The 72,089-nt window shown below is 45.6% G+C and overlaps 1 protein-coding gene across 2 annotated transcripts; it reads left to right on the top strand.

The window, feature by feature from the left end:
- The first annotated feature begins 11,750 nt into the window (after window positions 1–11,750).
- On the top strand, window positions 11,751–70,596 carry pxdc1b (PX domain containing 1b). Of its 2 annotated transcripts, none has more exons than XM_078539548.1 (5): window positions 11,751–12,563; window positions 38,090–38,181; window positions 40,501–40,618; window positions 51,146–51,257; window positions 69,483–70,596. In XM_078539548.1, the coding sequence occupies exons 1-5, from the start codon at window positions 12,314–12,316 to the stop codon at window positions 69,595–69,597; spliced, it is 687 nt and encodes a 228-aa protein (XP_078395674.1). In that variant the 5' UTR covers window positions 11,751–12,313; the 3' UTR covers window positions 69,598–70,596. The 2 variants fall into 2 exon arrangements, with proteins under 2 accessions (XP_078395674.1, XP_078395675.1); XM_078539549.1 differs by lacking the exon at window positions 69,483–70,596 and adding an exon at window positions 67,156–69,426 and having other exon boundaries at window positions 12,209–12,563.
- Window positions 70,597–72,089: the final 1,493 nt, after the last annotated feature.

Below are 72,089 nucleotides of genomic sequence, written 5' to 3'. Positions count from 1 at the left end.
GTATTAATAAATGTTCAATTTAGTTCTATAAAAAACCCCTTAAGACTCAGTGGTCTTATTACTACTGAATTTAAAGACTGCATCTTGAAACATACAAATTTCAAAAATGGGTTATGACAGTTGTTTCAAGTTTCCCTCTGGGATTTGAACAACTCAGCCTTTGCCATCGGTTGTGTCATAATAGCAGCCCACTTGATTGGCACCACATCCACAAACATTCACTCCCTCCACCACCGACACAGAGTAGCAGCAGTGTGTATCATCTACAAGGTGTACTGCAGAAATTCACCAAGGCTCCTTAGACAGCACCTTCCAAACCACGACAACTACCATCTAGAAGGACAAGGGCAGCAGATAGATGGGAACACCACCACCTGGAAGTTCCCCTCCAAGTCCCTCACCATCCTGACTTGGAAATATATCGTCGTTCCTTCACTGTCGCTGGGTCAAAGTCCTGGAACTTCCTTCCTAACAACTCTATGGGTGTACCTACACCACATGGACTGCAGTGGTTCAAGAAGGCAGCTCACCACCACCTTCTCAAGGGTAACTTGGGATGGGCAATAAATGCTGGCCCAACCAACGAAGCCCACATCCCCTGCATGAATAAAAACAAATTCTAAGTAATGGGAGTTAGGCCAGCTGACTTCAACAATGGTAGGGGAAATAGTAGAATCCCTGAAAGCACACTTCAGTCATTACAGCATTCCTGGCATTGTGATGAGTGACAATGGCCCTCAGTTCACGAGTGAATAATTCAGCCGTTTCACAAAGAATTTGGAAATTCAACACCACACATCATCTCCGCACTATCCCCAGTCGAATGGAAAGGCTGAAGCAGCAGTGAAAATTACCAAAGGTATCATCAAGGAATCAAGCAAATCCAGCATGGAAGTATACAAGGCAATCCTTGAGTGAAGAAACACCCCGACTGAAGACATACAAAGTAGTCCAGCCCAAAGACTAATATCACGCCGCACGTAAACTACTTTTCCAATAGCAAAAAAGCTACCGAAACCAGAAGTAGTAACAGGTATGGGTGAAAAAAATCAAGATGGAATGGCAGAAAGCCAAATTTCAGTTTGACAAGGCTGCCAAACTATTACCAGAGCTGAGCATTGAAGAGCCAGTCAGGGTACAAGCCTTCAACGCCCTCAACAGGAGTCAGCCCACATGGAAACTTGGGACATGCATAGAGAAGTCGTCACCTCGATTGTACACGGTGGAAGTGAATGACCAAATATATCAGCGCAACCACAAGTACCTATGCACAACTAGTGAAACTGTTCCTTCACAGCAATTGGCTGGTTGGGAAGAAGGGATCTCACAAGTACTACCATCAATCCCAGAGATCCACATGTCCCCAACAACTGCAATGGAACCACAGCAGGTAGCACGGCAACAAGTGCCACAGGAATAACACTCTCTGGACAAGGAAAATCACCCAGACGATCAGCCAATGTCAACGTGTACCATTAGGAAACCTGCACAATTTAAAGACTTTATGCAATGCAGATGCAAAGGCTGACTAATAGAACAAACAGTTGTTAATGCATAAGAACAGTGGGTATATGGTGGGTAACTTGGGTAACTCAGAGTTACACATGATTATGCATACAAATGTGTTTTCTGTTTGTTAGGGGAAAGGGGATGTTTGGATCTTTTGTTCGTTATGAAAAGGGGGATGTTTGGGTTTTGAAATGTAACAGTACTACATGGTTTTCTGTAGTCAGGTGACCTCTGCCATGAGGCAGTCTCTGTCAGCACACACCTTGAAATAAGTTCACTTAAGACCTACAATGAGAAAGCACTGAGAAGCTCTGCAGTCCTTAAACTTGAAACAAAGGTGGTCCAACAGCAGTGGGACAGCATGGCGCTGACAGATAGGACTGTGGCAGATGACAGGCTTCACTGTGCAGAGTGAGATTGGCAAGCTTGTTGAGTATGTGATTGCTTTTGGCTAAATAAAAGGCTACAAGTAATAGGCTGCTCACTCTACCCCTAGCCCCAACATCTCCAATTCTGATAGGACAATGATGCTCAGGACTGCCTGCTGCATCTCACTAAGGGCCTGGAGCTGAGCCTTTCATGGTCTTGTTTTCCTGCAGGAATGTCTAGCAAGGCGTTATTGAGAAAGGAATGTGTCCTTACTTCTCCCCCACCCCACTGCTCTCACTCCCTTTATCTCCATATTTACTCAATTGGAGCAAAGCAAATCAATCCATTCTTTGAAAGGAAATCTCTTATTTTTCACCCGTCAACTTTCCACCTTCCCTTTGTTGGGACATTTGACTGTTTACTGAAAACTGCTAAGAAGGGTTAAGACAAGGACAGCCTGACAATCTTTCTGCCACCTGCAACATTGGAAAAGTTACTTTACATCCTTTGAAATGCTGTAGCCCTTAGATGGAGAGTTGGTACCTCAGATTGGTTGAAATTTAATTTTAATCTTAGCACATAAAAATAAAATATTCCTTCCTTAATACCCTTCAGATATTTTTAAGCACAAGCAAAAGTTGCCATTCCTCATAAATTCTGTTGGCAGTAACGCGTGATAAATGATTTTTATTACACTGGCCTGTTAAATTGGAAAGTACATTTTCTATTCTGTTTGGCTGAATGCCAATTCTACAGTAAATCAGAAGCTATATTACTCTAGCAAGGTAGAGGAACCCACACATGAAATCTTGGCCTTTGTAGATTTTAAAAGCAGAGTAAAGTCCAAATGTGAAGTACCAAGAGCTGTGGAACTGTAACTAACTTCAATGATTACACCTACAGCCCCATCCTCTGGAGACCACCCCTGCACTTTAAATGGAGCAACTCAGGACTGCAAATGGAAAGGACCCAATCCTTTCCTCGGGGCTTTTTGTTGCTGTTGGGTGTTGGTGGTACCCCTCCTTTCCCATTGAGAAAATCCTGGGAATTTTCCCTTGGGATGATTCATTTATATTTTTATGGGTGTGGATTGCCCACATAATCCACTAATGAAGGAATCACAGCATCTTCACCTCTGAAAATATCAATCATATAGGTCTCTATTCTCTGATAACGTCACCTCTTTTGCCGTTAGTTGCTGTCATGTGGTAGCATCAATTATTTTATTAATTCACGAAAGAGTGAATATTCTATCACTTCTGGTGAAAATACCAGAAAACTTACGCAACTTCTTAAAATGCAAATGATATTTATTGATAGACCAGCGTTGGTATCTTAAAAGATGCACTGGGCATCCTTTATGGCAAGTTTACTTCCTTCCTATCTTTAGAAGGATTTGGTTGCTTAGCAATGGCTTTGAATAGGTCTTCCTATCTGTAGTTTAAAATCAGGAAATAGAAAGAGATCATTATCCCTCAGGCTAAGGAATATAAGAGTTCTCACGAAGTAGCTAGTGTTCAACTCCTACTAGACCACCAAGCCTTCAAATCTCTTTGTGAAAACTTTACTTTTGTATACTTAAAAACTACCATGGATATTGTCAATTAAATAAATAGATTCTGAGCTTTGAAAGCTTGATGTCTAGGCCTGCCCCTTGGAGATTGGAGACCATCCTTGTTTTATTGGAGGACATCAAGACTTTATGAATATCATGGTTTCCAGGGCTCTCACAGGCATTCACTGACATCACATTCACAGTCGTCAATATTACACACTTTCCACTTAGTGCGATTTCAATTTATTTTAAATAACAATGAACAAAGATTACCCTTGAAATCAGGTGCTTCTTCAGTGAAGGGCAATTTTAACTGAACATCTGTTGATGTTTTTTTGCACCGGGAATATAGAACTGGTCTAGTGATTCAGTTTAACCAATTTTATGCAATGTGTTGAAAATATAGTACTTGCTACAAATTATTGAAATCTGCAGCCTATTCAAACCTATTTTTTTCCTGGTTTCAATGTGGTGAAGTAACCACAAGCTACTCTGTATGGTTCTGTAATCAGCACATAATCCCACAGAACTCACTTTGCATAAGGAATATTAAAACAAAATTCCGATGGACTGACATTTCAAGTGTCATTTCTGAATCAGCATGCTCCCTGTTTACTGGGTTTCTTTATTGTACCCATCAAAATTTCTGAGCAGGTGGAATTTTGAGGTATCCAACCCAGCCACTGAAACCAATAAAACAGGGTTACTGAGACTGAATGTTCACTTTGACAAGGTTAATCCACTTCACTCAGATTTTCACACACACACCACACACACGGGCACACACATATACATATATACAGACGCACACACACATATACATATATACAGACGCACACACACAGACACACACATACACACACACAGACACACACACACACATACAGACACACATATACATATATACAGACACACACACACACACAGACACACACACACATATACATATATACAGACACACAAACACACACACATACACAAATATACACAGACACACACATACACACAAACATACACAGACACAGACACACACACACATATGCAGGCACACACATACGCAGACATACACACACACACATACGCACAAACATATACAGACACACACACACACAAACACATATGCAGACACGCATATGCAGACATATACACATACACACATACATACACAGGCACACACACACTCAGGCACACACACAGACACATACACACACAAACATGCACACATATGTAAACACACACATATACACAGACACACACGCACATATAGACACACACAGACACACACCCATCCACACAAACACAAACATTATCAATGAAATTGATCCTAGCTGATTTCTCTCTCTCCATGGTTCTGAGGTCAATTATAATGGCCTATACTGGGTTTGTATAAGATTAGGTAACTCAATACAGGCCTGGGATTAAACAACAATTTACAGTATATTTATATCCCACCTTTAACCTAGGAAAACATCCCAAGGCTCTTCACACAAAATGTAATTGGACAAAAATTGACTCTCGACCAATAAGTTGGGTGGCTTAAATAGAGAGATTTGAATTTGAGGATGAAAATCAAGGCATTAGTGGATCGTGAGCCAGGTCTTACTGTTAGGAGGTCAGGGAGCAATGAGTGTGATGAATGATTGGATCAGTGTGGGTTAGGGTATGGGCAGCAGAGGTTTGGACGAGCAGAAGTTTATGGAAGGTAGAAGCTGGGTTGAGAGAAAACGTGGATGAAGGATTCAGCAGCTGCTAAGCTGTAGTGGTGATGGATGTAGGCAGTCTTTATGATGAGTAGGATATAGGGTCGAAACTGCAATTCAGATTCAAATAGGGTACCAAAGTTTCAAAAATACCTGGTTCAGCCTGGGACAGCGGCCAGGTACAGGGTTTGTGGCTGGGGCTGGAGTCAATGGCTTTTGTCTTCTCACACCTCGTGCCTTACCAACTCACTCCCATGTTGGAGTACATTACCAACGAAGCTATTTGGAAGGAAGGTCAACATTGGCTATTTCTATTTTTTCTCAATTAAGTAATCATAGAATTAAAATATAACTTCCTAGTGTAATGTGGTCTTTGGGGATATGCTCCTAATTGCCACAGTGAGAGGGGGAGCACTTCAACGATAGGATTTTGTTCATTGTAAGAAATAACAGGCAAATGTAACTAATACTGGATGAATTAAACAGGTGTTTTGCTTCAGTCTTCACTATAAAGACACAAATAACATCCTGGAAATTGCTGTAAATCAGGAAATGGCAGGGAGGGAGGAACTAGGGAAAATTACAATTACAACCACAGGGAAGTGGTATTAAACAAATTGTTGGGACTGCGGACTGACAAGTCCCCAGGTCTGGATGGACTTCATCCTAAGGTATTGAAAGAAGAGGCTAGTGAGAATGTTGATGCATTGGTTTTAATTTTCCAAAGCTCCCCTAGATTTGTGGGAAGGCCCCATTGGATTGGATAATGGCAAATATAGCTCCTTTATTCAAAAAGGGAGGGAAACAGAAAGCAGGAAATTATAGGCCAGTTAGCCTAACATCTGTCACAGGGAAAATGTTAGAAGCTATTATTAAAGATATTATAGCAGCGCACTTAGAAAAATTCAAGGCAATCAGGCAGAGCCAACATGGTTTTGTAAAAGGGAAATCATGTTTAACCAACTTATTGGAGTTCTTTGAAGGAGACACAGTTCCAAGTGAGGATGGTGTGTGGCTTTGAGGGGAACAGGTGTCTCCATGCCTCTGCTGCCCTCACCAATCAAGATGGTAAAGGTCTTGAGCTTGGAAGGAGCTGTCAAAGAGGGAGCGAGATTTAAAATGCAGGTAACTGCATGACAAAGAGGAAAACAAAGAATTATTTCCATATATCTAAGAACAATAGGGAAGCAAACCAACTTAAAGATTGTCTGGCTGTTAATGGTATGTTAATTGTATTGTTAAAGTTAAGGATATATACAGATAGAGGGTGTTGATTGATTAAGTATCTTTTGAGCACCTATAAAGAGAGACTTCTGGGACACTGAGTTGGTTAGGGAGGAGGTAGACATATGTAATGTTGCATTCTGTAAATAAGTCTAGTATTAAGTACGAAGATTGGTGTCTGGTTTCCTGATTCACCATCTGGCTTGTGAATGAGTTAACACTAGTAGCAATTTAAATGTCAACTTACTGCATTGCATGATGACACAGATCCAGTCAGAAATGGAGCCTGACATATGTTTTGTACACAAACTGCATGACCCGGTAATGTCAGGATGCGACAGCAGGAAATCACCCGTCCCTTCATTCCTTAATGATCATCTCACTGCTGATTTCAGCTTCAGTGCATACCTATGTCCTGTGGCTGCAAGATGGAATTTCTGGTCTTGTATTAGTTTGGAAATTTCCACCCACACCACAGAATCTTCTCCCAGAGTGAAGCAAGATCACCAGGGTAGGAGGTGGGTCTGGCAGAGAGGCCAGGGAGGAAGTGTGCACAGATCTAGGGGCAAGGAGAGGGGGAAAGGTGCCTGTGTAATCTGGGCATGCGGGAGAGAGTAAAGTTTCTCTGCGAATTGGTGGGTCGGGAGTGGGGAGAGCAGGAAGTGTAAACCAGGGGCTTAGACGGGGATGTGCTTTTGTGAAGGTGGAATGGTGGGGAACAGGTTAGCCTCTGTAAACAGGGGAGTGGCTGTTCATGTAATTATTAGGGAAGCCAGTGGTCTTGCTTGTCTATTGGATAAGAATAAACCCAAATGTCATTTCCTCGTCCTATCATTTTAATTTTAAAGTCTATCAATTGTGAAGTTATAAAGTATTAAAATTAATGAGAATGCACCATTTTTCAAGTAAAGAAACTCACTTTTCTGGAGTTCGTGCCCCACTCCATCCCAGAAATGCATGTATCAGTGGGCCTGGAGGAAGGGCTTAGAAGGAAGGTGCTCGTTATGAATCTGAATCCAGCTACATTGTGAGTGCAATTTCAAGCTAATTTCTTTGACCCCAGTGGATACTGCAAAAGCAATCATAAGAAGTATAATTGGTGGGATAAGTACTCCACTGGAATGACTAGGAAGCTAGGTTGAAATTGGAAGCAGCTCAATAGTGAGGACTTCTTCCACAATATTGCAGCCCCTGCTGTCATTACTTGCAAATAGGATTTGCAGGCTCTGGCTCACACTGCAAGTTGTTATCTGGGCTGTTATGGTCATTTAGTGTTTAGATTTAGCTTGCATTATAAAGATAATTACCTTGTTTACAATGTTTTAGGTACTAATATTTTTAATTATTAGACACTGTGGTATTTACATCTAACTATGCTCGCTCTGTGGTCTGTTTCATCCATTTAAAACTGTGGTTACAATGTCCTTACTGGTAACTACAACCTGCACTTCATAGCCAGCAGCAACTGATTTATATTGGCCAATTGGAATTACACTCAGGCAGGTAGGCCAGAGTTCTATACCCACATACAAACACACAGGCTAGTGTTCCGTGCTCATGTACAAACACACGTGCATAGAGTTCTGCATTCATGTAAAAACACACCCAGTTAGCATTCTGTACTTGTATACAAACACACCTGGTTAGAGCTCTGTACATGCAAACACACCCAGTTAGTGTTCTGTAACCACATACAAACACACCCAGTTAGTGTTCTGTAACCACGTACAAACATACCCAGATAGAGTTCTCTACTCATGTGCAAACATACCCGGTTAGAGTTCTGTACTCACATACAAATACAGACAGTTTGTGTTCTGTACTCGTTTGCAAACACAGATGGTTAGTGTTCTGCGCTTGTGCACAAACGCACGTGGTTAGTGTTCTGTGCTCATCTACAAACACGCCCGGTTAGTATTCTGTACTCGTGTGCAAACACACCCAGTTAGAGTTCTGTACTCATGTGCAAATACAGATAGTTAGTGTTCTGTACTTGTGCACAAACACACACGGTTAGAGTTCTGTACATGTGTGCAAACACACCCGGTTAGAGTTTTGTACTCATGTGCAAATACAGATAGTTAGTGTTCTGTACTTGTGCACAAACACACGCGGTTAGTGTTCTGTCCTTGTGCACAAACACACCCGGTTAGAGTTCTGTACATGTGTGCAAACACACCCGGTTAGAGTTTTGTACTCATGTGCAAATACAGATAGTTAGTGTTCTGTATTTGTGTGCAAACACACCCGGTTAGTGTTCTGTATTCGTGTGCAAACACAGTTGGTTAGTGCTCTGTATTCGTGTGCAAACACACGTGGTTAGAGTTCTGTACTTGTGTACAAACACAGGTGACTACTGTTCTGTACTTGTGTACAAACACACCTGGTTAGAGTTCCGTACTCGTCTACAAACACACCCGGTTAGAGTTCTGTACTCGTCTACAAACACACCCGGTTAGAGTTCTGTACTCGTCTACAAACACACCCGGTTAGAGTTCTGTACTTGTCTACAAACACACCCGGTTAGAGTTCTGTACTCGTGTGCAAACACAGATGGTTAGAGTTCTGTACTCGTGTGCAAACACACGTGGTTAGTGTTCTGTGCTCGTGTACAAACACACGTGGTTAGTGTTCTGTACTCGTGTACAAACACACGTGGTTAGTGTTCTGTGCTCGTGTACAAACACACCTGGTTAGTGTTCTGTGCTCGTGTACAAACACACCCGGTTAGTGTTCTGTACTCGTGTGCAAACAAACCCGGTTAGAGTTCTGTACTCATGTGCAAATACAGATAGTTAGTGTTCTGTACTTGTGCACAAACACACCCGGTTAGAGTTCTGTACATGTGTGCAAACACACCCCGTTAGTTCTGTACTCATGTGCAAACACAGATTGTTTCGTGTTCTGTATTCATGTACAAACACACCCGGTTAGTGTTCTGTACTCATGTGCAAACACAGATAGTTAGTGTTCTGTACTTGTGCACAAACACACCCTGTTAGTGTTCTGTACATGTGTGCAAACACACCCGGTTAGTGTTCTGTACTCATGTGCAAACACAGATGGTTAGTGTTCTGCACTCATGTACAAACACACCTGGTTAGTGTTTTGTACTCATGTATAAACACACCCAGTTAGTGTCCTGTATTCATGTATAAACACACCCAGTTAGTGTCCTGTATTCATGTATAAACACACCCGGTTAGTATTCTGTGTTTGTGTACAAACACACGTGGTTAGTGTTCTGTATTCATGTGCAAACACAGATGGTTAGTGTTCTGCACTCATGTACAAACACACCTGGTTAGTGTTTTGTACTCATGTATAAACACACCCAGTTAGTGTCCTGTATTCATGTATAAACACACCCAGTTAGTGTCCTGTATTCATGTACAAACACACTCGGTTAGTGTTTTGTACTCATGTATAAACACACCCAGTTAGTGTCCTGTATTCATGTATAAACACACCCGGTTAGTGTTTTGTACTCATGTATAAACACACCCGGTTAGTGTTCTGTATTCGTGTACAAACACACTCGGTTAGTGTTCTGTATTCGTGTACAAACACACCCGATTAGTGTCCTGTATTCATGTGCAAACACACTCGGTTAGTGTTCTGTATACGTGTATAAACGCACGAGGTTAGTGTTCTGTACTCGTGTGCGAACACACCCAGTTAGCATTCTCTTGAACAAATGCACAAGTTAGTGTTCTGTGCTTGTGAACAAACAGACCCAGCCAGATCCCCCAACTTCACCAGTCATTTTTTCAATGTTTTTAGATTATGGGTAATGCTCCAGTTTGTAAAATAACTAAAAGATCCAATGAACCCACAGAGCATTAAAAAAAATCTTTTATCACTCAAATTCCACTCAGTCACTCCAACTAGAGTCAGACCTGCTCCAGAGCTGTTTACACTGATGTGCTCTGAGATCAGATGAAGGCCAATTTCTGAGTTATGCTGCTGTGTTGCTTTTGTGACTCTGTGAAGTGTTGGAGAAGGTTCAGTTGCATTGGGAAATTCGAAATGAAGTATTGGCTGTACAGTCACTGTTGGTTTAACCTGAAGTCACTTGCTGTTTGACCGCCCAATGAGGAACGAGGAGGGGAGTGGGACTGCCAATCGAAGTTTAACACAGACATCTCTTATCCATTCAAATTGGGAACATTTTAAAATGTAACTCTTCTTCCCACCTGGAATACCGCTGTAACCTGGGTTGGTTTCCCTTCACTGGACCATCATGGGCACCCCCACGGTTGGGTTTACTTACAGAAATCTCCCCTCCCAACCTCTGCCTTTTCCAATTCACTCCGAATTGCAGATTTCACATGTTAACGTTACCCAAAATCAACTTCTCTCTCCGTGTCACGGCTGAAGATGACCCCATAACTCGCCCGAGCCGCTAACCTTGCCCATCGTGGCCCAGAATTGGACAAAATCCAACAGTCGTGACAACACACGAAACGGAAGCGAAAAGTGCTGGAAAAACTCAGCAGGTCTGACAGCATCTGTGGAGGGAGAAGCAGAGTTGACCTTTCCAGTCCTTATGGCCCTTCTTCAGAGTGAGAGGGGTCATATGGACTGGAAACCTTAACTCTGTTTCTCTCTCTCCACAGGTCTGCTGCCAGACCCGCTGCGATTTTCCAGCATTTTCTGTTTTCATTTCAGATTTCCAGCATCTGCAGTATTTTGCTTTCAATCACAGCTGTGCCAATACATCCTGTTGGTGTGGAGCATCATTGGGTTCCAGTGTCACCGCCCATTCCTCCTAAATGTTCCAGGATTCCAAACTCTTTAACTCTGTCCGTTTGATTCCCATGATTTCCAGTGTGAAATGTGAATTCCGCTAAACTGGAGTTCTGTAACTTATACCAATCCCCATGGAACGAAACATCTGCTTTCCTGATTCTTTTTTTCATGGGTTCGTTGCAAGGTTGTGTGTTGGTTGATGCAAAGATCTTATATTTAGGAGGAAACAGAGCTTTTCAAAACGGGACGAGGGGTGGTGGAGGGTGGGGAGGGGGGTGGAATATAATTCGCTTTTGGATTTCAGTTTGTTTACATTCGTCCACATGCACATTTCGCACTTTCTAGAAATATGGGGCAGGTTTTTTTATATACAACATCATTCTCTCGGGACTTATTACGTAGGATTAAAGAATGTGTGTTACTCGGGTAACCTGTTATAAACAACTGACAATTCAGTTCCAAATCTAAATTCTGCCCCCGCCCCCAACCCCAGTTGAAATGAATTAAGAGAGGTTGGGACAATTCAGCAGATTGTAACATTTGGGCGTGGTTTTCTATTGGCTCCACCCTTTAACCTTTAGGAGAAAACATCAGCCTGGATGAATTTGTAGGGATATTCTGTGAGGACTGTTACTGTGTGTTCTGTGCCATTGGTCCTTATTCAGCAGCTGAACAGGAGCAGCATTCATAGAGAGAGAGAGAGAGAGAGCGAGAGTTCTGGGTGGGTGGGGGAGAGAGAGACATTCCTGGGAATGATGTCAAGGATCCTGCGGAAGGGAATTCACTTCCCTGGAAGTACGTGCCTGAGGAAAAGTTGAGCACTTTGGGACAGGGCCGGGAGTGAGGTCAGAGAGAGAGAGAGGAGGGGGGGCCGGACATGATTTCCAAGTGACAGGAGGGAGCACCTTGTGACAGGGCAGTGGTGACAGCTGAGTTTAAGGTGCAAGACTTAATCCCCCAGATTCACACTCCACACAACTGGAGGAGAGGAGTGTGAGACACAGAGAAAAGGCAGGAGCGGCCTGAAAGCAGGAGATTTGGAGATCACAGGACTACTGGGGAAGGGCAAGTCGGTGTAAGGCTCTGCTCCCCACTCCTCCTCGAACAGCCTTGGATCTCTGCTAGGGAGCAGGAGCTGTACCCACCCACCCACTCCCTGTTTGGAGTTGTCCCTGTTTCTCCAAACATGCTGGGCTGATATAGGATGGCATCGGCTGTGTTTGAGGGGACCTCCCTGGTCAACATGTTCGTGAAGGATTGCTGGGTGAACGGGGTGAGGAAACTCATCGTCAACCGGAGGGAAGAGGACTTCTTCGAGATCAGGACGGAGTGGTCAGACCGGAACGTCCTGTACTTGCACAGGAGCTACAGCGACTTGGCCAAGGTCTTTAAGAGGTTAATCGATGCTTTCCCCGAAGATAAGGCGGAACTCTCCCGGTCCCCTCTCGTCGAAGGTTTGATAACTTCACCCACCTCATATTCCCAAAGAGCCTCCTACTCCTCTCTTTAATAACAACCAAAAGCGCTGGGCGGGGTGCATCAACTCGGTACAAAAGTTTTGAAATGATAATAAACGATTCCTTGCCGATGACGAGCAATTTGATATTAATCCACTGACGAGTTGAATTTTATGCAAGTTAAGTTTGAAAATCCTTTCCTCTGTGAGAAACCTATTTCTGGGTGAAAAAAGATTATTTTTTTAAAAAAAGGCAATAAGTAACTTATTTCGATTTAAAGAGGGATGGTGAGTGGGTCAGTATATATAGATTGAGACAGTTGTCACTGTGTGGGTAGAAGCTCTGATTATCTTTCATGGTTTTCTCTCTAAACAACCCGCAGTCTTTGTGTAAGATCAAGGGGCAGCTGATTTTCCTGTTAAAGGTTAAACAATTCGCGCATAAACTTTTCCAAGCGTAATTTAATTAAACATTTCTCATTCACCAAGCAAGGGGATGCTTGCGGTAGAAATGCAAAGCAATCCTGATTCGGCTTGACTTTTATTTTTTTTTAAAATAAATAAATAACATTTAGAAAAATGCGAATTGGTTTTGAAGCGGTTTTCCTATTATTGTGGAAAGGAGGGCAGATGCAAAGCCAGGGACACTGCTGCACAGCAACTACTCCTGAGAGGGTTTGGTTTGGTTTGGAGTCACTGGTTATTTAGAACCGGGATGGTGAAGAATAATTATTTTCTAAGTAGCGGGGATTTCTTTTCTCTCTCTCTCTCTTTCTTTCTTCCTTTCCCCCTGCATAGGAAATACGAAATCCTTTACGCATGTGTGAGCTGCGTGGCAGAATAGCGTTTTCCGGTATAAAGTTACCAGTTAAGCCAGTTTTCTATTATTGATAGGCGCACACGCTAATCTGGGAGGAAGGTGATCTCAAACCCTTCGTTTTCTGGTTCCCCTACCTTCCCCCTTTCCCCACCCACCTCCCCCCTTTTCCCCCCCTCTCTCTCTCTCTATTTGCTCACTCTGCACTTTAATCGATGCCTGTCAGTGTTGAGCCATTTCGAGGTTAACTTCAATCACTTTTTTTTTTGTCACGGCTGCTACCGTTCTCTGCAGAAGTTGCTTCAGCTGATCCACGTCTTTTTTCCCCTCCCCTCCTGTTTTGGAAGTTAAAAGTTGCCAATGGGTCTGATTTTACCCCCCCCCCCTTTCCCTCTCTTGTCTATATATTGTCTGAGGCTTGCCGCCCCTCCCAGGCTGCTGCGGGTATTACATGTTTTCTTTTCATAAAAGAACCCTTTAAATGTTCTCAAACGTCACCCTGCACTGTGCAGCAGTGCTTTTCTAACCTCTTTCCACCGCCGCCCATCGCTTTCCATCAAATCAGTGCCTGTGTGTGTTGTGTGTGTGTGAGAGAGAGATTGTTGGGAGGGGGCTGGACTGGAGTGGGCTATTCCTTGTTAGTTTACAGGTATGAAAAGAGCACTGTCTTGATGGAAAAGTAATTAGCAAACTTTTTATAGTTCGGAGAGAGAGAGAGTGCCACGAGTCATTTTTGTCATGACACAGATTTGAAACGTATAAGATTCTGAGGGGGGCAGGGGTGCCTGACTGGGTAGATTCTAGGAGGCTGTTTCCTCTCCTCTGGGAGTCTAAAGTTTAAAGATAAGGGGCCTCCCATTTAAGGTGGAGATGAGGATTTTTTTTTCTCTCATAAGGTCATTAGTCTCCGGTATTCTCTCCCCCCACCCCCTCCACCCAGCGAGCAGTGGAGGCTGGGTCATTGAATATATTCAAGGCTGAGTTGAAAATTTTTGATTGACAAGAGAGTTCAGGGTTATGGGGGTCGGCAGGAAATTGGCGATAAGACCATAATCAGATCAGCCATGATCTTATCGAATGGCAGAGAAGTCTCGATGGGCTGAATGGCCCACCCCTGCTGCTATTTCTTATGATCTTATGACCCCATGATATATGACAGTCTATTGAGGGTTTGAAGAAAGTGTCAGGGAAATGCTTCTTCTCAAAGGAGATTGCCTCTTCAATGGAATTTAGGATAGCATGTGAACAGCAATACTGCTCCCCCACACCTTGCCCTTCATCAGGTGTTCACAGGTATCTTTGTACCTTGGCTCCTACAGTGCTATTGCTCAATCTGGGGAGGACCAAGTTGATGGGGGTGTCACCATCCAGCACATATGCATTCATTCTTGCCATGGCTCTATTTTTGTCCCTGGCTCACAAGGTTTGGGGTACAAGTCTCACTCCAGGGCCTAAGCACAAAACAAAATCAAGACTGACACTCCAGCGCAGTACTGCAGGAGTGCTGCACTGTTGGAAGTGCTGTCTTTTGGATAAAATGTTGAACTGAGGCCTTGTCTGCCTACTCGGGTGGATGTAAAAGATCTCATGGCTGTTTTGAAGAAGAGTAGGAAAGATATCCCTAGTGTCCTGACCAATGTTTATCTCTCAATCAACATCGCTAAAAACAGGTTGTCTGGTCATTATCACATTGCTGTCTGAGGGAGTTTGCTGTGTGCAAATTGGCTGCTGCATATCTGACGGGACAATCATGATTACAAAAGTACTTCATTGACTGTAAAGCACTTTGAGGTATCTGGTGGCCATGACCGGTGCAAGATAAATGCAAGTCTTCAGCAGTTTCTCATGTGGCAATTAGCACCCCAACACCTTAACCTTATCCATCGCACTCTCCAAGCCCTTCCTCACCCATGTAGAGTTTTATTTCTTTTAGCCCCAAGCCTTTGACAAGAGAAGTCTTGCTAATGATTTCCACTGTTGAAATAGATCATCCAAGAATAAATCTGTTGCCTCATATTCATTTCACCCAAGGGTTTTGGCTAATATTAATTTAGCAATGATCCTGAAATTTGTAAGTCAGGATATTGAGAGATTCTGGGGGCTTTTCCAGGCAGCACACATGAAGTGAGAACGCACGAGGTTCCAGAAATGACAATTGATCTAAATAATTGGTGCAAGGTTCAGTGTCCTTCAGTCAGAGGTTTTTAATTTGAGTTCTAACTCACAAGACAAGGCAAATTAATAAAATGCTGATGTAAATGAATAGGTAGCTGACAACGACACAAAAATCATGGCCCTACATTTCCCCTTGACAGTCAATGGCATTACCATCGCTGAATCCCACACTATCAACATCCTGCGGGTTACCATTGACCAGAAACTGAACTGGACTAGCTGTTTAAATGCTGTGGCTACAAGAGCAGGTCAGAGGCTGGGAATCCTGTGGCGAGTAACTCACCTCCTGACTCCTCAAAGCCTGTCCACTATCCACAAGGCACAAATCAGGAGTGTGATGGAATACTCTCCGCTTGCCTGGATGAGTGCAGCTCCAACAACACCAAAGAAGCTTGACATCATCCAAGACAAAGCAGCCCTCTTGATTGGCACCCCGTCCATAAACATTTACTCCCTCCACCATCAACACACAGTGGCAGCAGTGTGGACCATCTACAAGATGCACTGTAGAATCTCACCAAGGCTTCTTAGACAGCACCTTCCAAACCCTCAACTACTGCCATCTAGAAGGGAAAGGGTAGCAGATACATGGGAACACCACCACCTGGAAGTTCCTCTCCAAACCACTCGCTATCCTGACTTGGAAATATACCGCTGTTCCTTCATTGTCGCTGGGTCAAAATCCTGGAACTCCTCCCTAACAGCTCTGTGGGTGTACCTACACCACATGGACTGCAGCAGTTCAAGAAGGCAGCTCACCAACACCTTCTCAAGGGCAATTAGGACAGGAAAATAATGCTGGCCTAACCAGCGATGTCCACATCCCATGAGTAAATAAAAATAAACTACATTTCCTCTAATGTAATAAGACAGATCAATATATTGTATATCTATTGTCTGTTCCCCTCCTTCCCTCCTGAAGATGCTGACTGCTTATTAGGGTGTGCTTTCACAGGCACTAAGTGTCCTCTGGCCACTTATCCAAATGACTAGTTTTCAAGTTGGAACCTTGTCAGTGAATGCTGGTAGGCAGACTGTTGGAATAAATCTGATTTTATCCTCTCCTCGGTGCCTCTAAGCTTTTCACACACTTGGTGGCATGGTCATCAGCTGCTTTGGAGCCATTCTCTGGAACTCTACCCTCTTGCCCCTCCATCACTCTCTTTCTCTCACTCCTCCTTTAAAAGCCTCTCAAAACTGTCTTTTCAGCCAGTCACCCCTCATTATCTCTTTTTGCACAGCTTACCTGCCTAGTTCCATTTGTGAAGTTCCTTGACATTTTTCTTTGTTATGTTGTGTTATCAGTGAATATTGTTGCTATTGTTGATGTCCACACATTTCCCTGATAGCAATGAAGAATGGCATATTGACAGATTTTCTCATTAGTTTAGGGGCCACCCAGACCAACAGTAGCACCTTTATCATCACCCTAGCTGATATAGATCAATTAAAGACACTCTGGGGATTAAACCTGGGAGTATCTTCGCATGAATGGCTTCATGACTCGCTGAATAAATTCAGTAAACCAGCAGGGGAGCAGCTCAAGCCTTTTTATAAATCTCCTTACCTACAGCCTCATAATTCCTCAACATTCCAGGATAGAAATTCTAATCTCTGAAAATAATGTGCAAAAGGTTTAATGCACTTGTACTACATTCCTGTATGTTGCAGTTACACTAACCCATTTAAAGAAATGAGCTAACAGCTGGGGACCAATAGCATAGATTGCAATGTAGCAGGAGCACTCTAACCCTGTTATTGCGCTTCATCAATTGGAACTTCTATCCTTCCAGCCCTGCCCTGTGATATTCACACTCTGACCTTACACCCCTGCATTTGGCCCCGACTCTGCATGGTCCATCTTGCTCTGACTAGAGTTTCATATATGCCCTCAAACCTGTGCCAATTATCTGAACTGGTAGGTCTGTTGCCAACTAACATCCTTTTAAGATAACTAATAATCCACCTTCCCCCTCTGCTTCTGCTCACCCTCTGTTACAATGCCAATGACCCCCTGCTGCAATACCACAATACCCGGAATGCAACAATGAAGGGTGTTAATGTAAAGTAAAGCAGAAAAGTAGAGTATGAGATAAAATAAATCACCAGGTTTCATTCCCCTGGACAAGGGGCAGCATTTTGAAACTAAGGCAAGAGTTGGGCAGAGGTTAAAGCATATTATTGATGGTAAAGACTCAGTGTCGAGATTTGTGAATAGTTTCTTTGTGTTGTAAAGATGAAGCTAATAGAGCACTCAGTAGTTTACTTGGCCTAAAGTAGTAAATGTAGAGAGGAGATCGAGATGCACTAATGCAGGCAGCATGAGAGGTGCTGGTGCCAGTCGCCCACATGGGAATAAGTGGAACAGTGAGGGAGGAGTCAGAGATGTTCAAACATGGGTGCAGGTGTATTGCCTGGGAAGTTAAAGATAAGGGCTAGAGAGTTGTTCTTTCAGGGTTAATGCTGACCTTTTATAGCACAAATACTTGAAGGAGAAATTATTGCAGCGGTGTGGAAAAAGAGCAGGAGAGGGGAACCAATTGGATTGTTCTTCTAAAGAGAAAGTGCAGATTCAAATGTCTGAATGGTCTTTCAGTGCTTACTATTCTATGATTCTATGCATCACGTTGGGTAAATAGCATCCTGGCTCACTTGGTAGATTAAGTCTGTTCATCTCAGTTACTTCTTAGACTGTTTTGAAGAAATTTTAGTTGGTATATGTAGTATAAGGGTCTGGCACATATAGGGTTAATGTAAGGCTGAGTACAGTAGTGCCAACACAGTGATGTAAGAAGGCAGATGACCCAGAGGTCAGTGTCATATTGTATACAGACGTGTGTAGACCTAAGTGTGGAGACAGCTCCTAACTTGTACCCTTTACTGTGCATGTGTAAATAGTTCTAGTAGTCGATAAAGACTTGCAGTTAACCTACGAAGACCACAAAGACTTCTTGAAGACATATTGATCTGTAACCAACACCCCACAACAGTACAGAAGTGACAGTTTGCATCTAAATAGATTATTCACTAAGAATCAGAAATAGGAACATACAAACTAGGAGTGGGAGTAGACCACAGGGCCCTTTGAACCTGCCCTGCCTGTCAATAAGGTCATGGCTGATCTGATTTTAACCTTAACTCCACACTCCTGCCTACCCCCAATAACCTTTCACCCCCTTGCTTATCAAGAATCTATCTACCTCTGCCTTAAAAATATTCAAAGACTCTTCATCCACCACCTTTTGAGGAAACGAGTTCCAAAGATTCATGACCTTTTGAGAGAAAAAAAGTCTCCTGATCTCTGTCTTAAATGGGTCACCCTTTATTTTTAAACAGTGACCCCTAGTTCTAGATTCTCCCACAAGAGGAAATATCCTTTCCACATCCACCCTGTCAAGTCCCCTCAGGATCTTATAGGTTTCAATCAAGTCACCTTTTACTCTTCTAAACTCCAGCGGATATAAGCCTAGCCTGTCCAGCCTTTCCTCATCCAGGACTCACTTCTTGGCAATGTGCTATGAGCTTCCCTAGGTGTAACTCACATTTTGATTTGGATCTTACATGTAAACAAGACACTGTCAAATTGTAGAATTAGTAAGTGGAGGTGGCGAGGGGAGGCGAGCAATGAACCAAATGATATGTTTTGAATTGGGACCATCTGTCAATCAATGGCACTGAGGACCAGGGCAGAAATATACAGCTTCAGAATGGGAAACGTCAAAAGAACAAATGAAAAGAAATTGAGTGAAGCATATTTCTGAGGGATGGTTAGGCTGAGGGAAAACGGGTGACTTTTAGAACTATATGGAGGATATGCAATATTGTGCACATTAAATTGTATACTTTTGTACACAAGAAAAATAAATGTGAATTAAACAGGCAATTTCCAACGTAGATGAATATGAACGGAATATGATTAGCAATTAAAATGAAATAATGGAAGGAAGAAAACTATCTAGGTAAAGCATAAAGAGGAAAGAAGGGGGACATTTTGGGAGGAATATAGGAAAATGTTGAGACAGGTTAAAGAGATTTTAGGATTATGAAGAGGAGCCTTGGGATGAACATAGCAAAGTAGGTTACCATAAAAATAGATAATTTACCCGTTCCAAAAAGTTAAAAGGCAAAGTTAGAACCTGAATGAATTAAGTCTGCCGGGCCAAATGGCTTAACCCTAGGAGGATATGCCCATGGAGGCAATTGTGGACGTTGGCTACAATCCTTAAAGGTTCATTTTGTACTGATGGGTTCCAAAATATTGGGAGCGTATTTATAAAGAGGGATAGATCTGGCCCAACAAACTTCTAGAGTCTAATATCAACAGTTGGTGAAATAATTGAAACTATTCTGAGGAAAAGATTGGAGGTGTATCTATGTAACAATGGGTTAGCAAGAAGCCAGCATGCATTTGGAAAAACCTTGACATCTTTGAAAATATTACAAACAAAATAATGAGTGCAGCTCCCTGTGATATAGCTTGTTTAATGCTTTGAAAGCCTTTGACAAAGTCCCAGTTCAAAAAGCTCCAAAAGGGCATGGGGACATGGGACTGAAGTTCCATTTTAAGGTATACAAGTCCAGTTTGGACCAGCCCTGAAGAAGAGTCATGTGGACTCGAAACGTCAACTCTATTTCTCTCTACACAGATACTGCCAGCCTTGCTGAGTTTTTCCAGCATTTTCTGTTTTTATTTCAGTTTGGACCAGTACCAGTCATTTCCCAAGTTTTACTGTTTTATCCTCTGGGATGTCATTGAAGTATGCATGCCTGACTATACTCCAATTCTCCTGTGTAGGAGAGAGATCAGTGTATGTTTAATTACACGCTCTCATAGCTCTCCATTTCCAGTAATTATAATTTAAATGTTTAGCAAATACAGGCAGCAGCAATGCCTGAACATTTAAATTAACTCTAGCTAGGTTTACAAAGTTTTCAGGAGGGCTAATTTGACAGGGAGCTGGAATTATACTCCATGTGATGCAAAACCCAAGTAATGTGACACTACCTTCTCCAGACAGTGTTGTGCTACTTTTCTCAAGTCAGGTTGAATCCTAACTTGTGGATTTATACAACAACTTTACAGCAATGCCAAAGTTCCTCGGCAACTGCCATTTAAAAACATTAGACTTGTCACTTGTTGTTGGGTCAATGTGGAGAAGCAATAAGAGCAAATAGACAGTGAGCTATATCACCAGAACAATAGAGTATAAATCTGCAAATGTTAAGCTGAGGTTCTGTATAATTTTGGAAATACGTGTTGGAAAGGGCATAATAAGAGCAAAGGATAATTTAAAATGGTAAAGGGAGTGTGCAATGAGTAAAGATTAGACAATTTCTACAGTCTAAAAGGAAGGATTCTGAAATTCCATAGGTCGTAATTCAACCTGGTGTGTCAGCTTCATGCACGTTAGTGCCCTCCAACACTGGCCCCTACCAGGGCACTGCCCACCTGTCCCATGCACTTGGAAATTGGGCAGTCACTCACCACTGGAAGGCTATGCCCAGATAACCCCCACCACTCACCCCAAATCAACTCCAATTGCCTCCACTCCTCATCGTCCCTGAACAAGCAGGCCAATCAACAAAATGTTTTTTTCTTTATATGTTGCCTTCTTTGAACGTACAAACCCCATGCCTGGCCTGGTTTCCACTGCGGGGGACCACTTGTGAGTTTGTGGTGGTCACATCATTCTCACCACACCATCCGCCACTGGAATACCAGGACCCCACTCAGTGCCAGAGGCATCGGTCTCCCACCATAGCTATGTCATGACAATGGTAGAACCTCCGGGGAGCACACAGCAGGTAAGAGAGGAAGGATGGGTTGAGATTTTTGAACAGGCAATTATTTGAATAGAATTAGAAAAATCAATGGAGCAGGGCAAAGTCTGAATCTTTAAGGATCTGGAAGGAAAATTTCGATATGGTGGGTGTTGTTGGATCAAGTGAAGGATCCACTCGCTCACACCCCGGCTGGAATTTAAAAGGGATAATTTGGTCAGCACAGAATCATGATGGAACTGCATTTTTCCCCAAATTTCCTGCTCTCTGCAGCTGAAAGTTTTCTTTTCCAGTCTCCCTGAATTCAGGAATTTCTTGACCCAGGAATCAAACCGGACATTCCTGGTTGCCATGACTCTGCAACAGTCTAGGGAGTGCGTGTATTCACAAAGCCATTTTGGAAACTTAATTGAAGCTTCTCATAGGAATACTGGGGATTGACTGTGCTCAAAAGCCCAATTGTCGATGTAGAAGTCAAATATTCACAAGACAATGTTGATGCAAGTGCAGACACACTCCTGAAACGTGGGTTACTTTTATTTAAGTTTGAGTTTTCCTTTTTGAAAGTCACTTCCATCTGTAAATATCCCAAGGTAATTGAGGAGATGGATCAGTTATCCCAGATCACTGTTAGTTACCTCAGATTTGACATTTGTTTATTCTTGATTTTGTGCCTTCTTCACTGGCTAAACCTACCAATGTAGAGAAACCCACCCAAATACTTATGATGGGGTGGGGTGGTGTAGTGGTAATATTGCTGGATTTATAACCTAGAGATTTAGGCTAATGTTCTGGGGACATGGGTTCAAATCCCACTGTAGTAGTTGGTGGAATTTGAATTCAGTTAATAAATCTGGAGTTGAAAGCTATGTCAATGATGGTGACCATGAAACTATAATTGGTTGTCATTTAAAAAAAAAAACATCTGGTTTGCTAATGTCCTTTAGGGGAGGAAATCTGCCATCCTTACCTGGTCTGGCCTACATGTGACTCCAGACCCACAGCAATGTCATTGACTCTTAATTGCCCAAGAATAAAGAATTGTAAACTCTAGTCATTTTTAAAACAATCTCCCAGAGACTCCAATGTTATGGAAGTCAATTTGGATAGTTAGGCAGGATTAACCATGTCTAAGCTTTCAATAGTGATATTTTTAGCATATCTCGTGGTGAAAATTTAAAACTTATTTAAAATAGTTTTTTTCACGATAAGATTGTTAATTTGAAAATAAGTTGTAGTTTGATTGAATTTCTCCTCATAATTATTTGCTTTCCCTGCCCCATCCCATTACTTTTTTTTAATATTTCATGGGATGTGGGTGTCGCTGGCAGGGCCAGCATTTGTTGCCCATCCCTAATTGCCCTTGAGTTGGGTGGCTTGCTAGGCCATTTCAGAGGACAACTGAGTCAACCACATTGCTGTGGGTCTGAAGTCATATGTGGCCAGACCAGGTAGGGATGGCAGATTTCCTTCCCTAAAATGAGGGCATTAATGAACCAGATAGGTTTTTACAACAATCAATGATAGTTGGCATGGTCAACATTGCTAAGACTAGCTTTACATTCTAGATATATTAATTGAATTTAAATTCCACCAGCTGCAGTGGGATTTGAACCCATGGCCCCAGAGCATTAGACTAACGACACTACCACTCTGCAACCATCCACCCCCCATCGTTTGGCTTGCTTACATTTGCACTTCCTCCTTGACCTCTTCCTTCCAAGGAATGGCCTTAGTACTATGAAGTACAGTGGACACACAATGATATTTTCATTTAGAACCATGCAAAGAGCTTGTTACAGACACATCATTTTATGTGATTCATCTGTTGCATTTCTTTCCCCTTAAAACACTATCCAAAGCTCTGCTGCCCATTTCCCAACCTGCACCAAGTCCCAGTTACCCATCACCATTGTTCTCCTTGGCCTGCACTGGCTTTTGGTTTTAAAATTCTGTTTTCAGATCCCTCCCTGGCTCCCTATCTCTGTAATCCCCTATAGCCCTACAACCCTCAGACCTTGGTGTTCATCCAGTTCTGGTCTCTTGAGCACCCCGATTTTAATCACTCCAGCATTGGCAGCCTTGCCTTCAGCTGCCATGACCCAAAGACCTAGAATTCCCTCCCCAAACCTCTCTCTGCCTCTCTTCCCTTCTTTGAGTGACTCCTTAAGCCCTACCTCTTTGACAAGCTTTTGGTTGTCTGGCCCAATATCTCATGTGGCGTGGTCTCATATTTTGTTTGGACAATGCTCCTGTGAAGCACCTTGGGATGTTTTAGTTTGTTCAAGGCTCTACACAAATGCAAGTTATTGTTGTATCTGTTGTTGCCATTTCCCGATTGAGAGGAAATAAATACAAATTCACCATTTATGAGTGTCACTCATTTTGCCTGCAGGTAGGTGTAGGAAAGCTGCAGCGGGTAGCCCAATCTCCCATTTTTCCTACCTATTCCCTGAGGAGGAGCTCCTAGCCTCTGCTCAATAGCTTCCAAATTGTGCAGCCACGAACCTTGGAACTGGTACAAAGCATCGCAGCATCTGTGTCCACCAACATTCAGGTGAAGGGAGGGAATACGCAAGGGGCGACGGTGAATGCAATGAAGAGTGTGAAGGAGGTTACAGAGATAGAGAGGAGCTAGGGCTAGAAAGGGATTTAAACATGAGGATGAGATTTTTCAAGTGGAGTTAGCGTGGGATAGGGTTGCCGATCACAAGCCAAATACCTGTTCTATCATCCGGTGCCAAAAACTTGACAGGCGTCATGTGTCACATGGGAAGTAGGGAATGATCAAGTGGGATTAATTATTCTCTCTCTCTCGCTCTCTCATTTTGATTCTCTCTTACCCCTATCTTTCTATCTGATCAGAGCCAGAGCATCTCGATCTGGCATGGCTTTCCTTGCATCATTATCTCAGGAGGATCAAAGCATAAAGTCCTTTTTGTTCACCCTCCCTCCTTATCTACAAAGTTTTTTCTTTGGAAAGTTAGTTTTTTTATTCTCCACCCATGCCTCCCACTCCCCACAATTCCATTGTGTCTTGGTGCCTTCACCATGCAATGTCGTGGCACTTGCCCCACAGCTTTCACTATTGCTCCTCAATAATTGGCATCTGGTACATGAACAGGATATGTCTGGGCTGACTAATCCTACAGTAACCCAATCTCCCCTTTGCCAAAAGGCTGGGTTAAGGGAACTCAATGCATTGGGTCACAAAAAAAGCATGTTTTTATATATATATATATAATATATTTCACAGCTGAACCAAAATTTGCTGTGAGTAAAAAAAATAAGACATTGCTTACGTTTTAGAGATTTCTATTTGACCTTAACGGCTGCAGTTCGGGTTTAAACATTCCCAGTTCAAACAGTCCACTTGCTTATGTTCTTAATTAGAAGAGATTTTTGATTAGAGCCACCATCCTTCTTAATCCACAATATTTGTTATATTTTCCATGCTAGAATTTAAAATATTATCGGAGTGTCAGCAGCCCTAAAACATGCCAAATTCTGATGCATACCTCTGAGGGCTCTTGCATATAAACACATACTTTAAATTCCTTCTTTTGCAAAATATTTATTATTTTCTCCCTCCCCGGCAGTCTCCTCACCATGTGCCAGCACAGTCTAAGAAGAAAAGCGGGTGACGTCTCCCAGGCCAGTTGAAAAGCTGTTGTTTCCAACCAGAAGCTCTTGGGGGAAGAGAGTGTGAACTTGGAGCAATGTCCCCTCCTGTTTGCCCTCCCTTTCGGCAAAGAAGTGCCCGACTTCTAATTAGTAACAGCCCATGATGACGCCATTGAGAACAGTGGTTTGCTAGGGGAGATTTTGGACTCACTGACATTAGAGAGCTCTGACTATCTAGACCATAATAAGGGGAGATGTTGTTGTGGTGCTAATGTCCACTGGACTAGTAATCCAGAGGCCCAGGTGAATTCTCTGGGGACATGGGTTCAAATGGCAGCTCAGCAACAAATAAAACCTGGAATTAAACGCTAATCTCAGTGATGGCGACCACAAAACTATCATGGATAGTTATAAAAACCCATCTGGTTCACTACTGCCCTTTAGGGAAGGAAATCTGCTGTCCTTACCTGTTCTGGCCTACATGTGACACCAGATCCACATTAATGTGGTTGACTCTTAACTGCCCTCTAAAATGGCTGAGCAAGCTACTCAGTTCAGGGGCAATTTGGGATGGGCAACAAATGCTGGCCTTGCCAGTGATACCCCACATCCCATGAAAGAAAAAATTATTGTCATACTTTATTTCTCTCTCCCCAATTTTCTGTGTATTTGGGAGCAGCATCGGGGCAATAAGGGACATAGACTAAGCGAGTGGTCAAAATGATGGCATGTGACATTCAATGTGGGGAAATGCAAGTTCATCCACCGAGGAGAAAAGCAAATAGGAATGTTTTCTTAATGGAGAGAGATCAGGAGCTGTGAAGGAGCAAAAGGATTTAGGTGTCCTTGTACACAAATCATTAAATAGTAGTGCAAAAATAATCAAAAAGGCTATTGGGAAGTTAGTCTTTAGCTTAAATCATTAGTGGATTGGAATTCAAAAGTAAGGAAGTGATGCTTCAGTAATACCGAATCTTGGTCAAAGCCCATTTGGAATACTGTGTTCAGTTCTGGGCACCTAACCTCAAGAAAGATTTATTGGCTTTGAAGGAGGTGCAATGCTGTTTCAACAGAATGTTACCAGAGTTTAATGAGCTAAATTGTACCAACATGAGTTGTGTTCTCTTCTGTTTAGAGGGTTGCAGGATGATCCAACGGAAGCATTTAAAATGATAAGGGGATATGACAAGAGTAAATACAGAGAAACCTCCCTCACATTGGGGAATCCAGATCAAGGGGGCACGATTTGAAAATTAGAACTAGACCACTAGGTGAAATAAGGAAGCACTTATTGCCAAAAAATGGTAGTGGAACTCTGAAACTCTCTGCCCAATAGATATGTTAAGATGGTTGAGATCTGGAATGTGTTGCCTGAGAGTGTGTAGGGGAGGAGCGGGGCAGGTCAATCGAGGCATTCAAGAGGGATTTGGATTATCTGAGAAGGAAGAGTGTGCAGGGTTATGAAGAGGAGGCAGGGGAATGGCACTAGGTGCATTGCTCATTTGGAGAACCAGCACCAACACAATGGGCTGAATGACCTCCTTCTGTGTTGGAACAGTTCCGTGATTCTGGGAAAAGTTTGTAGTGGCTGGTCAATTGAAATTTTCAATATTGAGATTGATCAATACTTGTTAGCTAAGGGTATCAAGGGAAATGGATCAAAGGTGGATAAATTGAGTTAAGGTATAGATCAGCCAAGATCTAATCGAGTGGCAGAATAGCTTAGAGGAGCTGAATGGCCAACTCCTGTTCTTATGTAATGAACCAAAGATCAGGCAATTCTATGAAAGACAGTGAATTTGGAAGCTTTGATGTAGATTCATTTTCACTCTCTGTCCTTATGGGTGGAGGTACAATTAAAATTGTTTTGTTAAAGTCTGATCCAAGCATATTTCTTGCCAATGTAGTTAATTGTGTTTATCCAACTTCAGCTGGATGCTACTTAAAATGCAGTAGAACTGAACTTGCAAATGAAGAGTCTGTGCACAAGAGTACATGCTTTCTTGATGGGCCAGTGATTAAATGCACCATGTGAACAAGAAAGACTTGCATTTCTATAGCACCTTTCACAACCACAGGATGTTCCAAAACACTTTACAACCAATTTAGTACTTTTGAAGTGTAGTCACTGTTGTAATGGTGGAAACATGGCAGCTAATTTGCACACAGCAAGCTCCCACGAACAGCAATGTGACAATAAGCAGATATTCTGTTTTTGTGATATTGATTGAAGGATGAATATTGGCCAGGGCAGCAGGAATAACTCCCCTAATCTTCTTCGAAATAATGCCATAGGATCATTTACATCCACCCGAGAGGGCAGGAGAGGCTTCCGTTTAACATCTCATCCCAAAGATGGCACTTCCAACAGTGCAGCACTCTCTCAGTACTGCACTGGAACATCAACCTCAATTTCTGCGTTTAAGTTCTGGAGTGGGACTTAAACCCAGAACCTGCCACCAACCGAGCCACAACTGACACTGATCCATACAGGTTGAGAGGGCACAAATTCAGCCTGTGTTCAGTGCTTGAGTCAACTGATCATAGCCAGAAGTGCAGTTGGGTTGCTACAATGGCTCTCAGTTCCTCTAGATTAGTGAGGGAAATGTTCCCATCCCTGATCACTATTCTGTGACACTGCTGGGAAGTGTATGTGTGTAAATGTCAGACTAGAACAGAAAATGTTGAAAACTCTCAGGTCAGGTAGCATCTGTGGAGAGCGAAACTGAGTTAAAGACTCCGGTAGTATCTCGGTGGCGCATCTGATGCAGAAAGGGAGGAGTTATGGAAGTACATGTTTCTGAACATCTTTTAATCTTTTTTCTCCAGGTTTCCTGCCTAATTGACTGTCTGTCTGTCAGGCGGGAAAACCTGTAGCAGAAGGACACAGTGGAACGGAAGGTAGGGAGAGATTGCTGACAGGGGTTTAGGGGGAGGGAGGGAGAGAGAGATTGCTGACAGGGGTTTAGGGGAGGGAGAGAGAGATTGCTGACAGGGGTTTAGGGGAGGGAGGGAGAGATTGCTGACAGGGGTTTAGGGGGAGGGAGGGAGAGATTGCTGACAGGGGTTTAGGGGGAGGGAGGGAGGGAGAGATTGCTGACAGGGGATTGGGGGAGGGAGGGAGAGATTGCTGACAGGGGTTTAGGGGAGGGAGAGATTGCTGACAGGGGTTTAGGGGGAGGGAGGGAGAGATTGCTGACAGGGGTTTGGGGGAGGGAGGGAGAGATTGCTGACAGGGGTTTAGGGGGAGGGAGGGAGAGATTGCTGACAGGGATTTAGGGGGAGGGAGGGAGAGATTGCTGACAGGGGTTTAGGGGGAGGGAGGGAGAGATTGCTGACAGGGGTTTAGGGGACGGAGAGATTGCTGACAGGGATTTAGGGGGAGGGAGGGAGAGAGAGATTGCTGACAGGGGTTTGGGGGAGGGAGGGAGAGATTGCTGACAGGGGTTTAGGGGGAGGGAGGGAGAGATTGCTGACAGGGGTTTAGGGGAGGGAGGGAGAGATTGCTAACAGGGGTTTGGGGAGGGAGGGAGAGATTGCTGACAGGGGTTTAGGGGGAGGGAGGGAGAGATTGCTGACAGGGGTTTAGGGGGAGGGAGGGAGAGATTGCTGACAGGGATTTAGGGGGAGGGAGGGAGAGATTGCTGACAGGGGTTTAGGGGGAGGGAGGGAGAGATTGCTGACAGGGGTTTAGGGGGAGGGAGGGAGAGATTGCTGACAGGGGTTTAGGGGAGGGAGAGATTGCTGACAGGGATTTAGGGGGAGGGAGGGAGAGAGAGATTGCTGACAGGGGTTTAGGGGGAGGGAGGGAGGGAGAGATTGCTGACAGGGGTTTAGGGGAGGGAGGGAGAGATTTCTGACAGGGGTTTAGGGGAGGGAGAGAGAGATTGCTGGGGTATGGAAGATGGCGGTCGGGTGGGGGTGGCGCAGATGGTGATTGAAGATCTGGTCATATAAGGGAGGGCTTTTACAGGTAGGCTTGAGGGGCCTGGAGGAAACAGTCCTGTTTGGCTTGGCCCACAAGCAATGCCGTAAATGTATTGACCTAATGGGTGCAGCCCATTCTTGCCATCTTTTACCTGCCAGGTTCCCCCAGGCCCGGTCAACTGTGGTTAAAAATTGAATTATTGTTAAAATGGAGACATGCGGAATGTTAAAAAGTTTCAATGGTTCACCTGCGTCCTGTGAACGCCCATTGTCCCATCTGTTGAAAGGATTGGAGGCGGGCTGGGTTCCTGTTGCAGATTTTAATTTTTTAACCTCCCAACTGACCCAAACCCAGCTATTTGGCAGGGTGGGTAGGGGTGTGAGTGGTAGGGGGTTAAAGTTACCTCCAATGTTTCAGGTTAGTGACCTTACATCATAATTGAAAGTAGTCAGGGATTTAACAGCCTTTTTTTTTTAGCAATTATAGGTCCAGAGAAAAAGACAGAAGGAGGATGGGGTGGTGATGGGGTTGGTGGGGGGGGGTGATGGGGTGGTGATGGGGTTGGTGGGGGGTATGGGAGGGTGAGGGGGTGGCATGCTGGTGAGGGAGGTTGGAGGGCAGACGAGATTAAATGACAAAAGGGATGATGGCGTAAACCAAAAGGGGGCGGTAGTGAGACAAGTAAAGATGCCTGCCGGAACATGCCTTGCCGCCTGGCTGTCAGCCTCTCTCGAGTTAAATATCTTGACAGAATTCATTTCCAGGTCCACACATAAGGAATGGGACTGTTTGATGAGTCATCAGAAGATTGCATGACACCCATAGAACAGCATAATCCATGTGTTTAAGAGAACAGAGTAGGGTTGCCAATTGGGATTAAATGTATTCTGAAGGTTCCATCACATGACTTGCCCCCACATTCCAGCCATTGTGATGTGCTGCCTTCCTCCACCAATTGGAAAGAAAGTCTCATTACCCAATTGAATGATGCTTGACTGTCAGCCAAACAGCCTTTTTTTCCCATTTTCAATATTTTTATATCCAGTCAAGAGAAATGTTCAAAGAAAATGACAAAAAAAAAAATCATTTTTAATATCCTGATGATTTTTCTCCAGGGCTGCACACAGCAGCGTCCTGGAGATTGATCTTCAATTCTTGGAGACTCCAGGCCAATCCTGGAGTGTTGGCAACCCTAGAGGAGAGGAAAGAGAGAATGTGTGTGAGGAGGAGGAAGCAGAAGCCCAACTTTCTCTAGCGACAACACTTAAACCCCATTATGAGCTTCCAAGTTGTTTATGATGTTAAAATAGCACTTAGCAACAAAGCGATTGGTGGAACAGTTTAGTAACCTGTAAAACTCCCCGAAGAAAGTAAGGGGAAGTACCAGAAGAAAAACTAAACAACCAGTCAATGCTCAGCGAACTGAAGAGTGAATTCAACATTGTATTGCTGAAATGATCCACGCTCATCATTCAGAGATGATCATTCTGCAAGTCCTGCTTTGCATTATTACACCAGAATACTCCAATTTCTAGGAGAAAGCTAACAATGATGAGCAGTACATTTGTAAGCTCTCGGGAAGGCCATACAGTACTAATGAATAGACTTGGGAGGCAAATTTATTTTCTTCGTTCATGGGATGTGGGCGTCGCTGGCTAGGCCAGCATTTGTTGCCCATCTCTAACAGCCCTTGAGGAGGTGTGGATGAGTTGTCTTCTTGAACTCTGCAGTTCATGTGGTGTAGGTACACCCACAGTGCTGTTATGGGAGGAGTTACAGGATTCTGACCCAGTGACAGTGAAGGAATGGTGATATAGTTCCAATTTGGGATAGTGTGTGTGACTTGAAGGGGAACTCGCAGGTGTGTCGTGAAAATATAATCATTTTCATAATATTATTGTGATTTATTGCAAAGGTAGGTTAATGGTGGGGGATTGGATTAGTTTCTCTGTGTGGAGGATTTAATTGAATTGGAGGCAGCTGGTCTGGAGCTTTTGAGTTATCAAAAGGGAAGCTCGCTCTGAAATGCTAAATCTGTAAACATGGCTGAAAGTTTTAGAATGTGAGGTGTGAGGAACATTTGCATTTTTAGATAACTTAGGTTAGTTTGAATTTCAAAGAGATGGTGAGATGTTACACCTAGCCATAAGAAGCTAAGCCCAACAGTGTGTTTATTTTTCTCAAGGGTTACTGATAATATGAGTACTTTGAAAGATTTATATCATGAGAAAAGTAAAGTTGCAAAGACATATTGGAACAATGGAATTTACATTAAAAAGGGAGAAACATGTATAAAGGAGATGAGGTTATGTGTAAGGGAGGAGGAATTCTAAGATCTAACACAAGTGTGAAAAGCTTCCAGCCTCTATGCATCAAGTTGCTGTCCACAGAAACCGAAGCTAAGAAAACGCACTTTGAATCTCCCTGTCCATGGTATTGTGCGCTTTTCCCGGGTCTGTTGAAATCTATATTGTTTTAATGTTGCCTTAACGAAGGTGTAACTGGGAATCAGATTAATTAGGAGCGTTAGGAGTTATTATAGTAATAATTTGTAGACCTATATATGTGCTTAAAATCTTTTCTTCTCTTGATAAATGTTCAATTTAGTTTTGTAAAAAAAAACCTCTCTAAGACTTGGTGGATTTGTTGCTACTGAATTCAAGGCACGCATCTCGAAATAAAATACAAATTGCAAAACAGTTGTGGCAGCATCTACCACCCGCTGTGCCATAACAGGTGGTAGTGCTCCCATGCATCTGCTGCTCTTGTCCTTCTATGTGGCAACTCACGAGGAAACCTCTTTACGCAGAGAGTGGAGCTTGCTATTGCATGGAGTAACTGAGATGAATAATATAGATGCATTTAAGGAGAAGCTAGATGAGCACATGAGGGAGAAAGGAATAGCCAGATATGCAGATTGAATTAAATAAAGAGGGGTAGGAGGACGTTTGCATGGAGGATAAAAAACAGCATGGACCAATTGGGTCGAATGTCCAGTTTCTGTGCTGTAAAACTTGATGTAATTCTATATAGTTTAGGAAAACAATAAAGCTGCTGCTTAATTTTTAAATATTAGCTTTAACAGAGGACTACTTGATCTAGTTTAACTCTTTGAAGTCAAGCTGGCTTATCCTCTAAAAATATAGATAGTTTAGGTTGGCTGCAAAATCAAAGGCTACTTCGTTACTAAGACAGACATGTCTTTGTCTCTAAGTATTGTGCCTTAAGACAATTGATTAGGATCCCTATCTACTGAGCTGTCAGTCAGAAAGGGCTCTAGACTGGGTTCTGACCTTGGCGCTATTGATGGCTAATAAAGTTCTATGATAAATGAAAGTAACTAAAGTAGATCACTATAATACACACTATTAGCAATATAAGCTCTGTTTTAGGGAATGCTTTTCAGACAACATGTTTCAACATATTGCTGATATTGTGAGATTCCAGAAAATTGTGTGGGGCTCAATCAGGTGCACAGACCTCAATTCACAATAGAAACATGTATATTGTGTCTTTCAAACCTCAGGAAACTCCAAAGTGTGTTAAAGCCAATGAGGTACTTTTGAGGCGTGCTCACTGTTGAGATGTAGAAAGTACAGCAGCCAATTTGTGCACAGCAAGCTCCCACAAACAGCAATGAAATAAATGAACAGATATGTTTTAGGCATCAGTTGAGGACAATATGTTGGCCATGATACTGGGAGAACTCCCCAAGTCTTCTTTGATTGGTGCCATGGAATCCTTAACTGAAAGGGCAGGAGAGGGCCTCGATTTAACATCTCATCCAAAAGGTGGCACCCCCAACAGTGCAGCACTCCCTCAGTACTGCATTGAAGTACCAGCCTAGATTATGTGCTCAACTAAGTGCTGCTGTCAAATAAAGCTTCTCCCTCAGAACACTAACTCATGCAGTTTATCCCTTTATCTCTGCTAATTATAATTTATCTCTGGCACAGGCTCCGTAACTCTCACTAGATGCAGCAAAACAAGATAATGATACACTGCAGTAATAATTTTGACAAAGCCTTGATTTTAACTTGGCATGTGAGCATGGTGTGTACGGGGTCTTGGAAGTGATTTTAACTCCCAGACCTCATTATCATGTGGAGATGGGTATTCCAGTGGGAATCACTAACCGGAGAACAGATGGGAGTGGGATTTGACTTCTGCTCCTTCCGGCTGTCAAAAGAAACCATAATAAAATTTTGGAAAAGATTTTCTTCCGGGGCTTCTCCTGGGACCCAGTTCTCCCAGTCTCACGGCCAATATATCGTCCTCAACTGAGGCCTAAAACATATCTGTTCATTTATTTCACTGCTGTTTGTGGGAGCTCGCTGTGCACAAATTGGCTGCTGTACTTTCTACATCTCAAAAGGGGATCATGCCTCAAAAGTACCTCATTGGCTTTAACACACTTTGGAGTTTCCTGAGGTTTGAAAGGCACAATATAAATGCAAGTCTTTTTTTTCCTTCTTTCTTCCCCGGCCTCTTTCTTGGGACCCTGATCCCGTTTGCCGCCAGGCTTCGTTGACGCAGGCCGGGATACGCGCGTATTGCCTCAGGACCCTGCTCGTGTCGTAAGCCTGAGGCTGGTGCTTTCTGCCTTCCGAAACCCGGGAGCTAGACGAGCTGGAGCATGGCATGAGTGCCTCTCCAATTTTAACTCCCCTGCATATCTCAACCTCATTCGACATGGACGTGCAGGCCATGAAACCAAGCTTCAGTCTGCAGTTGTTAGAATCGTCATTTTTGAATTCATTTAGTTTTAATGCAATACGAAACAGGAATTTTAGTATTTCAAATCAAGATAGCCATTTGACAGTGCTCCCAGAGCAGCCAATCTTGATGAGCCATCAGAATGCTTCCTGGGAAGGCAGTAATGATCCTTTTAAAAGAGCCACTATTAACTTGAAGCATTTTAAGTGATGGTTGCATTTGAAATACTTCAGTCACATCACAGCGAACACTTTGGACTCAAGGTTCCACATCATGTGTGATAGTGGCAGATAAACAAATGTATTTGCACAGTGGAATGTGCAGACTGCAAGGCAGACATTCCAGCTGCCATTGCTCCTGACAACAGTCAGCTGTGGGTTACGTGTTGAACGATGTGGTGATTGCAGCAAATGGTTGGCCTTTGTGATCATAATGATGGCAAGTGTTTTTATGAGTCATTTACAAAGCATTTTCGTCAACAGGCCTTGTATGAAGAACCAATTGCGAAACTAACTTGTGCATTATTGACACAATGGGCTAGATTTTACACCCTCTTCCCACCAGCCAGCACACTTGAAGGTTGGGAGGGGCACTTGTAAAATAAAGGGGGTGGTCTTCCCAGTGAATCCCGGCCTGTCTCCCATGTTATGGTGGATATATAAGGTCTGCCCTGTCCTGCGGCCTATTGAGGCCCTTAATGGCCACCTAAGGGCCTCATTCTGTCTGCTGCTGTTTTACATGCGTCAGGGGAAGGTGGGGGCAAGACGGGTAGCACGGTAGCTTCACTGAAATGGGGGTTCCCTCCCTTGGCGGTGGTGGGGGGGGGGTCCCTGTGCCCATTGGAGGCACCTCCCCAGCAAGGTTGTACTCCCCTCCTCTTTAACCCTCCCCCCGCCTCCCTCCCCTGGTCTCTTAAACCTAGCCCCGCCCCCCCCCCCACCCCCATCCCTCTCCCCCCACTTTGCTAGGTTCTGTCAGCCAGGCCCATCCAAAATTCCAGGCTTAAAGATAAGTCAGGGTTTCTTCATTGTTCCTAAGGGACTGCCTGTAGTCCCAGCACTGGCCCCCGCTCGATTCTCCCAGACGGGGGCGGGAGTCCCACCCTGAAACAATTAAGGTTGCTCCCTGCATTATGTCGCTATGGTGCAGTCAGATTTCGAGTGGGCGGGCTGACAACTGACGGTTTGGTTGGGGGATGGTGGGGAATAAGGCCCCCCTGTAAAATCCAGCCCAATGAGTTTGACTGGCGTTCTAAGACTGTGTTACTATCTTCTTAAAATTTCAGCCCTATATTTATGCTCTTTGAATCAGAGAATGGTTATCAGCGCAGAAGAGGCCATTAGGTATAACGTGTGGCTCTCTGTAAGAGCAACTCACCGAGTGCCATTCCCCCACCTTTTCCCTGCAATTTTTTTCTCTTCAGATAATTATCCAGCTCCTTTGGTAGGCCTCTGTTGAACCTGCCTGCACCAGACTCTCAGGCAGTGCATTCACTTACTCACTTTCTCAAGCTGCCCTGCCACCTTCAATGATTTGAGCACATATACATCCTGGCGCTGATGACCGCGAGTGCTGCCCGAAGGAAGGCAGGCAAAGAACCAAAACCTCAAAGTCCCGAGCCAAGTGAAGCTCGCCAAGTGCAGCACATGCTACTCTAATGTAGCTGTATCCCAGCAGCCAAGGGTGGAATCGTCCCAGAATCGCACTAAGTGCCAACGCTGCACAGAAGAGTTTGGCCATCCAGTGCAGAAAGAGGATGAATGATCTCATTCTTGCAGCCAGAGTAAGGCAACCATCTCATCACTTTAAACTCACACACTTATAAGGCCATCACACATTCACTCACTGCCAGCTCAAGGGACATCACCACTCACTCTCTCACACACACACCCTCACATCTCCATCTGGCCTCATCTCCTCTGCAGACTGTCTCCTCAGCCCTCACCATCTTGAGGCCACTTGCACAGGTCAACATGTGCCCCCCACACACACCCTGGGATACGCCCCCTTCCCCAGTACAGCCCTCGCCCTGCAGCCTCTTCCCTTGCCTGAGGCCACTTCTCCCCCTTTCCCAAGCAAGCACTAGCCCTGCAGCTATTGAGAAGTCCCCCCCGACATTAGGACTAGTCTGGTGGGTAGAGACCTGCCCATGAGCCCCTCTAAAAGTGATGTGGAGCTGCCTGCGAAGCCTGGCATTGATGACTGCGAGTGCTGCCTAAGCAAGTAGGCAAACAAACCTCAAAGTCTTGAGCGAAGTTGCACCTCGCCTGTTACATGTCGCTTACGTTCAGTTGTGAAACACATCGGTGTGCAATCATGCTGATGTCCCCGGGTAACCCAGCGTGGGGGGGATGATTCCGGTGAGCGGGGCTTATAATGAGCTGCTAATGCATTGAAATTAGGTTCCCGACCAGTGGCAGTGGGAAACGCGGTCCGCCATTGATGGGTGGAGCAGACGATCGCAAATTGGTTTCACGACTGCGTAAAACCGATGTTAGGCCTTCTCGCTGTATCGTCTGCTCACGCCGCCAAATACGCCCGTCACCAACGGGAACAGAAAATTCCACCCCGAGCCTAATCCTTCCTCAGTCAGCCTGTACACACAGGCACATTTCGGCAGCAGTCACTGCTCAGAACTAGAGGAGTGCAGATACCTCAGAGGGTCGTAGATCTGGAGGAGATGACAGAGATAGGGAGAGGTGAGGCCATATGGAGGGATTTGAACACGGGGATGAGAATTTTAACTGCAGGTGTTGCTGGACTGGGAGGCAGTGTAGGTTAGCGAGCACAGAAATAATGAGTCGATGGAATTTATTGCGATTCAGGATGCGGGCGAAATGTTTGGATGAGCTCAAGTTTATGGAGGGTAGAAAATGGGAAGTCAGTCAGGAGAGTTTTGGAATAGTTGACTATGGAGGTGACAAAAGCCGGGATGAGAATTTGAGCAGCAGATGGTTGAAGGGAAAGTAGAGACCGGCCATATTCTGACGGTGGGAGTAAACGGTCTAGGTGATGGAGAAGGATATGTGGCTGGAAGATCCTCTTAGGGTAAGTAAAAAGCCGAGGCTGTGAACCATTTAATTTAGTTTTGGAGTAGCAGGGGAGAGGGATAGAGTCAGTGGCTAAGGAACAGAGTTTGTAGTGAGGTCTTCCCAATATTTATTTGGAAGAAGTAACTACTCATCCAATATTAGATATGACAACTCAGATGCAATGGGAGAGTTGGGAGAGGTGGGGCAGGATTTTGCCTTTTGGGTTGGGATGCAAAGTTGGGGTCAAATGTGTGTCTCCACCCAGCACTGTATCAGGAGCAGTCACCCTACATTGACTTTGCCTGGATTAACCAGTTAGTGGCCAGAGGATGAGCTTGCCATCCAATTAAGGACAGTGGGTGGGCTCTCTGATCTGGAGAGCCAATACCATTTGATATATGAGGGGTGGGGGAGGGGGGGCACCTCCATCTTGAGGCACCCTCTAAGCACCTTTCTAAACTTTTGAAGTGGATAATGGGTGCAGACGCTGGGTCATCCTTGTGGAGGGGGCATCCCACCACTGGGCAGCTGTCAGCTGCAGATGTGACCAGGAAGGAAGGTGGGTGGTGGTGGCTTCCTGGATCACTGGCCACCCCTCAGACCTGTCACTCCAGGCAGCTGTTGTGCTCCCGAGGCTGCAGGGGGCTCACTGGCCGACTGTACAATTCCAGTCAGTCTGATCGTTGGCCTTAATTGGGCCTCTAAGCAACCTTAATAAGCTACCCACCGCCTGTACCCACCATTCCGTCTCCCAACCCTGTCTCGAAGTAAATGGCGCCGGGGCACGATGTTGCCAGCAAACTGGCATGCCCAGCTGGTGGTACAAAATGACATGCCCACCTGCCTCCGATCCCTGCTCGTGGTGTTGAGGTGGAACTGGATATTGTCAGTGTACATGTGGAACCTGAGGTTGTTTTCAGATGATGTCGCCGAGGGGCATCAGGTAGATGGGAAATGGGAGGCGGGCCAAGGGATTTCAGATGTAACATTGCAGGAGGGGGAAGGAGGAGCCATTGCAGGTGATTCTCTGTCTATGAGCGGATAGGTAGAAACAAAACTTGCTAAATTGACAACATGAGTAAAAACTTCTGAATCAGATCTCCATGCGGCGGTAATGTGTATCATGAAATTACAGCAGGAATTCCTGTTGCTATTTCAGCCAAGGGGTCAGAAAGCTATGGAATAAGTTACTAGGAAAGGAGATTATGAATGAGTTTTAGAAACTGTGTCTCTGGAGAGAGCAGTCATTGAAGGGCATGATGAGAAAACTTGTTTGGGCTTAATGGCCTTTTCCTAATCCTAAAATTTCTACTTTTGATACTTAATTTGCTTACCCAAATTCATTTGTCTCTGCACTGTTGTAAGCTGAATTCAGGATTAAAATGAATGCAGATATAACATTTGGGAACAATCCATTCTGTAACTCTTATGATCTCTTTATTTTTTTCTAGGATTAGTGGCAGTGAAAGAAGCCCGTGACATAGAAACAAGACTGAATGAAATTGAGAAAGTTCTGAAGATTATAATTCACCTGCCCTGTAAAGTATGTATCACAACATGTCTCTCACCATTACTAACTGCTCCTTGCTCTCAAAGTACCAAAGGCACTTTCATAGCTTTCCAAACACTCTCATGCTTTCAACCATGTGAGATCTGGAAAAATAATTTGCCAACTTCTGTACATTATAGAATTCTGCTACTGATTGTTCTGAAATTAATAGCATAAGTGCCTAAGAAATAAGAGCAGAAGTAGGCTATATGACCTCTCCCTAGCCTGCTAACGCCATACATTAAGATTGTGGCTGAACTTTTGCATTAATTCCACTTTTCTATCCTGTCCCTATTTCCCTAGATTCCCTTAATTCCCAAATATCCATTGATCTCAGTGTTAAATATAATCAAAAACTGAGCATCTATGGCCCTCTGGGGTAGAGAATTCCAAAAATTCAGAACCCTCTGAGTGGGAACCCTTATCCTGAGACTGTGACCCGTGGTTCTCAGAATCACAGAATCACAGTCTTGTTACAGCACAGAAAGAAGCCATTTGGCCCATCGTGTCTGTACCGGCCCTCGGAATGAGCATTTCACCTAGTGCCTGTCTTCCACCTGCTCCCGTGAACTCTGCGCATTCTTTCTTTTCAAATAACAGTCTAGTTCTCTTTTGAATGCCTCGATTGAACCTGCCTCCACCACACTCTCAGGCAGTGCATTCCAGACCTTAAACACTCGCTGTGTGAAAAAAATTTTTTTTCACATTCTCGTCTGTCCAGTTGGGCGAAATGGCCTCTCAGCATCTACCTTTGTCAAGTCTTCGAAGAATTTTATATCCCACTCTACTCCATCTCTCCTCATGGGACAGTTCTCTGATCCCAGGACTCAATCTAATGGACCTTTGTTGCAGCCCTTCTAAGGCTAGTATATCCTTCTTTAGATAAAGAGACCAAAACTGCACACAATACTGTAGGTGTGGTCTCACCAAAGACCCATGTAATTGCTGCAAGACTTCCTTGTTCTTATCCTGCAACTGCCTTGCAATAAAGGCTAACCTACTGCAGCAGATCAAGAAGGCAGCTCACCACCGCCTTCTCAAGGGCAACTAGGGGTGGGCAATAAATGTTGGCCTAGTTAGTGATGCCCACATCCCATGGATAAGTTAAAAAAATACCATTTGCCTTCCCAACTGCTTGCTCTACCTGCATATTAACATTCCTTGATTCATGTACAAGGACCCCCAGATACTTCTGACGACCAGCATGTTTTGGTCTCTCATCTTTTAGTGGCTCAGTTGGTAACACTCTTGCCTCTAAGCCAGAAGGTTGAAGGTTCCTCGTTCAAGTCCCACTCGAGGGCTTAAGTTAAAAATCAAGGCCGACACTCCAGTGCAGTACTGAGGGAGTGCAGCACTTCCGGAGGTGCTCTCCTTAAGATGAGATGTTAAACCGTGGTCCCAATTGCCCTCTAGGTTGGATGTAAAAGATCCGATGGCACTAATTCGCAGAAGAGCAGGGGAGTTATCCCCGGTGTCCTGGCCAATACTCAGGAAAGGCCACTTGGGCGATTGGCATGGGAAGTGAGAAAAGTGTCGCACTGGTGCCCTTGTGTAAGTTCTTCAGATGGGGCTGATGTATATTGTTGAGGCAGAATAAGGAGATCTTCACTCTGCAGCTAGCTGTGTCCTACCTGATCTACGACTGTCTGAAATGGAAACCATCCCATTTACAGCACCCAGCTAGACGCATGTAAAGAATTCATTAACGTGCAGGGCAGGGTAAAAGAACAACAGGCTGACCCATTCATGGAAGATAGGATAACAAAAGAGTAACCACAACTGAGTAAAGCCCATTTAAACTGAACAAATTAAGCCATGGCCCCAAATGCCTGCTCTGGTTAAATTAAAAGTCACACATTCAGAGATGAACAGGGACCAGGATTTTATGGCTAAGCCGCAGTGTGTCTCCCCCCGGTAGATGCGGCGAGCCATTTAAATCTCCATTCAGTTCGGCAGGACCGTAATATCCCGCCGGGCGGGAGGAGCCTTAAAATCCTGGCCAGGGAGCTTTTATGCCGGAACCAACATTGCCCACTCAACCATGCTCACCAGAGAAAAACACCATGGGTCATCCAGCCTCTTATTATGTGTGGGATACTGCTGATGTACCATGGGCATTATATTTACCAACAGTAACAGCAGCCCCTGAGGTATTCCTAAAGTAATTCATTGTGCCAACCCAAAAATGCCAAGCTTAACAAGTGTAATAGGAAGAAAATTCAATGAATTGCAAAAATCTAGTACAGGTACTTTGTTCACAATAGTTGAGTTTTATCAAATCTCACGCAGTCATTTTTCTGCCCCTCCATTCAGTATTCCAGGTCAGAAGTTGTACTCACCTTTTTTGAAAGATCCTCTATAGACCAAGTATTAAAAAATGACGCCATCCAAAAAGTTCAGATGACTTTCCAAAGTCCTGTCAAAATATCAGGTGAGTGAGTCTTTTGACAATTTTTCCTACTTCACTGGCCTGTTACAGAGTGGGCCAGGTACATTTTACAAAGGGTTTGTTAGTTGCTGGTTTGAAGCCAAATGAAACAAACTGTCCATTAATTGTATATTGTCTGTGGCGCTCAGCTTTGAGAAGTCGATCGTGTGCTTTTGTGTAATCAAGGGTTTAAAAATAAACTCTACAAAAGGCATGCCTGGAATATTTTAGCCATTACAAAGCATTTCCAATGCAGGGATTATTAAAACAACTTATTTTCCCATTACGTTCATGGTGGTATTAATTGGATCATACACTTAATCAGTTAATGCCCATCCTGAGGTTCCTGCCAGAAACATTCTAGTTAGCAGGATTCATTCCGTGCTGACTGAGCTGCCAACTGTAGCACTCGACTTACATCAGTGAGGGAGACACATTCAAAACCAAACCTCCACTGTCATTGAGGTTAAAGTCCTATCTGTGGGGAGCCTCCGGAGTTCTTAACTGCTGGAGGCATGGCAGCGGAGAGCCATGTCACAGAGAAGGAACCATCACCGTGTCCAACTACGCCTCAAGAATTGCTCTTTGGGTCAATTGATGCAGAGCCCTGTTTATGTGTGATTATCGATTGTTAACTAAAGTACACAGTCTTTTCCACTTAACAAGACTAATCAAACAAAGAACCTGTCTCAGTACTGTTGGATTGCATTGTCAGAACAGGTTATTTTAACCATGAAGGAACAACTGTAAAGCTGTGGCTCAGTTGGTAGCTCACTTGCCTCCAACTCACAAGGTTCAGCGTCAAGTCCGGTTCCAGAGCCAGGGTTTTCCCTGCCCCTGCTCTGGGGTGCGATCTGCTGCTGGGGATGCGGTGGGCCAGCCAAAAGCCCATTGGCTTTCGTTGGGGCCGGAAGATCCTGATGGCCGGCAAGGATGGAAAATCCTGGCCCAGGATTGGATCACAAAAATCACTCCAGTGCACTACTGAGGGAGTGCTGTATTGTCAGAGGTGCTGTCTTTCAGATGAGCCGTTTAAACCGAGGCCCCATCTGCCTGCTAGGGTGGATGTAAAAGACCCCATGGCACTAGTTTGAAGAAGTGCAGGAGAGTTATCCCTGGTGCCCTGGCCAATATTTATCCCTCAATCAAACATCACAAGAACAGATTATCTAGTCATAATCACATTGCTGTTTATGGGAGCTTGCTGTGTGCAAATTGGCTGTGGCATTTCCTACATTACAACAGTGACCACGCTTCAACAAGTACTCCATTGGCTTTAAGGTGCTCTGAGATATTTGGTGGTCATGAAAGCCCTATAAAAATGCAAGTTTGTTTTATCATTGGCTAGATTGCGCATAACCTCTGGAAAGAAGCAGTGACATGGGTCGAATAGTTTTTCTCATCCTTTGCTTCGTTTTAAGAGCCCAGGTACAGTGCACACTGTTGTGGTACTGACCTGGCAGGTTTTATACTGTTCCCCCTTCCCTATCACCACCCCCAACCCCCCCCACCCCCACTAACCTCCCCTCCCCATCCCCCCCCCCCCCACCCCACCCCCTCATCACTTACAGTCTTCACCCTCCCACTTGCAAATGCAATAAGCATTAAACAAAATGCGCTACTTTTCCACACAGAGAGATTGAGGCCTAGTCTCTAGGCTGCAGGCATGTGTGTATACTTTCACGACAGCCACGGGCAGCTTCAGTGTTGGTCATTACATTTTAAGCCCCCCCCCCCCCCAGTAAAACAGTGCCTCATGTCAGCTGTGGCTCGCTGGGTAGCACCCTCACCTCTGTGTCTGAAGGCTGTGGGGTTGAGACCTGTTCTAGAGACTTTTAATGTGAAAACCTAGACTTGACACTGCCCTGAGGGAGTGCTGCACTGTCGGAGGTGGCAACTTTCAGATGAGACATTAAACCGAGGTCCCAGTTGCTCTCTCAGATAGATGTAGGAGATCCCGTGGCACTGTTTGGAAGAAGAGCAAGAGTTATCCCTGGTGTCCTGGCCAGTATTTGTACCCCAACCAACGTCATGAAAACAGATTACCTGGCCATTATCACATTGCTGCTTGTGGGAGCTTGCTGTGCACAAAATGGCCGCCGCGCTTCATTCACTACAACGGTGACTACAAGCTTCGAAAGTACTTCATTGGCTGTCAGGTGCTTTGGGATGTCATGAAAGGTGCTATTTAAATGCAGGTCTTTCAGCAGAAGCAGCAACAGTGAAGCTACCAAGGTTCAGTTGCCCAAGAAGGTTTGATTACAGAGTTACAGTCGTATGGAATTAATTTAAAGTACAAGGAAAACACAGCGATGCTGGTGCGTTTGAGTGTAAAGAGATCTCACTGGCCCTAATCCAGCCTGTTATTTATTTATGATCCCCTCCCATTCCACCAGCACCACCCGCCCCCCTGCCTCTCTCCTCATCTCCCACCCGCCCCCTCTGCCCCTCCCCTCATCCCCCACCAGCCCCCCTCGCCTCTCCACTCATCCCCCACCAGCCCTCCTCGCCCCTCCCCCCATCCCCCACCAGCCCCCCTCTGCCCCTCCCCTCATCCCCCACCAGCCCCCCTCTGCCCCTCCCCTCATCCCCCACCAGCCCTCCTCGCCCCTCCCCTCATCCCCCACCAGCCCCCCTCTGCCCCTCCCCTCATCCCCCACCAGCCCCCCTCGCCCCTCCCCTCATCCCCCACCAGCCCCCCTCACCTCTCCTGTCTGGATGGACAGAGGCTTCTTTTTTCTCTCAAACCTCTTCAGCGAAATAAAACTTTTTGCACCGACTGCGAATTGAGCATCTCAAACTCTGGCTGGGCGACGCAAGGAAAGTAAAGACCCGCCTCTTTTTTTACCCTTTCCCCCATCGAATGCTTGCACGTGTTCAAAAACCTTCACCGCCACCAGCCCCACCCCCACCGCATAGGTAACCCGCTTTGTAAACCGAGCTACCTCTCAGGACATTCTGCCCTGGCCAGACAGGGCAGGGGGCTTCTCACGGAATAGCCCGTCTCACTTACATTCTCCCGTGCACCGGATTTTCCTGAGCTGGAGGGATTAACGAAACTGACAGAGGCAGAGGAGAGGAAGAAGAAGGGAAGTCCGGGGGGTGGTGATGGTGGTTGGGGGGGTTGCAATTTTGCTTCCTATTGAGCTCACCTCCAGCCCAAACAAGGGCGTCTGCGTGTGAAGGTTGCGTCGTGTGAGGGACACGCATGCAGTGCAGACATGGGACCTGAAAAATTATCCAGGTGTTGGGCTCCTGGCCCCAGATTGAAATCAAGCCCCCTATTTCTGCAAATAATACTGTTGATATGGACAGAAGTATTTCAAACTCTTTGTGTTTTCTCGCAATGTGAGGCACTCATCAGTGTGAAATGGATGACCCTAGTTAGCCTGGTTAAATGAGGTGCTATAACCACGAACATATCATCGTCCAGACCTCAGTTTGACAGTGTGTGCGTTTCGCAAAATAAGAATTCCATCTGGTTTAGTTGGACCTCTGCTTTCTGGAGGGTTTATTATGGGTCCTGTACCGCCACCTGCTGGTTGAACATGCAGCAGTGCGAGTGATTCAGAACCAGGGAGGTATGTACTGCAGGCAATGGATGTTAGCAAATGAGTGTCAGTAAGTATGTGAGATGGGGACTAAACTATTCACCTCAAACTGCCAATGTCAGAGGGCCAAAAATTTCTCTTTTATCGTTCTGCCATTGGCGACACACTGACAAGAATGAAGGCACCACTTTAGACCATAAGACCATAAGACATAGGAGCAGAAATTAGGCCATTCGGCCCATCGAGTCTGCTCCGCCATTCAATTATGGCTGATAAGTTTCTCAACCCCATTCTCCCTGCCTTCTCCCCGTAAACTTTGATCCCCTTACCAGTCAAGAACCTATCTATCTCGGTCTTAAATACACTCAATGACCTGGCCTCCACAGCCTTCTGTGGCAATGAATTCCATAGATTCACCACTCTCTCTGGCTAAAGAAGAACTTTGACATATTTGATTTTGTTAATGGGCCTCCTTTCGCTGAACGAGCAAGAGGGACTCGGCCCACTGTACTCCGAAGCTCCTTAAACATAAAACAAAGGCAAGACGAGGCGGACAACTTTTGCGAATATCTTTTTGTGAACGGTGCGGTCCCTTTTTCCTGGTGGAGGTTCTGTCGCTGTGAAAGCTCGTGGCAAAAGGGAGGCAGGAGTGTCAAAGAGCCGCCGGTCATTTTCACCACAATCTCATGAGAGACAGCGACGACCTCACTCCGAGTTATATCGCTGCATTCAACACTTTGAGAGAAGTGAAAGGAAGGTTTGGCGGCTACTTTGAGGCAGATTTTAACTCGGGGGGGGGGGGGGGTGTTGGAGGGTGCGGGCGGGTTGTTGTTGGGGGGGTTGCTGTGAACCCCTGCGGGCAGCTGAACACGAGGCCTCGGGCCGTTTTTAATTCCCAGGCCTCGTCCGCATTCCTCAGGATTGTCTCCTGAGGCGGGAATGATACAGGAGCTGGAAGGCAGGACCTGGAAGTTGGTAAGTGAGATAGAGGGAGGGTGTCTGTGAGCCGATTGAAGCCAGAGAAGAGGAGGTGTAAAGTTGACCTGCCTGGGGCCACAAGGAACCGTAAGAAAATGTAAATAAATATATCTTTAGTAACTTGGGCCTCCTCTGGCCTGAGGCTCATGGCCGACAGCTTTGATGGCGTAATTTGGTGTGTTCCTCGTGTTAAAATTGCAGTGCGGGGCTGATGGCATCACCAGGCTGCAACTTTCCTATTTTAATTAGGCCCCCCACCACCTGCATGGGTCAGGCTACCTCCGAACTGCCGGAACTTACGCTGTAAAAATGGCAGAGGATGTTGTTGGGCTGGAGGGAGGGAGGGCAGCAGGAAAGCATTGTGAACACAGCATGAACTCCCACCACCACCCCACTCCCGCCATCGTTTTAACAACATTCACCCCGGACAGGTGGGGTTAAAACCCAGGCCTTGATGATGAAAAGCAGGTATCTCCCTACAAAGTAGCGTTAATGTTATGTCAATTGTATTGTTAAATTTATTTAAAGATAAACAGGCGGAGGGTAATGATTGATTAAGTGTCTTGGGCACGTATAAAAAAGGACTCCCGACCCGCTCTACCGCGGCTATGTTTGTGGCCGGGAGTCCCCGGAGAGGGAGCACGCGGTGTCCACCGGTACACTGGAGGCTTACCGTGACCGGTGGGCATCATGGGGGCTGGGGTGCATCATCACCCCCGGGAATGATATTTTGGTTGAGTTCGTTAAGTCTCCTTTGACGTTTTGATTTTTGTTACAGTGCCCCACCAGGGGCTATTGTCCCCTCTCATTTATTGATTTTGGTTTAATTTATTGGGTGTTTTTTTTTTGACTGAAAGAGTATTAAAAAGGGGACCTCAGCAGCTTTGTCCATGCCCAGGCGACCTTTGAGAGGGAACGTGTGGTGTCTGCCAGTGTCTGCCTGAGGCCTTCCGTGACCGGTGGGCACCACAGGGGCTGGATAGCATTGTCAGTCCCTGAAATGACCTTTCAATTTAACATGTTAAGTTTTCCTTGAAGCTTTTGTTTTTCGTTACAGTTACAGCGCCCCTTTAAGGGGTTGATCGTTAGATAATTAATTTATTAGTTCATTTGTTTTAACTGCTGCTGCTCAGATTTTTTTTTGAAAAATATACTTTATTCATAAAATATCTGGAAGTACATTACAAAACATTTCTAAATCGCCATCACAAAAAGTGCAATCACATTCAACTTTTACACATGGATCAGGTGCTTCAATACAATCAGTGAATATTACAGTCATTTCAATATGGTCATTACAGACAGACAGACAGTGCGATGGTATTGGAGTTATCAACATCCATCATGTTGCACTCTGAGGTGCTTCAATACAATTATAATACAATTAGTATTCAATGCATACATTCATTGTGAGCCGTACAGCCTGAGGGGTCTGTACAATTCCCAGCCCTTCGGTGCACTATGGCTGAAAGGTCTTAGACAGCGACCATTCCCCATTGTGCCTTTGCCGCTAACTGCAGCTCAGATGAGTACGAAAAGGGACTGATGGAGTTTGTGGCTCAATAGTAGCACATCTGACTCCTGATCAGGAGGCTGTGTGTTCAAATCACCTCAGGCTTACAGCAGGTTGGATATTCAGATTGTGCTGGAGCCCATCATCAGCCCTGGGAACATGAATTCAAATGGTTTAAGCCTCCTTTAAAATTTTCTTTGTTATTGTTACAGTGACACTTTAAGGGGCTGTTAATTTGTTCATTTAATTATTAGTTTATTTGTTTATTTTGTTGATGCAAAAGAGTACAAAAGGAGACTGCTGGGATACTAGATTGGTTGGGAGGTCAGAGGCAGAGAAAGATAAAGCTACATTCTGTAAACAAACTGACTATCAAGAAAAGGATTTAATTCTTCACCATTTGGTTTGGATTTCTTATAACAAGTGGTTTCCTTTTCCTCTTCTGTGACTTGGACCGTCAACAGGAGTTGCCAATGTATGTGTGTGGCTCAGGTGTGATCTCCCTCGTGGTGGGAGAGCACCAGATCCCATCAATACTACTTTCCCTTTCGATGCTATGAACTCAGTGAGGGCAGGGGGACTGCAGGTGGGAACCCATATCTTGCCGATAAAATGGACAGTATCACCTCATGATCTTCATGGTTTTCCCTCCCCCTAATGTGGGGGTTTTGAGATGCATTCTGCCACTTTCAACACTGCCCCTGGGAATATTTGCCAACTCAGCACAAAACTGGGACTGAACCCAGGAATTTCCTGGTCCGTATGATTCAGAATAAGATCAAACCGTATATTAATTCATCGAGGCTTCAGTGTAGCCCATGGAGAATAATGAATGGATTTTTTGGTCAGCATTTGCCATTTACTATGCTGACACCTGACACAGTGAGACACGCAGAGTCTAAACCACAAAATATAAATCATGCTGCTGCTGCTTGTAGCCACTCCTGCCTGGCGATCAGCTGTCATGGTACGTCACACCTGTCTGTCTTGCGCCATCCTCATTCATTTGTCTTATGGTCTGTATGTGGAATTTTTAGCATACATCTTAGCATCCACATTTCAAAGGCCTCTACTTTCTTCCACAGATCTTTACCTGTTGTCCTGATTTCTGAGGCACACTGGAAATCGGAGAGAATGTAGCATCTTATGAGTTTTGTCCTTATTACAAATTTGAGTTTTCTTATTGTTAACACAACCTTCATCTTCACAAAATTACCTCTGACTATCTCTGTCCATCTTCTAGCTTCTGCATCATATCTGCCATCTTCTGTTATCATGTGTCCTAAATCGACAAACTTATCTATTTGTTCCAATGTGATACTTTCCGCTTCAATCTTCACTCTAGTTTCTTCCAATGTATTCCTTCTAACTACCATTGTTTTTGTCTTTTTGGTCTTCAAACTCAATCCATTCAAAGCTTCGAGATTTTACTTGATTCACGACAATTTGAACGGCCACTTTTTCTTATTCGTTCATGGGATGTGAGGGTCACTGGCTGGGCCAGCGTTTATTGCCCATCCCTAACTGCCCGTGAGAAGGTGGTGGTGAGCTGCCTTCCTGGACCTCTGCAGTCCATGTGGTGTAGATACCCCCACAGTGCTGTTAGGGAGTGTGCTCCAGGATTTTGATCCAGCAACAGTGAAGGAACGGTGATATATTTCCAAGTCAGGCTGGTGAGTGACTTAGAGGGGAACTTCCAGGTGGTGGTGTTCCCATCTATCTGCTGCCCTTGTCCTTCTAGATGGTAATGGTCGTGGGTTTGGAAGGTGCTGTCTACAGGGCCTTGGTGAATTCCTGCAGTGCACCTTGTAGATGGTACACACTGTTGCTACTGTTCCTCGGTGGTGGAGGGAGTCAGCGGTGGAGGGAATGAATGTTTGTGGATGGGGTGCCAATAAAGTGGGCTGCTTTGTCCTGGATGGTGTCAGGTTTCTTGAGTGCTGTTGGAGCTGCACTCATCCAGGTGAGTGGAGAGTATTCCATCACACTCCTGACTTGTGCCTTGTAGATGGTGGTCAGGCTTTGGGGAGTCAGTTGGTGAGTTACTCACCATGGAATTCCTAGCCTCTGACCTGCTCTTGTAGCCACAGTATTTATATGGTTAGTCCAGTTCAGTTTCTGGTCAATGGTAATCCCCAAGATATTGATAGTGGGCGATACAGCGATGGTAATGCCATTGAATGTCAGGGGCCGATGGTTAGATTCTCTCTTGCTGGAGATGGTCATTGCCTGGCAATTGTGTAGCACTAATGTTAATTGACACTTGTCTGCTCAAGTCTGGATATTGTCCAGGTCTTGCTTCATTTGGACATGGACTGCTTCAGCATCTGAGGAGTCATGAATGGTGCTGAACATTGTGCAGTCATCAGCGAACATCCCCACTTCTGAACTTATGATGGAGAGAAGGTCATTGATGAAGCAGCTAAGATGGCTGGGCCTAGGGCACTATCCTATAGAACTCCTGCAGTGATGTCCTGGAACAGAGATGATTGACTTCCAACAACCACAACTTTTGTGCTAGGTATGACTCCAACCAGCGGAAAGTTTTCCCCCTGATTCCCATTGGCGCCAGTTTTGTGAGGGCTCCTTGACTCGGTCAATGCTGCCTTGATGCCAAGGGCAGTCACTCTCACCTCACCTCTGGAGTTCAGTCTTCTTTCCATGTTTGAACTAAGGCTACAATGATGTCAGGAGCTGAGTGACCTTGGCGGAACCCAAGCTGAGCATCAGTGAGCAGGTTATTGCAAAGCAAATGCCGCTTGATAGCACTGTTGATGACCCCTTATATCACTTTACTGATGATGGACAGTAGACTGATGGGGCAGTAATTGGCCAGGTTGGATTTATCCTGCTTTTTGTGTACAGGATGTACCTGGGCAATTTTCCACATTGTCAGGTAGATGTCAGTGTTGTAGCTGTACTGGAACAGCTTGGCTCGGGTCACGGAAAGTTCTGGAGCACAAGTCTTCAGTATTATTGCCGGTATATTGTCAGGGCCCATAGTCTTTGCAGTATCCAGTACTTTCAGCCATTTCCTGATATCACGTGAAGTGAATTGAATTGGCTGAAGACTGGCATCTGTGATGCTGGGGACCTCCAGAGGAGGCCGAGATGGGTCATCCGCTCAGCACTTCTGACTGAAGATTGTTGCAAATGCTTCAGCCTTATCTTTTGCTCTGATGTTCTGGGGTCCCCCATCATTGAGGATGAGGATATTTGTGGAGCCTCCTCCTCCAGTGAGTTGTTTACTCGTCCACCACCATTCACGACTGGATGTGGCAGAACTGTAGGGCTTGGATCCATTGGTTGTGGAATCACTTAGCTCAGTCTATCACTTGCTGCTTATGCTGTTTGGCATGTTGTAGCTTCACCAGGGGGTTGACACCTCATGTTTAGGTGTGCCTGGTGTGCTCCTGGCATGCCCTCCTGCTCCACTACTGTTCCACTGATGGAGTGATTCCAGTTTCTCAGGTGGCCCCATAGATATACACAGTACCCAATGTGGGGATAAACTGTAAAGGCCTGAAAGACGCCAGGACAATCTCCAGTCTGTGTTGAGTTAAGCTGATCACAGCCAGGAAAGTGGTAGGTGTGACTTTACACATTTGGGCTAGATGGAAAATATCAGTTCGAGATCGCCATCTAGAGGTTCTTGCTGAACAGTGCATGTGTGCGTGCATCAGGTGAGGTTAGGGCTGTGACAAGGTAATGGTTGATCAAAGTACTGGCTAGGTTTACACACGAGGTAAAGAAAGAGAGACTTGCATTTATATGGCACCTTTCACGGCTTCATGATGTCCCAAAGATTGCTACAGTCAATGAAGTACTTTTGAAGTGTAGTCACTGTTGAAATGCAGGAAACATAGCAATTTATGTACAACAATGACCTAAGGTAATAATGAATTAATGTTTTCAGCAATGTTGGCAGAAAGATAAATATTGGCTAGGGCACCGGAGGTAACTCCCCTGCTCTTCTTTGAGATAGTGCCCTGGAATCTTTTATGTTCACCTGAGAGGGCAGATGGGGCCTTGGTTTGCCTCATCTAAAATACAGTACCTCTGACAGTGCAGCACCTCTGACAGTGCAGCACTCCCGCACTACTACACTGGAGTGTTGGCCTTGGTTATGGACTCAAGTCTCTAGAGTGGGACTTGAACCTGCAACTGCTGACCCAGTGGCAAGGGTGCTACCCCCCCCGAGTCAAACCGGAGCCCTGGGAACGGCAGACTGGGTGGGGTACCGTGTGTGAAACTCCATCCAGGAAAAGTCAACACCTTAGGAAAAGGTGAGAGTAAATTCAGGAAGGGAGGGGACATGATGAGGTAACCTCTACTCTTTCCAAAAAGTCTTCTCTGCCTTGGCTGACTGTCGGTGCCCCACATCTTTATAAAGCTCACCAGGAAATGTCATGTAGATATCCACTGAACTCAGTTGTGCACTTCCCATTCACCTGAAACAAACCAGTGTTGCTTTATTCCCCCCCATAGAAATTATGCGTTCAAATGGGTTTTGCTTAGCGAACACGGAAACTATAGTCTTTGACCACAATATTCCGAATGGCAAAGACCAGCATATAGCAGCAGATTCCACAGAAAACCTGTGAGTATATCTTTACATGACTTCAGGATAAATGTTTTTTTATAATGTGGTTTATAATGGATGACTGGAATTGGTTTAAGATGGGATAGCTAGCTGTAGGGTTCAAGGCTGTAATTGAGTCGAGGGGGCGAGACCAAATCTAAAGCAATTTATGGGCATCTGCAGAGCCCACGGGATTAGATTATAGCCCTCGACTCACCACCATTTATTATGCTACACATATAAACAGTCTACATTATTACTTCTCTAAAATAAAGGGAATTGACTTGCCTGTGTGTGGGAAGTGAGTTGGGCAGGATCATTTAACAGAGGGAGTGAGAGAAAAGGTTGTGTGATGTTGATTGGGAACTTCGGGCCTGAAGGGATATGGCAGGTGCCATGGTTTCATGAGCTACTAGCCTGTTAACAAAGCAATCAGTTATTCTGTGTAAAACTGTTCAGGGATATACTTTTAAAAAGCTATCTATGGTAAACGCTAATTTTCAGCCAAAATGGAGGACGGGGAGTTCATTACAGCAAGAGATAAATTCAAGCCTATTTCTTACTATATGAATAAACTCTGATCTAAGTTCTCCCAAAAGGAGAGGAATAGATGACAACAATATTTACAGGGCCTCCTTTATGAGGATAACGTGCCCCACAGAGACCCTGTCTTGTTTATTCATAATAACAATAGCTGAGATAATTCCTTCCAAGCTCTCCCAGCCTTCCCTCATTCTCTCCTGAAAGTGCTGAGTCTGGCTGTGTTACTGGCTGTCCCATCACTCCGGGGACCCTCTGCTATCTTGCCCCAGTGGCTGGTTGCCGTGTTTGGGATCTGGATAGTGATCGGCAGGGGCAGGCCATTTCGCCATGAAAGCCGTCACAGCTGAATCCCATCCTGTCCTGACTTGGAGTCTCCGAAGGTGCGCTTTGAACCAGAAGTCACTGAGAATTAATCAGGAGCAGGAAGTGCGGCCGAATTGTCCTGTCCATTGCCCAGGGCTGTGGGTCTCTTAAGTCGTCCTGAGTCAGCAGGTGGCACCAGCAGTGGAAATTGGCACATGCCCTTTGGGGTCGATGTAGGTCAAGGTGAGCAATTGTCCTGTATTTTAAAGGAGTGTCCCTTATTTTGACCGGGATGCCTTTTGACCCTCATTTCTAGGACAGCCTAGTGGGAGACTGAGCCTGGCAGTCGTCTCCTTTTGCCTTTCCCCTGGCAGGTGCACTGTGGCTGTTGGCCACCAGATGGGGGGGTGGGATTATGGTCACCGGAACCCCTCTCCTCAGCCACCCCAATTCTTCCAGTCACAAACAGCCTCCCCCCACTCCTGGTTTCCCTGTCCCACGGTCGAAGTGTCCCTTATTTTATTCCATAAGAGTTGGTCACCCAGATGGAGCTGCAAGAGGGAAAAATAAGGGTTGACTCCTGTTTGCAACACACAGTGCTCCCTACTAGAGAGTGAGTGGGTGTGTGTGCTATATCAACTCAGGACTTTGACATAGTTCCCAACACACAGTGCTCCCTACTGGAGAGTGAGTGGGTGTGTGTGCTATATCAACTCAGGACTTTGACATAGTTCCCAACACACAGTGCTCCCTACTAGAGAGTGAGTGGGTGTGTGTGCTATATCAACTCAGGACTTTGACATAGTTCCCAACACACAGTGCTCCCTACTGGAGAGTGAGTGGGTGTGTGTGCTATATCAACTCAGGACTTTGACATAGCTCCCAACACACAGTGCTCCCTACTAGAGAGTGAGTGGGTGTGTGTGCTATATCAACTCAGGACTTTGACATAGTTCCCAACACACAGTGCTCCCTACTAGAGAGTGAGTGGGTGTATGTGCTATATTAACTCAGGACTTTGACATAGTTCCCAACACACAGTGCTCCCTACTAGAGAGTGAGTGGGTGTATGTGCTATATCAACTCAGGACTTTGACATAGTTCCCAACACACAGTGCTCCCTACTAGAGAGTGAGTGGGTGTATGTGCTATATTAACTCAGGACTTTGACATAGTTCCCAGCACACAGTGTGTATGAATTTATATGGAGATAGAGATGTTAGCCCCAGAACCAACTGAGATACCTGCGCTCCTCTAATTCTGGCCTTTTTGTGCAGCCCTGATTTTAATCGCCGCACCTTTGGTGGCCGTTGCCTTATTGCCCTGTTTCTTACGTCTGGAATTCCCTCCCTACACCTCTCCACCTTGCATTTCCCCTTTAAGACATCTACTTCTTTGACCAAGCTTTTAGTCATCTCAGTTAATATCTTCATTAGGTCCTTACCTGGTCTGGCCTGGATGTGACTCCAGACCCACAGCAATCTGACTCTTAAACGCCCCCTGAACAAGGGCAATTAGGGATGGGCAATAAATGCTGGCCCAGCCAGCGACACCCACATCCCATGAATGAATGAAAAAAAAAATTCACCCTAACATAGCAACATTTAATTTCACATTTCATTTCGAAGCTGTGATTTGGGCCTTGTGTGTAAATTATGTGATTAGTGACTGCAAGGACTGTGTGATCTGGAATGTGGTTCCTCTCCCTGTCTTGAGGCAGACTGGAGGTTTATATCCCCTGGCTATTGGCGGATCCAGGCTGACCTCTATAGTTGCTCACTAGCAGCCTCAGGGAGTATCCATGTGCAATGTTCCCCACTCCCTGGGGCCAAGCCACTATTCAGCATTGGGTCGTATTTGGAACTGAGTGGATTGAGGCTCAAACTGTGTCCCCACCTCAGCTCCATGGCCCGCTTTTATTTCTCATTCACTTGCTCTGCCCCTTGGCGACATCATCAAAAAACACATCAACAGTTTCCACTTGTACCTTGAGGATGCCCAGCTCCACTTGACCACCACCTCTCTCAACACCTCCGCTCCCACTGATTTATTATGCTGCTTATCCAGCAACCGGTACTGAATGAGCAGAAATCTCCTCTTATTAAGTCTTGGGAAGACCAAAGCCATTGTCTTCGGGTCCCGCCACAAACTCTGTGCTTTAGCCACCAATTCCAGGCCTCTCTCTGTTCACAGTCTTGGTGTTTTATTTGACGCTGAGCTGAGTTTCCCACAGCACATCCATGCCATCACTAAGATCATCTCCTTCCACCTCCATGTCATTGCCAGACCACCTAGCTCAGCTCATCTGCTGCTGAACTCCTCATCCATGCCTTCATTACCTCTAGCTTTGACTATTCCAATGCACTTCTGGCTGGCCTTCAACCTTGCACCCTCTGTAAACTTCAGCTTACACAAAACTCTGCTGCCCATGTCCTAACTCTCCCCAGGTCCCATTCACGCATCACCCCTGTTCTGGCTGACTTCCATTGGTTCCCGTCCTGGCAATACCTCAATTATAAAATTTTCATACTTATTTTCAAATCCCTCCATGCCCTACCTCCACAATCTCCTCCAGTCCTACAACCCATCGAGATCTCTCCACTGCTCCAATTCTGGCTTCTTGAGCATTGTCCTGATTTTAATCGGGCCACAATTGGTGGCTGTGCCTTCAGATGCCAAGCTCTGGTATTCCCTGCCTAAACCTCTCCACCTCTCTCCCTCACTCTCTCCCTTTAAGATGCACCTTCAAACCTACCTCTTTGTTATGACTCAGACGCCAGTTTATGGCGACTTGTGAATCACACTTGCAAGCTTGTTGCAGGGTGACCCAATTGGCACTTTAGTTAGAGTAGTTCTGCAGACACTTCTTAGGTGTTTATTTACAAGGTACTCAGCAGCTACTAATGTGTGTTTCTACACCAAACCCTATCTACATACTTGGGCTGCTCACTTGCAGGCTACCGACTTCCAACTAATTACTAACTAACTACGGAGTTAGCCCACGCTACTCCACTATTGGTTACACAAGATCATGTGATCTTCCTTTATAACATTCTTCTTAAAGGTATACAACACATTAGATAAAACCATAGTTACCACACTCTTTGACCAAGCTTTTGCTCACCTGTCTTAATGTCAGCTTTTCTTTGATAATCGTTCCCGTGAAACACCTTGGGACATTTTACTATGTAAAAGGCACTATATAGATGCAAGTTGTTGTTGTAAAAGTTAGTATGCTGGTGCTCAGCGGTACCACGTCCCCAAATTTTACCAATAGCTTTGGATGTGAGCTTTGGCGCACTCGGTGTCTAAACGTTGTGGGTTCAAGTTGCAGTCCAGAAACTTGAGCTCAAAACCAAGGCTGACTCTCCGCTACAGTACTGGGTGCAGCGGTAGATGCAAATGAGCTCTTAACACAGTTTTGAAGAAGAGTAGGGGAGCTCATCCTGGTATCTTAATCAAACGTTCAATCGATACCATTAAGGCAGATTATCCGGTCACTATCATGTTGCTGTTTGTGGGAGCTTGCTGTACACAAATTGGTTGCTGCATTTCCTACATTACAACAAGTGAGTATACTTCAAACATACTTCATTGGCTGTAAAGCACTTTGAGATGTCCTGAGGCTGTAAAAGGTACTATAGAAATGCAATATTCTTTAAGTTCACATGGCTGCAGTTTGGGGCAGTAACACTGCATGATCTGTACTGGGGCGCAAAGTGGTAGGATGCAAGTTTGTGCTTCTTACTCCTAAGAGTGGCTACGAATAGATTTTGGGGAGGTGCAGATTGGAATTCAGCCCTTGACAAGGCAGCAGTTATGGAACATCATTGACTGAGCCCTGGAACCAGCTTGCCTTCCGTCCTCATGGTTAAGAGTGGTGCATGGATTGAGTGACCAATAATTCAGACCGATTTTGAACGCTGAGCTCTATGTGCAGGTTGAGTTTCTGCTCCACTCTATTTCTCCAAGACACCACTGCAAGTGATGTATCAGCTTTCAGATCACAGAATCACAGAACTGTTATAGGACAGAAGGAGGCCATTCAGCCCATTGTGTCTAATGCCGGCTCTCCAAATGAGCAATTAACCTAGTATCATTCCTCCACCTTCTCCCCATAAACATTCTTCCTTTTCAGTTGATAACCCAATTCCCTCTTGAAAGCGTCAACTGGATCTGCCTCCACCACACTCTCAGGCAGTGCATTCATTTGCTGTGTGAAAAAGTTTCTCCTCATGTCTCCATTGCTTCTTTTGCCAATTACCTTAAATCTGTGCCCTCTCGTTCTCAATCCTTCCACCAACAGGGACAGTTTCTCCCTATTTACTCTGTACAGACCCCTCATGATTCTGAATACCTCAATCAAATCTCCTCTCAACCTTCTCATCCCCGAGGAACACAGTCCAACTTCTCCAGTCTATCTACGAAAAGGAAGTTCCTCATCCTTGGAACTATTCTTGTGAATCTTTTCCGCACTCTCTCCAATGCTTCCTAAAGTGCGACACCCAGAATTGGACGCAATACTCCAGTTGAGGCCAAACCATTGTTTTATACAAGTACAAGCACTTGTATTCTATGCCCCTATTAATTAAAGCTAAGATACTGTATGCTTTATTAACCTGTCTTTGTTAATCACTCATCTGAAACTGTGCTATTCTCAGTTGTTTAATTTTTTAACCTGATTCATTCCATTAGCTTGTAATATAAAAGGCAAGCTGTTTAACAGCAAATGAGCCTCTCAGTGCTGAAGTGTGAAATGTCTGGTAATTACTTCTGTCCATCATTGACTGGCATTTCAAAACCTCATTTTTTTCTCCCTTTCTGAAGTCAACGTGCTCCCACTTCACAGCTAACCTTGGTCTGCACTAACCGCTTAGCGGGTGTAATAGGGAGAGATGACAGCACAGTGGTAACATCACTGTACTGGTAATCCAGCAGCTGAGGCTGATACTCTAGGGACATGGGTTCAAATGGTAGAATCTAAATTCAATTCATAAAAATCTGGAATTATAAAGCTAGTCTCAGTAATGGTGACCTAGAAACTGTCATCAAATGTCATAAAAACCCATCTGGTTCATTGCAGTAAGGGAATCTGCCATCCTTACCTGGTCAGACCCATAGCAATGTGGTTGCTTCATAACTGCCACTCCAAAATGGCCTAGCAAGCCGCTCAGTTCAAGGGCAATTAGGTATGAGCGGCAAATGCTGACCTTGCCAGTGATGCCCACATCCCATGAAAGAATACATTTTGAATAGCCAATGCTTCTGGAAAATAACATGAAGTACTAAGCTAAGCTGATGAGCCCTGACATCCCTTGGGGGCTTCTCTCAGACTCCTGCTTTTCATAGAACCATAGAAAAGTTACAGCACAGAAGGAGGCCATTCGGCCCATCTTGTCCGTGCCAGCCCGAGGACACCCAGGTGCCCTTTCTAATCCCACCTTCCTGCACCCGGCCCATAGCCCTGCAGCTTATAGCACTTTAGGTGCAGAGCCAGGTACTTTTAAAAAGAGTTTAGAGTTTCTGCCTCTACCACCAACTTGGGCAGCGAATTCCAGACACCCACTACCCTCTGCGTAAAAAAGTTCTTCCTCATGTCCCCCCTACACCTTCTGCCACTCGTTCTGGTAGGTAGTTAAAAGTCACTATTCTACTTTGATTTGCAAACTTTGGAACTGAAATACAATTAATTATAGCCCTATTTAATTTCCAAGAGTGTATTAAAAATATACAGCAAAAATGTGATTACAATGTAACCTCTCCAGTCCAGAAATCTATTGTTCAGAAACACCAGTTGTCCAGAAATATTTTGAGCAGTCCCAGGCAACACACGGTATTGTTTTAGTACAGTGTGGGATAGCAGCAACATGATAGATATATCGTTTTTCTCATCCATTTTTTAATCCTTTTTCCCCCAGCTCCCCCAGGGCCACCTATCACTTAGATAAAAGGAAAATACTGTGGATGCTGGAAATCTGGAACAAAAACAGAAAATGCTGGAAAAACTCAGCAGGTCTGACAGCATCTGTGGGGAGAGAAACAGAGTTAACGTTTCGAGTCCGTATGACTCTTCTTCAGAGCTAATGAGAAGTAGAAATGGAATGAAATTTATGCTGTTTAAGGGGTGGGTGAAGCTGGATAGAAGGCCAGCAATAGGTGGGGGCTAAGGAGAGATTGACAAAGATGCCATGGACATAAGACAAAGGGAGTGTTAATGGTAGTGGTGAGGGCTAAAGGAGATGCTGATAGTGGCATAAAGGTAAGATAGAAGAATGTGTTAATAGCAGAACATAGAACAAGTAACAGATGGTCCTTTTGGGGGTGGGGTGGTTGGTAAAAAGGATGAAAAAAAGATTAAAAAGGGATAAAACAATGAATAAATGAATAAAAATAAAATAAAGTAAATAAAAATAAAAATAAATTTTTAAAAAGGGGTGAAGATAGAGGAGAGGGCTCATGTTCTTAAGTTGTTGAACTCAATGTTCAATGCAGAAGGCTGTGAAGTACCTAATTGGAGGATGAGGTGCTGTACTTCCAGTTTGCGTTGGGCTTCACTGGAACATTGCAGCAGGCCAAGGACAGACATGTGGGCATGAGAGCAGGGGGGTGTGTCGAAATGGCAAGCGACAGGGAGGTCTGGGTCATGCTTGCGGACAAACCAAAGGTGTTCTGCAAAGTGGTCACCCAGTCTGCGTTTGATCTCCCAAATGTAGAGGATACTGCATTGGGAGCAGCGAATGATGGAGGAGTGGACGAGGGTGTCCCAGAGGAAACAGTCCCTACAGAATGCTGACAGGGGGCTGCGCGGAAGATGTGTTTGGTGGTGGCATCATGCTGGAGTTAGCAGAAATGGTGGAGGATGATCCTTTGAATGCGGAGGCTGGTGGGGTGAAAAGTGAGGACAAGGGGGACCCTATCATGTTTCTGGGAGGGAGGGGCAGGCGTGAGGGCAGAGGCGCGGGAGATGGGTCGGACACGGTTGAGGGCCTGAGCATTTTCTGTTTTTATTTCGGATTTCTGGAATCCGCAGTATTTTGCATTTACCTTAGTGTTTAACTCACTGCCGCATTTCTACTTTTCTTTAACTCTGAAGAAGAGTCATACGGACTCTTACAGGGTTGGGCGCGCGCCCGACCCAATCGGGTGTAAAATTGCGCGAGTTGACGTTGAGCGAGCGTCATCGCGCACTCGCGTGATATTTCGCTCAGCAGGCACGTGTAAAAGCCGGAAGTGATCCGGCCGACAACTCAGCGGGCAGTTAAGCCCATCAACGGCGCAATCATCTCCGATTTTTTGGTGGCCCGTCTAACCTTGCAGATGGCGGACAGGCAAGTCGGCCCAGGCAGCCTTTGCACTTTTCATCAAACCTTAACCAAGGGTAGGATGAAATCTCCGTTACGAGATAAAAGGAAATACCTGTGGACAGCATTTTTATGAGGTATGCTTTCAGGTGCTTGACGGTGATGCGTGGACATTGTTTGCAGCTTTTTACACCTTTATTTCATTATTTGAAGGTCTGCAGCCCCCGGAGGCCGCCGTCTTCCTTCAGGGAGCTCTCTCGCAGTGCTCACCCACAATGACGCCATCGCCCACCCTCATCCCCCCCCCACCCTCCCCATCCCGGCAGCGCTGAGCTTTTCAGCACGTGTTTCATGCTGGCTGGTTGTTAATTAGCTGGCCAGCATAAAATCGCAGTCGGGGGCCCGGTCGGGGTCCGCAGTCTGCTTCCTGGCTGCTTCCAAGCCTTCCAATCGCATGCACCCACCACGGGTAAAATTCAGGCCGTTAACTCTGTTTCTCTCGCCACAGAGGCTGCCAGACCTGCTGAGTTTCTCCAGCACTGCTTTTTATTTCAGATTTCCAGCATCCACAGCATTTTGCTTTTATTTTTATTACTGCGTTACATTGTTGTATCGTTGTTTTATGCTTCAGTGGACGGTGTTTTCTGATTCACACACTTGTCGTTAGGCATTCTAATGTCAATCTATCATCCAGAAAACTCTGAAATCCAGAAAAGTCTTGGTCCCAAGCATTCTAGACTGGAGAGGTTACAGGGTTTTATAATACACATACCAGCTAATGAGAAACATCATGGTTGCCCCACTAAACTCAATTACGAATGAGTCCCAGTATTGCTCCTTCATAAAAAAGAAAAAAAGGACTTGCATTGGCATAGAAACAGAAAATGCTGGAAAAACTCAGCAGGTCTGGCAGCATCAGCGGAGAGAGAAACAGAGTTAACGTTTCAAGTCCATATGACGTCTTCAGAGCATTGATATAGCTCCTCCCATGACCTCAAGACATCCCTAAGTGCTTTAAAACTAAGAAATCATTTTTAAAGTGTAGTTATTGTTATAAAGTAAGAAATATGGCAGTCAATCTGCTCATCAGATGCTCAGCTAATCTAAGATGGGTCATAATAAGTGGGGAAGCCTCCCTGTTTGATCGCGTTAACACCTGAGTCAGAAGGTTGTGGGTTCAAGTCTCACTTCAGAGACATGACCAAGTCTAATACTTCAGCACAGTGCCGAGCTTTGCTGCACTGCTACCACCTTTTAGATAAGACCCCAGACTGAATCTGCCCTTTCAGTAGACATAAAAGATTCCGTGACACTATTGAAAGAAGGAGCTAGGAAGTTCTCCCTCAATCAACAGCACAAAAACAGGTTATTGGCACGTTATTACTTTGTCGTTTGTGGGGCCTTACCATCTCTTTATACAATTTCCTTTCGGAATAGCCATGCTGGTTAGTACAGGGATCAAACCTGTGACCTTGACATTATTAGCACCGCACTCTAACCATCTGGGCTAACCAGCCACTGTTGTCCCTCTATAACCAAATAAACTAAATTAACAAATCGGGGACAAATTAAAAGGCAGCCTCTTAAAGAGAAACTGCAAAAAAGCTGTCTCTTTATATATGCTCAAGGAAAACTCCAGTTACTGAGCACCACCTGCATACAATTAAACACAATTAATATATAATTAACACTTTACACCTAACTATATCACCTAGCAGATTTAATAGCCAAGCATCAGCTATCACTGCAAACAACTAAGCAGTATATATAAGACAGAGCACAGCCAGTCCACTTCTAAATGCTCGACTTTGCTAAATAAAAACCATTAGTTTGGGTCATTTTGTACAGCAGTTTTTTTTTAAAGGTATTTGTTATAATCAGACTGAGGTGTGCTGCATCCTGGGCAAACGTGCTGCAGAATCGGGCATGTGTCCCTACGTCACTGCGCATCATTTAGATTTTCAGTTCAGCTGAATGCCCGCCGAACTGTCAAAGGCCTATTAAGGCCATTTAACTAACAATTAAAATAATTAACAGAGCTGCCCGTCCAACCTTAAGGTTGGCGGGGGGGCAGGTGAAGAGCGTAGGCGGCCTTCGCATTTTTCATGGAACCTCATCCACGGGCGGGATGAGGTTTCATGAATGATTTTAAATTTTCTCAAAAATTTTTATTGAAATTAATGCACACGTCCCAGCTCATGTGACAGTTTCACATGAGGGGACATGTCATAAAAAATTTTTCAACACTTTACTCAACTGTTAAAACTTAAAACTAACTTTCTCGTGCAGTGCGCACTCCTGACTCAGGGAACGCCCCACCGCACAGGGAGCGCTCAGCGTTTCCGGGTGTGCGTCACACTGGGCGCGCCTTGCTTGGCCCACCCACATAAAATATCGGCCCGGACCCAATTGGGGCCCCCACACAACCCCCCTGGAGGGGGGAGAATTCTACCCCCTCTCTTCAGTTCCCCAGTTAAATAAGCCCACCTGCCATTTCATGGCTCTCACCCTTCTAACTCTGACCTTGTAAGTACACATGGAAGGAAATTGGACGTGTAAATATCCTGGGGGAATCTGCCAACTTCTGAATTCTAGAATTTCAATTACCTTACATTTACAAACTTAATTTCCCCCAGGACTAAAATATTCCAAGAGCATATTAATCATGAAATTTAGACATTTTCAATGAGTACTTGTCCTGTTTATGCTGAAACAAAACTCAGTTGAGGTTAACAGGTTAAGTGGAAGAAGAAGCCACTGATATTCTACTGACAGATGGGGCAGAATTTTCCCGTTGGCGTGTGTGGGGTGGGCCCCACACGCTGACGCGTAAAATGACGCGCGGTGACGTCGGGTGAGCGTCCCAATGTTACCGTGCGCCATCGCAATATTTCGTTGGGCGGGCATGTGATGATCTCCGATGCATGCCCGCCATTAATTAACGGGCCACATAAGGCCCTTGAGGCACCAATTGATGGCCATTTTTCGAGGCCTGTGCGATCTTCAGGTCGTTGCACGGGCGCAACGGGGAGGCGGGTAGGACACATTTGTATAAACCTCATCCACGGGCAGGGTAAGAGGGGTCAGTGGGATCACGAGTGTGCTCAGTCAGATACCTAATTTGGAAAGTTACTGATACTTGCCTGTGTGAGCAGAAATACTTCAAAACTCATACCAGCTGCTTGGACAGGACTCACAACCTTCAAGTCAGCACTTTACAGTGAAGATTTTTGGGGCCTGCAGGTTTCAGGAAGCCTTCCCTTACCCAGGGAATGGGAGTTGTGCTGTCCACTGGAGGCATCTCCTCTGAGGAGGAAGGGAGGCCAGAAGAGGGAGGAGGCCAGGAGTGCACATTCAGCCTCCAGGGGAGCCACCTTTGGGAGGACAGGCGCAGGCACAAGGGGCGCAGGGCCAACAAGAAGTCCAAGGCGGAAGGGGCCGCAGAAGACGCCACTATCCTGTTGCCAGGGTTTACAGGCGACGAAGCAGCTACCTCAATACGTCTGAGGTGCAGTGCTGAAGGAGGCTCCGTCTCTGAAGGGAGACAGTCAACTCTATCTGTCAGATGATTGGGCCTGAGATCTCTCCTAACTGTGTGGGTGGACACCCCATGTCAGTGGCTCTAAAGGTCACAGCTGTCCTCAACTTCTATGCCTCTGGCTCTTTCCAGGGCTCGGTGGGTGATCTTTGCGGTATCTCCCAATCAGCCTTGCACACTTGTGTCAAGCAGATGACAGACGCTCTGTTCAGGCGTGCAGTGACCTTCATCCACTACCATTGGGACCAGGCAAGCCAGGCACAGTGAGCCAGAGGCTTCGCGGCCATTGCTGACTTCCCCCGTGTCCAGGGTGCTATAGACTGTACACATGTGGCCATCAAGGCGCCAGCAGGTGAGCCCAGTGCCTTCGTCAACAGGAAGGGCTTCCACTCCATGAATGTGCAGATAGTGTGTGATCACAGGATGCTGATTCTACAAGTCTGTGCAAGGTACCCAGGCAGCTCCCACGACGCCTACATCCTCAGACACTCCCAGGTGCCAGGGCTCTTCAGTGCTCCAGCCCGGCTGGATGGATGGCTGCTGGGTGACAAGGGCTATCCCCTCAGAAGGTGGCTCATGACGCCTCTCCACCATCCAAGAACAGAAGCTGAGCAGCGGTACAACAGGTGCCACGTCTCCACAAGGGCTGTGGTGGAGAGACCATCGGTCTTCTCAAGATGCGTTTCCGATGCCTGGACCATTCAGGGGGCGCACTCCAGTACCCCCCAGATTGAGTGTCACTGATAATGGTTGCATGCTGCCCTCTCCACAATCTTGCGCTGGAAAGGGGCGGCGCTGTGGACGAAGAAGATGTAGACGCATTGGCTGCGGCTGCACACGATGAGTCCAGCAGTGAGTCCGAGGATGAGCACCGTAAATGGATGGGCACCGAGCTGGGAAACTTGGTGCCGAGTCCATCTCCCACACTGGCACTGACCAGCTGAGGTCAACGCTGATGTGAGGGCTTGCTGGTCTGAGTGCACCCCCAGGAAGCCCTGATGGGTCCCCTGGAGGAGCCTCTCCACGAGAGTCACCACTCTCTCCATGAAGGACGCATGGCGCTCGGTCATGAGGCTCATTGCATCAGCGATCGTCCACATGGACTCCTCCACCACGGACATCAAGCCAAGCATAGCCTCATGTATCTCCGCCAGATCCTCCCGCACACCCTGCTGATCTTCCAGCATTTGCTGCCTCACAGACAACTCCAGAAGCACATCATCAGCCATCGACTGAGCATGTGCCTGGTCCCCTGGAGTCCTCTGACTGCTGGCACCATGGGCACTCTCTCTCTCTGCCAGCTCCTCCAGCGACTGTGAAGTGCCCTCACCACTGTGCCCCGGGACACTAGCCGATGATCTAATTCCCACGGAGGTGCTAGTGTCTGCGCTGGTGCCTGCCTAACAGAGATGGTGTGACTCTGGTGGGTCAGAGACTTCAGGGCTCTCAGGTGTGAGAGGGGGGCCCCTGTGTCAGTGATGCTGAAAGGAAGAACAAGGATATTGGATCAGTTAATGTGGAGGCAATGTCAATGTGCATCCCTGTCCCCCAGATCATTATGCGTTCATCCTCCCATAAGCAATGGTCAAGCCATGTTGCAAACTTCAATCACTGAACATTCAGCACTGCCGTGGCTGCTGGGACACACATGGTGACCTCACTGCTGGGCAAACATACCTGCCCGTGGCACCCCAGCCTCACCGACACCGGTGGACCTGGGCGCATGGCGCCTCTCCAGATCCAGGGCGTCCTGCTCGAACCTGGTAACGATGGCCAACTGGGCCAGCCCTCCACCAGTCCTCACCCTCTCGGCGGCATTATGAGCATCCTTCTCCTGAAAAGGAGAGAAGAGCATTGATTAGTGCAACTTGTACCTGGAATCTCTTCGCTGCCATCCCACCCCAACCAGAGTGGGACATTGCAGGACCCCAGTACCTCCTCACCCCACAGCTGCAGAACACTCACACAAAGATGCCAGGCCTGTCCCCCCAATCCTGCTTGGCCAAATGCAGTCTGCATCACATTTGGCACCACACGGTCCAACCTTGCAAAGCAAGGAGGCGCAAGCACGTGGAACGCACAGGCCAGCAGATGGATCGGTGCCCCACCGCCTGGAAGCTCCCCTCCCAGCATGTCAGAACCCTGGCTTTGACATGTCCTGGAGTTCCAGCTCTGCGCCTAAGTGCAGCTCCTCCAGGTTGCCCCCAAAACAGTAATGTGGGTGTCTCAGTGTACCACATGCTGCGGGTGCAGAACCTATCTCATCACCACCCTCTCAGGGTGACCTAGGCATGGGCAATATCTGCTGGCCCACCCGGCGATGGCTCATGCAGTCAACCCCTGCTCTACCCTTCTGCTGGCCGTGATTCACAGCCTTTGCAAGGCTGCAGGAACTTTTTAAAACAGGCCACTGGGTCGCCATTGGATCCAGTGGTCATAGCAGTCCCACTGCCACCCGCCCACTCCCGCTGTCCTCGGGAGCCGCGATTCACGCTGGGCGGGCCTTAATTGGCCCACCCGCGTAAAATGGCAGCACGGACCCGATTGCGGGCGGCGATCAGGTCTGCATCCGGTCCCACACTGAGAGGCAGAAAACTCTGCCCATGGACTGCCAGCTCATCCAGCTTATCAATCCTCGAAATATGTCAACACAAACACTGGTGAGAATAAGCCAGTCTGGTCAATGCATCTGCTCAGCCCCTGGAAACAGGCCGAAGGCCAGGATTAAATGACAGCGGAGACAGAAGCCCGAATTGTCCTCTTCCTCCTGCCCGTTTATGGGCATTATTCCAGCAGGCACGAGTGGGAAAAGGGGGCGCGTGACACTCCCCATGTTGTGCTGCCTCGTTTAAATACACCCGATTTTTGCTTCGGCCCATTTATTCACTGTCACTTTGCAGTCGATGTGGAAACATTTAAGAGAAGCTATAATGTCTATAATGGTGGGCTTGGCACTCTTTGGGTGAGGCATTATATCGGGGCCCTGTCTGCTTGTTCCGGTGGGTCAACTAGATGTTAAACATCTCACAGCACTACGCTAAGAAGAATAAGGAACTCTTCCAATGTTTGGCCAATATTTTTTCCTCAACCAGCTAACTAAAAATCTAGCCAACGGATTATTATTGCCCAGGGATGTTGCTATCTGTAAAATGACTGCCATACGTGTTTATGTAACAACAGTGACTTCACTTTAGAGTAAGTCATTGTGTGTGAAGCATGTTGAACAGTGAGGTGCTATATGAATGCAAATTCTGAATCTTTTCATTAAACCGGGGAGCCCCCCGCCATGGCAGTAATTTCTGTTCCACTTTGTTCCTTCTAGGTCTCCTTACCTAAGGAAAGGAATACTTAACTTAGAGGGAGTGCAACATAGGTTTAGTGAGCTGATTCCTGGGATGGGGAATTGCCCTAAGGGGCTTATATTCTCTGGGGTTTAGGGGAATGAGAAGTGGTCTCACCAAAACATAAAATTCTTAAGGGGCTTGATAGTGTACATGCTGGGAGGATGTTTCCCTTTGGCTGGGGAATCTAGAACATGGGCTCACAATCTCAGAATGAAGGGTCAGCCATTTAAGACTGAGATGAGGAGAAATGCCTTCACTCGATGGGTTGTGAATCTTTAGGATTTTCTACCCCAGGGATGTGTGGATGCTCAGTCTTTGAGTATATTCAAGACCGAGAATGATAGAATTTTGGGCACTAAGGGAATTAAAGGACATGGGGATTGGACTGGAGGGTGGAATTGAGGGAAAAGATCAGCCATAATCTTATTGGATGGTGGAGCACACTTAAGGGGTTGAATGGACAACTCCTGCTCCTAGGTCTTATGTTGCTTCATTTCAAAGCTACCTCCAAGAGGCTGGCTTCCTCTTTTGTGCCAAATATTTATTTTTCCCTTAAAAACTCTTAACTTCAACAAAGATCAAGTCCATTCAAATCAATGTTATTACTGCTATATCTTCTCAGTTTTCCTCTAGCACTCCTCAACTGAGTATAACAAAATAATCTGGTTGTCTGATGGGTAGTCCCTCCCTCATGCCTAGGCTCCAGCCTCTCCTCCTAGCAACCTTTCTTCTCTTCCTTTATTGCTGCTCACCAGTGCTCCTCTTTTTCTGCTTCCAGCGGCTGTCAGTACACTAATCTGCACAAACTTCCATTTACTTATATTCCCATTGTCTAAACTCAAGACATATTGGCAACTGGTCCATGAAGGCATCTCTCTCCATTAGAGAGCGACAAGAGGTCATATAGAGGGGCACCACTTCACATCAAGTGTGGGGGGAAGGCAAGGAAGCAGGCCTCCATGAAATCCACAGCCAATATGGGGCTCAAACCTGCACCATTGGCATCATTCTGCAGCACACTCGTGCCACCAAGCCAACCAACCCCCAACAGTGACGTTTAAGCACGCTTCTCCAGAACCTCAAATCTCTGGAACCTCTCACCTCCCTCAGTTTTTCCTTCCTTCAACAGATCTTAAAATTCAAGATCGAAGTAATTTAACCACCATGTCTGATTTATTCCCTGTTATTCTTTTGAACCTTGGTGTGGCCTGCGCTATGGTCCTTGACCCTTCACCTTTGGTTTGCCCACATAATAAACCGAGAATATTTGACTTTGTATGTGAGGGAGTGCAGAGAGAGAAATGGTCAGGATGTTTGTATAAAACATACATGAATAAGAATTTAAAGGCTTGTTCATACCTGGTGAAGAGTGGTAAGGTGAATGAGATACCGGAAGCCACCCAGCACCTTGAACCGTGTTCCAACAAGGGTCAATGTTTTCAGGAGCGTGGTAAAGAAACTATGATAAAACAGAATGGATTTAAGTATTTTCAAAGCAGTCAATTTATATGCTAATATTGGGGAGTGCTACACGTTCCACAAGAGGGCAGTTTTTTGCTTATTTTGCTATTAATATTGTTCAGGGCTTACAGTGCTTGTTTGGACAATAAATATTCCCCAGAACCACGTGGGAATTTTGAGTGGAGAGGTAGTTTTAACTCGTACTGCATTTCTTGGGAAAGATATATCAGGGTAATGTTTATGAATTAGCGCTAGCCAGTGTGGATCATTGCGTGACAGGGGTGTGATCCCGCAATTCGGCTGCAGACATCGGCACATCCTGCATGATTTTCTGACCACACCAGAAAGAAAACCGAGCGAGTTACAAACGTAGCAGAAAATGTTTGGTCCACTTGGCCTGTCGAGAGACTCCCGGGTGCCCATGTAGTCTGCAGGGACTTGCCGAGATCAGCGGCAGATTTGTTGACGTGTATTTCAAGTCACGCGAAACCTTGGACTGGATTCTCCTGGTGGGCTTCTGAAACCTCACCGCCACGGCTCAAAAGGAGGGAAGTGGGGTTGGTCAGAAGCCTGCACCATGTGGGAAATGGTCGATCGATGTGATTTTCCTCACAACAGCCAATTAATGGCCGGAGGATGGGCTCAATGTACAATTGTGGATGCTGGGCGGGCCACCCCAAAGCTGGAGGGCCAGTCAGAGGCCTTCCGGCTTGAGGGGAGCAGCGGGCCACAACGGAGGGTAAATAAGAGAGAGAGGGTGCTTCGAAATAGAGGGCTCTTTCTCCGACCTTTTCAAAATTCAGGTTAAAAAAAATGGATTTGGCAGTCAGGCCACCATGGTGGGGAGGTTTGGTGGGTGGGGGGGGGTTACCCTTCTACAGGATGGTCTCCAGCTGTTGCTGCTGCTGCACCCAGGCAGGCAGACAGGCTGGGCCTCTCAGCATGCCTGGAGCATGGATCCCCTGGTCAGCTTCCAGGAGGTCACCCCCAGGCAGCTGCACCGTCCCCTGCCGCCTGGGGGATCAGGAGCCTGACTAGAAAATCCCCAGTCAGCCTCCTCCGGTCTTAAGTGGCCGAAACAAGCATAATTGGCTATTCGCCACCTTAGCTATCAAATTCGTTTTGAAATCCTGATTAATGGATGGGGTTGCACACCAGAGAATGTTGGAGCTATCATGCATGGCCCTTTAATGTCGAATGACGTCCATCGTCCAACATTCCCCCTCCCCCACCCCTCCCAATACCGAGTCATTTCTGATCATGCGACCGTGGGAAGGTACTGAGTGATGATAAGGCATATTCCTATCTGGGGGTGGGTGAGGGAGGGGAAAATTGGAGGAAGGCCTATTACTGAATTGCTGTTGTGCTTGTCTCATGAGTTGCAAGACCGAATTAGGGGAATGAAGATCTGAAACATATAGGGGCAGGAGGTAACTTTCAAATCATTCAAAAGAAGAAAGGAACTCATATTTATTTACTCATTTCTCAGAGTTGTCCAAAAATGGTTCACACACACACTACAAATTATTCCAAAGTCCAGTCACTCATTATGTGAGTGAAATATTAAAGCCTTTACCAGAAAAGAAAGAGAATGCTCCTTAACATAAAGAAGTACCTTTTGCCTGAGATAACTGTTGTGGTTTGACTGCAACATGTTCCTCAGCACAGTTATGTGGCTGATACCAGTGTGGTTTTTATGCTTGTCACAAGCTGCTATACGCTGACTCTCAGACTGAAACTTGCTCTCTTGCAGATTTGAAAATGGAAGTGAGTTTCCTGAAGAAGCCGAGAACAATGATCCCAGCGCCTACGTTACAAACTTATCGTACTATCAGTTAGTTCCTTTTGAAACGGATATCTTGGAGTGACTCTAGCGTGGGGCATATTGAAACAGAAGTTCATTTTTTTCCCCCCCACAAAGTCCCATTCTTTCTACCCACTCGTTCCCACAGCCAAGCCTCAATTGGAGCGTGAATGTTCACCTTGGACACCTCTTTCAGCTGGCTGGTCCAATTGATGCAGGGTATTTGAATACAGTAACCTTCCGATTTCAGTCTCTCACTTCAATGTTTACAGAAGACGAAACAAGTGACATGCGAACTGCTGCTTTGACAATGAATCCCCGTGGACTCTGGCTAATTCTCAGGACACCAGAAATCCACCTAACCAAGTGAAGGAAAAGCACGAGACATTTCCTTCATTTTCAAAAAAAAAATAATAATTAATAATCGGGAAGCAAATAGTCTTAAAATGGGCCATCTTGAAAAAGGCAAGTTAGATCCTATCCTATCGAAGGAGAACTGGCAGAGAATTGTCCTGAGCCACAATGCGAACTTCGGTGGATGTGTTTTTCCTGGTTTGTATCTGGGAAGGATTCGAAGTCAGCAGGCGGGCCTGGATCATCTGCAAGATTGGTTTCCTTTCCTGATGGAAAAGTAAATGAGGAAAAGTAATTATCTCAACTCAAGGGTGGCTTCAGCATCTGGATGGATCTCTCGTCATGACCCCTGCCAGCCGGTCAACGCACTCTATTAAAGCTTTCGTTGCGAAGTCAACACAAAAACACCTATCAGTATTCACGCAGGCAGCATCAGCAACTAATAGGAATCAAGGACTGGGGCTATTGGTTGTTTTGATAAGGCACCCCGAGCTAAGATGCTGTGTCTGCACCATGCTGCTTCTCCGTGGAGTGCACCATCACAGGTTCTATTGTGCAAGCGTCTCTTCTACAAATATGTACTAACTTACTATTTTTGGCTTATGTAAATAGTAAATTATTAAAGTCTAGATTGTTTTATACAGTGTACCTTCAAATGTATTTTATCGGAAGCAGTATTAATCAATTAAATGGTATTTTAATCAGTGTAGCAACCTTCTGGCTACTATTTATTTCTGAATAACGGGTAAATATGACTGCCAAGGTAACAAAGAGGGTAAATGGCAATTATCGTTATTTCTGGATAAATGGTCCAGCTATTTCAGGCGAGGAGCAGATGTGTGCTTAGATGTGAATATCCAAAGGTTGCTGTGCGAGTTAGGCTGTTCCACGGTTAACTTTGTGAAAACAGCATCTTGCCCTTTGCATCTGCCTGCTTTCTTGCCAAGTAACTTTCAGTGTTTTAAGGCGATTAGCAAAAGAACAAGAGGCGACATGAGGCGAAAGCTATTTCTACACCGAGTGATTGGGATTTGGAATGCACAGTCCAATGGGGGCGGTGGATATAAATTGAATAGCGACCTTTAAGGGGGAATTGGATAAATATCTGAAGGGGGAAAACTGCAGGGATATGGGGAAAGAGCGAGGGAGTGGGACTGAGTGGATTGGATATGGGGAAAGAGTGAGGGTGTGGGACTGAGTGGATTGGATATAGGGAAAGAGCGAGGGAGTGGGACTGAGTGGATTGAATATGGGGAAAGAGTGAGGGAGTGGGACTGAGTGCATTGGATATGGGGAAAGAGTGAGGGAGTGGGACTGAGTGGATTGGATATGGGTAAAGAGTGAGAGAGTGGGACTGAGTGGATTGGATATGGGGAAAGAGTGACGGATTGGGACTGAGTGGATTGGATATGGGGAAAGAGTGAGAGAGTGGGACTGAGTGGATTGGATATGGGGAAAGAGTGAGGGAGTGGGACTGAGTGGATTGGATATGGGTAAAGAGTGAGGGAGTGGGACTGAGTGGATTGGATATGGGGAGAGTGAGGGAGTGGGACTGAGTGGATTGGATATGGGGAAAGAGTGAGGGAGTGGGACTCAGTGGATTGGATATGGGGAAAGAGTGAGGGAGTGGGACTGAGTGGATTGGATATGGAGAAAGAGTGAGGGAGTGGGACTGAGTGGATTGGATATGGGGAAAGAGTGAGGGAGTGGGACTGAGTGGACTGGATATGGGGAAAGAGTGAGGGAGTGGGACTGAATGGATTGGATATGGGGAAAGAGTGAGGGAGTGGGACTGAGTGGATTGGATATGGGGAAAGAGTGAGGGATTGGGACTGAGTGGATTGGATATGGGGAAAGAGTGAGGGATTGGGACTGAGTGGATTGGATATGGGGAAAGAGTGAGGGAGTGGGACTGAGTGGATTGGATATGGGGAAAGAGTGAGGGAGTGGGACTGAGTGGACTGGATATGGGGAAAGAGTGAGGGAGTGGGACTGAGTGGATTGGATATGGGGAAAGAGTGAGGGATTGGGACTGAGTGGATTGGATATGGGGAAAGAGTGAGGGATTGGGACTGAGTGGATTGGATATGGGGAAAGAGTGAGGGAGTGGGACTGAGTGGATTGGATATGGGGAAAGAGTGAGGGAGTGGGACTGAGTGGATTGGATATGGGGAAAGAGTGAGGGATTGGGACTGAGTGGAT

Source organism: Cetorhinus maximus, chromosome 3, assembly GCF_964194155.1.
Source record: "Cetorhinus maximus chromosome 3, sCetMax3.hap1.1, whole genome shotgun sequence".
NCBI lineage: Eukaryota > Metazoa > Chordata > Chondrichthyes > Lamniformes > Cetorhinidae > Cetorhinus > Cetorhinus maximus.
This window is presented reverse-complemented; position numbering and strand designations above follow the sequence as displayed.

What these genes read in the sequence shown, in the direction of transcription:
- pxdc1b (XM_078539548.1), top strand. Translation starts at nt 12,314, where the DNA reads ATGGCATCGGCTGTGTTTGAGGGGACCTCCCTGGTCAACATGTTCGTG. An exon ending in TAATTCACCTGCCCTGTAAA is followed by an intron (nt 38,182 to 40,500) that starts GTATGTATCACA and finishes CCCTCCATTCAG; the next exon opens with TATTCCAGGTCAGAAGTTGT. An exon ending in GCAGATTCCACAGAAAACCT is followed by an intron (nt 51,258 to 69,482) that starts GTGAGTATATCT and finishes GCTCTCTTGCAG; the next exon opens with ATTTGAAAATGGAAGTGAGT.